This window comes from Petaurus breviceps, unplaced genomic scaffold (assembly GCF_028583685.1).
Source record: "Petaurus breviceps papuanus isolate PSGF00001 unplaced genomic scaffold, PetGlider_PUasm1.0 90845, whole genome shotgun sequence".
Taxonomy (NCBI): Eukaryota; Metazoa; Chordata; class Mammalia; order Diprotodontia; family Petauridae; genus Petaurus; species Petaurus breviceps.
Genome location: NW_027187359.1, coordinates 16,257,962 through 16,330,050, shown reverse-complemented (window position 1 = coordinate 16,330,050; position 72,089 = coordinate 16,257,962). Strand labels below are relative to the sequence as shown.

The following is a 72,089-nucleotide window of genomic DNA, read 5'->3' as shown; positions in this document are numbered from 1 at the left end:
CACCCCAAGAGCATCCTCAAGGTTTGCTGCCCATACAGGTTCTTGGATCTGCTTTGTTAAAGGAAAGCAACTCAAAATGGGTTAACAAGCTTACTTTAATCAGTCAGACATATATCCTTTACCTTGTTCAGGGGAAAAAGGTCAGCACCCCAAACTTCAAAATATACAGACAGAATTATCAAGACATTAACAGATCAAGTAGACAGCTTTCCAAACTGTCCAACCATTACATCCATACCCAGTCAACATCTGGGTTTCCACATCTGGTTTTTTTCAAAGCCGGGGGACTCTCAACAACAGCTTCCCAGAATTCAGATCAAATCACAGAACACTTCTCAAAGTGAGTCCCAAAACAAAGCTACACATCAGGGCTTATATAGCCTTCTCCTGGCTCAGAGAATGTAACAACCTTATTGACCCACTGGCCAATCAAGAGGTATCTACTGAAAAACAAGCCTCCCTCCCCAGGCTTCAGGTGCATTTTAGCCCAGGGGCAGGGAAGATCTTCCAAATTTGCATTCCCATTACAGGTATATCAAAGTTTCTTATAAGGCAGTAAAAGCAAGAGAATCTCTGAACCTCTGAAGGCTCAGACAACAAGTGAGGGGTCTAGGACAAGTCAGAGAGACAAAGAGAAACAGAAAGAGAATAAAGACAGAGAGTAACAGATACAGAGGAAGAGACAGCAGAGAAAATTGAAGAGAAAGAACACTGTGATTCTCTCTAAGATAAAGAGACAGAGACAGAGATTGTACCCTCTGAGTTCATCTCCAAGTCAGAGAGGGAGACAATCCCTCCTCCCCAAATAACCATAAAATTGCCCTTCAAACTACAGAATATATGATTATCATTGGCACCCTCTGCTTTCCCATAATAGGTCTACGGAGCATTGTTCTCCTGATAGATCTTTTTCTATTCTACTTTGGCTTCTCAAATGTTTTTCTTTTCTATATAGACAAGTTATAGAGCCATCCCTATCAGACACTTAAATACCTTCTTTAAAGACAAAATTATTTTTTTGCAGAAGGACAGGGAAAGGAACACTTGGGCAGAATGATTGAAAATTGTATTCTGTTGCATTTGGGTCTGAGAATTACAAAATTATCTTTCAAAGTCTGTCCTCTTCCCATTCTCCCCCATCTCCCACCCTCGCCCCCCCCCCCCCCACAAATTGCTTAGAATACTATTTTGGTCTAGGTCACAAGGGTAGGGAACCTGTGACCTCAAGGCCACATGTGACCTTCTAGGTCTTGGGTGTAGCCTTTTGATTGAGTTCAAGTTTTACAGAACAAAACCTTTTATTAAGGGGATTTGTTTTGTGAAGTTTGGATTCTGTCAGAGGGCCACACTTGAGGACCTAGAGGGCCACATGGGGCCTTGAGGCCACAGGTTCCCCACCCCTGGCCTAGGATAAAGTTTGGTTCAAGAATGACCAATTCTTGAATACAAGTCATTCCCCAATTGATAAATGGTCAAAGGATATGAACAGGCAGTTTTCAGAGGAAGAAATTAAAGATATCTATAAGCATATGAAAAAATGCTCTAAATCTCTATTTATTAGAGAAATGAAAATCAAAACAACTCTGAGGTACCACATTTCACCAGTCAGATTAGCTAAGAAGACAAAACAGGAAAATGATAAATGCTAGAGAGGATGTGGAAAAATTGGAACATTAACACATTGTTGGTGGAGTTGTGAACTAATCCAATCACTCTGGAGAACAATCTCAAACTATGCCCAAAGGGCTATAAAAAAAGTTCATACCCTTTGACCCAGCAATAACACTTCTAGGGCTGTATCCCAAAGAGATAATAGAAGTGGGAAAAGGACATGTCTGTACAGGTGGCAAAGAATTGGAAATCCCCATCAACTGGGGAATGACTAAACAAGTTGTGGTATATAAATGTAACGGAATACTATTGTGCTATAAGAAATGAGGAGGAAATGGACTTCATAATAACCCAGAGAGACTTACATAAACTAATGCTGAGTGAGGAGAGCAGAACCAGAAGAACTTTGTACACAATTACTGATACATTGTATCTGTGATGACTAATTTTGATAGACTGGACCCCTCTCAGCAATTTAAGGTTATAAAACGGCTCCAAAAGAGATGGAAAGGGATATCCACATCCAGAGAAGGAACTAGAGTGTGAATGCAGATTGAAGCAAACTACCTGCTCTCTCTTTTTTTGTTTTGTTGTGTTCCATCTTTCTCATTGTTCACTCCATTGGTTATAATTCTTCTTTACAACTTGACTAATGTTTAATGTGAAAGTATTTGTAGAACCTATATCAGATTACATGCCTCCATGGGGAGGGGGGTGGGGGGAGAAGAGGGAGGAGGAGAAAAGTTGGAACTCATGGGATTGTGGAACTGAATGATGTAAACTAAAAGTAAATAAATAAATTTTTAAAATAATAATAAATTTTTTCTATTTCATGGGGAGAAAAGAACTATCAATTCTTGAAACCTGTCTTCATACTCTCTGAGGGATATATTCAGATCTATGGTGAGGGAAACACAGAATCTTAGAGTTGGAAGGGACCTTAGAAGCTATCCAGTCTAACCAGCACTTGAATTCCTCTTTAGGAGTACTGACAGGAAGTATTTGCTTGAAACCCCCAACCATGGGGAACCCATTAACTCCAATTCCTCTTTTGCAGCAATCCCCTCTTGGTTTTTTTTTGTTTGTTTGTTTTTTTGTTTGCTTTTTGGAGGGCAGTTGGGGTTAAGTGACTTTTCGAAAGTCACATGGCTAGTTTTTGTGTTAAGTGTCTGAGGCCACATTTGAACTCAGGTCCTCCTGACTCCAAGGCCAGTGCTCTATTCACTGCGCCACCTAGCCGCCCCACAATCCCCTCTTGTTATCACCTGAAACCTAAATTTGCCTTTTTGAAACATTCATTCAGTGTTCCTATTTACACTTTACATTGCCACAGTGCATATTTAGAGGTCAAGGCAGGGGTTTCCAAAGACAAACATCACCTATTTCCTCATTTTGTCTATGGAGAATTGAAATGAAGAGCCCCCAAAGTCATTCCATGACTCAAAAATATTTCTAAGATATGTGATGATCTAATGCTAGTTTATTTTCACATTTTATAATTATTTTTAAAAATTGGGTTATTGCTAAATTTCAGGCAACTGGAAAAGATTACAATTCCTCTAAAAATGTTTTTTTGGTGAGGTACCTATTTCTAAAGAAATGTGACAACTGGGGCAATGACAATATTAGGGAACAATACTACACTGGGAATTAGGAGGCAGTAGATGGCATAGAGCAGTGAAAAAAATTTCTCGATCTGGGACAAAGAACAAGGTTTTTAAGCACAGCTCTGTTCCTTACTATCTATATATAAACCTTTGGCAAGTCATTTTTATCTTTAGTTTAAAATTAATTAAAGACACATTTATGACTTTTGTAATAGTAGCTGTCATGATGGAACATTGGGTCACCTCTTCTGAGAAAGAGGAAGGCAAAAAGAAAAGAAACAGAAGGATATTTAGTAAAGAACAAGAAAAATAACAAAAAGCAACTTTCTTAATTTTACTAAATACTAAGAACTACTATTTCTCCAGTCTCATTTCCCTTTAGAGTAGTAGAAAGAACCAGAACTAGTCTTCATTTGTATGGAGTACAGTGATGACCAAACAACTCTTCTTGTCTAGATAATGTCATCACCTCCATGCCCACCTCATTTATTGGTGCTATGACTCACTGTAGCAGCAAGCACCCCAAGCATGCTTAGGGTAGCTGCCCATACAGGTTCTTGGATCTGATTTGTTAAAGGAAAGCAACTCAAAATGGGTTAACAAGCTTACTTTAATCAGTCAGACATATATCGTTTACCTTGTTCAGGGGAAAAAGGTCAGCACCCCAAACTTCAAAATATACAGGCAGAATTATCAAGACAGAAACAGATCAAGTAGACAGCTTTTCAAACTGTCCAACCATTACATCCATACCCAGTCAACATCTGGGTCTCCACATCTGGGTTTTTCAAAGCCGGGGGACTCTCAACAACGGCTTCCCAGAATTCAGATCAAATCACAGAACGCTTCTCAAAGTGAGTCCCAAAACAAAGCTACACATCAGGGCTTATATAGCCTTCTCCTGGCTCAGAGAATGTAACAACCTTATTGACCCACTGGCCAATCAAGAAGTATCTACTGAAAAACAAGCCTCCCACCCCAGGCTCCAGGTGCACTTTAGCCTAGGGGCAGGGAAGATCTTTAAAATTTTCATTCCCATTACACTCACCTAAGGGCAGGGTATTTTTTTAAATTTAAGATTAATATATTGATCACTGGAAAAAGTGGAATGGTGACTACTCTGGAATGCTGTTATATTTTGATGTATTATGACCTTTCCTTTGTCTAAAATTCCTCTTACTGTTATTTCAAATACTCTTGGGGCAGAGTTGGACCTCTTTTTCTCCAAGCTAGAAATAGCTTGTGGATGACATAGACTAATAAAATTGTTTCTAGCAGAGTTGGGCTTAAATCACAGAGTATATCATTAGTATTATGTTAACATTTTTTTCTGCAAGAATGAGAGAAATAGGGGGCAGCTAGGTGGCACAGTGAATAGAGCACCAGCCCTGGAGTCAGGAGGACCTGAGTTCAAATTTGGCCTCAGACATTTAACACAGAAACTAGCCGTGTGACGTTGGGCAAGTCACTTAACTCCAATTGCCCTCCCAAAAAAAGCAAAAAAAAAAAATGAGAGAGAGAAGGCTCTAACTCTGTCTCTGACCTTGGCTCTTAGGGTTGGCTGACAACTGGGACTTTCTTTCCCTAGTTCTCCCTTCTATTCTCTTCTTTCCTCCCACCCCTTCTCCAGCACCAGGAATATTGGAGAGGGTTTAGCCCAACATGCCTGCTGCTCCTAAATAATACAAGAAAATGACTTGTAAATTATGCACCCAGCTAGAGAGAGACTCTTTATCAAAAAAACTGGGGGTTGGAATCCCAGCCTAGGGAAGAGAAGTCTTAAGTTTTCTAGTCAACTTCTTAACCCTCCCTAACTGTCTCATTGCTGCAAACTCATACCACTAACCATTTGACACAAACATATTTAAGTCTGGGTTGAACAAATGTTTTGTTGTTTGTTTGTTTGGTGTGTGTGTGTGTGTGTGTGTGTGTATTTATAAAGGGAGAAAGCAAACTCAAAATAAAGAAATACCTTAGCAAAAAATTAAAAAACAACCTTTAAATTAATGCTTAATGAGAGATAAGTGTAATGGGTGTCTGGAGTATGGGTAGACCCCATCAGTTTGCTAAGAAGGTGTCATCCATGAGAAAAATAGTAGAGAGCTACCTTCTTTTTTCCTAAGCTCAAAAAAATTGCAACTCCCAAGGTCTTTGTGGCCTACCAGAGCTATGCAGAGGTTCTGACATTAACTACCTGTTTTGGAAATGTTGCAGTCTCTTGAAAAATCAGTTGCAACCTGCCTGTATTTAGAACCAAATAACAGAGTACAGGTTACTAATTAACATCCCAGGAAGTCACCTTGGAACATCGTGAGCAGCAAAAATTCAGTAAAAATACATGCAACAGACATAAAATAATCAAGAGCATCTCTTGACTGGCTATTCGGTGACTACAGATTTCAGTTATATTCAGGATATATCACATATACATTTCACAGCAATCACATACATGACAAAACAAAAACAAACAAGCATAAAAATAATAACAGTTGTCAATCTACTAAATAACTCAATAGGCCAAACAATAAAATTAAGCAAGAAATCTCAACTCTTGTCCTTAGGGGTGTTAATGCTGAACTGTTTGCAACATCTGACCTGAATTCCTGGCCTCCAGGATCCCTATGACTTGTGCTCCCTACCCAGAGAGGTGATCTCTATCCTGCACCTAGAACGAAAAGTACAAATGAAAAGGTCAATCATACAATCCCATTTCTTGAAGACTCCACAGCCCTTCCCTTTGCAGCATGCTTCTCTCACCAGAAGCTAAAGCTGGTAGTGAAAGAGTTATCTCACTCTCTTAGATGTAATTCCAGTAAAACCACAGTCTGTGCTGACTTGGGTGCTCTTAAGAAGCAGACAATACTGGTTACATGGCCCATAGAAAAAGGTTCTTCCCAAGTATGTAGTCTGCATGCTCCCATCCTCACAATTCTCCTGAAAGAATCTTAATATCCTCCACCATATAGATGATGCCACCTTAGAAAAAACTTATGGGATCTGCAGAGATGCCAGACTCGATTACACTATCAAAGTAGAAAGGAGACTTAGAGCATAGCATGGGCCTGGAGTTTACCCACACAATAAGTCTATGCCTCTCTGGGAGCCCCCTTTGTCTGCCTTGCCTTTCCTCATGACCTGGGAAGAGAAAGTACATCTCAGCTTCTGTCATCCTTGGTATTACTGTTAAAACTGTTCCCAGACTGCCTACAACTCTTGAAGACCACTCCCCAGCCAAAAATTAGAAACTAGCTCACATCATCTGGGTGTGTCCCACTTCTTTGTAGCATCTTATCTCCACCCTCTCAGAAAGCTTTTTTCTGTGAGATCATTCTGTCAAGATCCAAAACTACATCTCCCAGGGATTTGATACCTGCCCATGTAAAGTCTATCAGGTGCTACCTTATTTAGAAAAACAAACTTCCTATAATATGAGAGGTGAGATAAATTTCTGTTTAGATACAAAAAGCTGCTGGATCCAAAATCTGTTTAGAGGGACTGTGGTCTTTTCTGTGACATGTAGACATTTTCCTTACCAGTACATAAATAGCACACAGTCACTGCCAAGTTGTCTTTACATATTCATAGACAAGAAATAGTTTGGACTTCGCAAGCTGTCAGTGAACCTGTTTCTGCAGACAGAAACAAACCTATGTAAGAAGAGAGTCATACTTTGGTACTATTATCTCATGGTGAATTAATTTTCTTGTGAGTTCCTGATGAGAAACCGCAAAAGCAGCAATTGGGTAGTGCCAGAATCATGTAATACAGAATCAGGAATGAAAAAGACAATACCTACTTAACATGCAGTCAGATAAGAAGTAAATGTCAGTGTTTCCAGAGCTCTTTAAGACCCTACAAACTGTAGGAACAGATGCCGTTCTTGGCTCCTGAGAGTCACCAAAGTACAATGAATATAAAATAGCAGTTATACAAGGTTTAGGGACCTCCTATTAGCAGAGGAAAAATGGGTCTTCAAAGCATTTCTACCAACAGAAGGCATAATCATTGGTTGTGGAAGAAGCTGAAGACCTTGACATCATTAGCCATAGCTCTGTATAGATATTTCCCACATGGAGAGTATTTGCTGGTAACTTTTAGTCATTATTCCCAATCCTTCCAATTAAGAGAGCCAGGAAAATCAGATCTGCCTTAAAAAACATTGTATAGAGGACACTGGCTTCCTGAAATCATCATCATGGGGGGAGATAAGAAGGGGGAGATTGGTCCTTGTCTATTAAGTTACAAATCAATTTAAAATAAAATACCATCTGCCACAGGCAAGATGACCTTTTAGGGACATAGGACAACCTCACTATCCCAAGGTCATTGCAGAGTGAAGGCTGTAGGGAGAGAGATTAGCACAGTCTGTTCCTAGAGACAATAGTGTTTATGAATACCAATATACTTATAAATATTTTCTACTCTACCAAGATTTTGTTAACTCAGCTTTCACTTCATCAGAATTTCTGTTTCATGTTAAAAATGAATGCATGTTATATTTGTAGCAATATAACACAGGACACCACCATACATGAAAAATATTAAGCATAACCTTAAAAGCCTCATGAAAGCTATGTAAATGCAATGACCAATCTTGAGCCCAAGAAGAGATTTAAAAAAAAAAATTTCTCCTTTCAGAGTGAGCTTACAAGGGCAGAATATTATATAACTTGTTAGAGATGGTCTCTATGTCAGTTGATTTTATTTCACTGCTTTTCTTTGTTAAAGGGAAGGCTCATTGGGTATGTTGGAAGTAGAACTGATAACATCTACAAATAAATATAGAATAAAAACAAAAGCATAATAACATCTAATTCAAAATAAACAGCTCAATTAATCAATAAACACTTATTAAGCAGTCATTACTTCCAGGCCCCATGCAAGATGCCAGGAATGCAAAGAAAAAACAATTTCTTAGAATGTGAGGGAACTCATATTCTAATGAAGTGATTTAAGCTCTTGAGATGATCTGATTTAGTAGGTTCTCACATTAAATTTTCCATAACCTCATTGCCTCACTGCCAATCTCCCACACACATACACACACCACCCATGCTGCTTTTTGTTGATTTGTGAGACAATATTGCATGTAATCTTCCATTATTGACATCCTACTGAATAATATTTTGTAGCCTTTGTCTGCTATATCTCTCTATTTGGCAAGTGTTAATTATTTGAAGCAATTTCTGGGTTTTTATGGCCTCCTTGTTGTAGAAATGGTTTTATATTAGCTAAGAAATAGTGATAATAAATGTTACTTCATACTTCCTAGTAATTTATAATCTACTTCGGTGATGTCAAACTCAAATAGAAATGGGGGCCAGTAAATCATACATAAGAATTCCTATAGGTACATACTGACTTAGTAAATCACATATTGACATTATCTATGTTTTATTATATTTTTATTTATTTTCTTAAATATTTCCCAATTACATCTTAATCTGGTTCAGTCATTCTTCTAAATGTTATGGGTGGCTGGAGTGTTTGGACAATTCTGGTCTACATCCTCAATCCAAAGCTTTAAATTTTTGAGTAAATACTAATGATAATACTGTATTTAGTAAGAATGAACAATCTTTTAATAAAAATAAAACTACAAGGTTTTTTTTTTTTGTTCCAGAATGAAGGTCATTGAAAAATTGCAAAGCCATTGAAATAACTACAAGCTCTTCACTGAAACAAAGGGCCATCTTTTAAATATCAGCATTCCTCCATAAAGTTGGATGACTGCAAGACATGGAAAATTATAATCTGTAAAGACTAGAAGTTGAAGGTTGCCCAAACGGCAATAAAAAGTGCCTGGTGGGCAAGAGCAGGCTATAACACATGACAAACAGGAACTCATGCAGGAAAAGTAGTGTGAAGGATATCACTAAAGAAATCCATGACCAAAAAGAAGATAAGCTAACTACAGTAGAGTGAGAGAAAGCCAGTGCAAAAGCTGAGAGCTTCACTGGTATTCTTATAATATCAAGAGAATATCAGGAAAACCCCCACACTTTGGAAGGATGGCAAATGAAATTACTGAAGGATTTGATCAAGAATGACACAGAATGAGCCGTCACGGCTAGAAGGCGATCTGTATCATTGGGGGGATTGCCCACATCAGGGAAATTGCAGCTCTAATGGGGTATTAAAGAATGATGGTTTATGAAAATGAAAGAATGCTTATCAATTCTTGACAGCAGTGCAGAATGAGACGTACATTTTTAGACATGATCAATGACTGCATTTATTTGCTTGATCAGAGAGAGTTTCTTTGGGGGAGGGGGAAAGTTGGAGAGAGAAAGGGAAACTAATGATAGGGAAGGAAAGAAGGAAGGGAGGGAGGGAGGGAGGAAGGAAGGAAGGGAGGGAAGAAGAGAGGGAGGGAGGGAGGAAGGAAGGAAGGAAGGAAGGAAGGAAGGAAGGAAGGAAGGAAGGAAGGAAGGAAAGAAGGAAGGAAGGAAGGAAGGAAGGAAGGAAGGAAGGAAGGAAGGAAGGAAGGAAGGAAGGAAGGAAGGAAGGAAGGAAGGAAATAGCATCAACGAATTCCTTTTTAGAATGCACAGAGAATAATATAAGGAAGTTCAGAGAAATATATAGATAAATATGACAGCTTTGGAACTAGTGTTCTGAATTTTTTATACTAAAACAAGCTTTATATAATGGAGATTCATGGTTTTATACACAGTTTTATTTTTCTGTTCTTTTATATAGAAACTTGTTTGTTTATACAGAAAGGTTGTTTGTTGGTGGCTGTCAACTTCAGGACCATTTTTTTTTTAATGACAGTCTGTAAAATGTGAAAACTAGAAGATTTAGAATCATTACAACAGTGGAAAACTCATGCCAAGTTTAAAGACAAACAATTTAACTCTTTCTGGAATTTCACTTACTATGTAAACTTTAATTGACCTGAAAATATTTCACCAAGATGAATAAAAATGTGGAAGAAAATTCATTTTCTCAGCAATTCATGGTACTTTTACAAAAACTGATCTTATTTGAGGTTATAATGGATTCATAAACAGATGCAAAAAAATGCAGAAATTCTGAACACTTGCTTTATAGATCATAATGCAAAGAAAATACTAATCAATAAAGGAAATATAAAAAGAAGATACAGACATAATGAATACTAAGTAATCACATTGTGAATAATAGATGGGCCAATGAGTATAACATAGACACAAATATGTGTGTAAATATATATATACATATGTGTGTTGTTAATCAATACTTTTTAATAATGAGACAACCTACAAAAATTTATGGAATACAGTTAAAATAGACCACAGAGGAAAATGCATGTCCCTGAAAAGTTACATTAACAAAACAGCGAAAATGAATCTCAATGAACTGAGTGTGTAATTTTTTAAAGGATTAGAAAATAACTAAAATAAGTATAAAAAATCTTGATAATTAGAGGAGAAATTAAGTAATGTCAAAATAGAACTATAGAACCCCCCCCAAAAAAACCCAAAAGCTATTTTTCAGACTGAAAAAACTGGCAAGGTTTTAAGATGGAGGGGAAGAAAGACAGGAAGAGAGAGAGTGCAAGGGAGGGAGGGAGAGAAAGAGAGAGAGAGAATAAAATAACCAAAATAAAAATCCATCAGGATGAATTCACAACCAAACAGATTAATTTTTAAAAACTACAATAGGGGCGGCCAGGTAGCACAGCAAGTAAGAGCACTGGCCCCAGTGTTGGGATGACCTGGGATCGAATCCGAGCTCAGACACTTAGCACCCACCCAGTAACACCTGGTCGTGTAACCTTGAGCAAGTTACTTAACCCCAATTGCTTAGGGGCAGCCAGGTGGCTCAGTGAGTAAGAGCACCAGCCCCAGTGTTGGAATGACCTGAGGATCGAATCTGGGCTCTGATACTTAGCACTACACCCAGACATAACTGGCCGTGTAACCTTGAGCAAGTTACTTAACCCCAATACTATATACAATTTATGCTAGCAAAATTAAGAATTCAAAGAAAGTAGATAAATATATACAGAAATATAAAATATCCCAATTGGCAAAAATAAAAACAAAATAGAGAGCTAAAACAACCCAACCTCCAAAAACCAAAAAGGTAATAGAGCAAGCCATAATTGAACTGACAAAGAAAAATATCAAGATGACAAATGAATTTACAAGTAATAACATATGAAATGTAATTAATATCTAGGCTATAAAATATCATCAAAAAAGAAAAAAGGAACAGAAGCCACTTCACCAAATTATTTTGATAACACAATTATTTTCTTGACACTTGAACCAATAACAGAAAAGGCAGAAAAAGAAAATTATATAGCAATTTCACTAATGAATACTGACCAACATTTTAAAAAATAGAATTCTTTAATGGAGACTAGAGAAATATATCCAGAAAATAATTCACTATGATTAAGCTGGATTCATACCAGGGACAAAAGGATCATTCAACCTCAGGAAAACAATTAGCCAAAACAATCATATAAAGACAGTATAGGCAATATGCCTGTAATTATATTCATACAAGGAATGTATAGGCAATTTATTCCATCCTCTATTATTTTTTTTTCAGTTAAACTCTTTTGATTATTTTTATAAGAATCAGTATAGGGATTGGACCTATAATTTCATTGCAATAAGAAACTCCTGAGTGTAGAAATGCACATTATCAATATAGGCCAACACTTTCTCTGTAACTTAGAGTCTAAGATTACAAGTCTGTAACTTGCCTAGAGATCTGCAAGTAATTATGTAAATAATAAAAATAATGAAGTCATATCATTATCTCAATAGCTGCAGAAAAAGCCTCTGGCAAAATACTTTACTGATTTATTTGGAAAAACATAAAACCTAAAAAGCATGCATGTGGAAGGACTCTTCTTTATTTATATCAAAAGTATATATCTAAAAAGGAAGCTAGGTGACTCAGTGGATAGAACACTGCCTTGAAGTCAGGAAGAACTGAGTTCAAATCCAGCCTCAGACACTTACCAGCTATGTGACCCTGGGCAAGCCATTTAACCTCTGTTTGCCTTAATCCTCTAGAGAAGGAAATGGCAAATCACTCTAGTATTTTTGCCAAGAAAACCTGTGGACAACCTTGGCATGCTATAGTCTACAAGATCACAAAGACTCAAATACAACTGAACAACAACAAATATATCTAAAATCAAGGTTGGCATTATTTACAATGGGAAAACTCTAGAAGCTTCCCCATTATAAACAGGAGGAAAGCAAAGATATCCCTTTCTCACAAAATCAAAAGTTTAAATATTACCAATGAAGATGCAAAATTATCTCTATGTTCAGATGACATGATGGCATACTTTAAAATACCATAGCAGTCAATAAACTAATTTAGATGATTAATAGTTAAAATAAATCATTCTTGTTATTCAGTCATGTCCAACTCTTCATGGACCATATATGGTCCATGGAGTTTTCTTGGCAAAGATAGTGGGATGGTTTACCATTTCCTTCTCCAGTTCATTTTACAGATGAGGAATATGAGGCAAGTGGCTTAAGTCACTTACCCAGGATCATACAACTAATAAGTATCTGAGGCTGGATTTGAACTCATCAAGTCTTCCAAGTTCAGGCCAACTAGCACAACTAGCACCTCTGGTGTACAGGCTTGCTGAAACCCTGAAAAGGGCTGCTCGCTGACTTTTGGTGTGCACCTGGCACTCAACTCTCACCTATGTCTCCAAGGAGCTGTGGCATGTGCGACAGTCATACCCAAGTAAATGATCTCAGCAGACAGACTAAACCAGGTTGAGGATAACCAATGGGTCACAAACCTATCAGCAAAAGGGAGGCATCTACCCCGAATCATGTGAAGGCTTCCCCCAGTGGAATGGGCAAATGAGAACAATTTGTTCCAATGGCCATGAAGGCAACTGAAGGAGCATTGTGGAGCACTGAGAGCTTGATCTGACATCAGAGTCCCCAAGGTCATCAACTGCATTCCAGGTCATCACCAGCTATCCTGACTTTTATCTTGCCACTGTACTTCAGTGACTCTGGAAGAGAGAGTAAGATTTTGTGCATCTTTGCCTCACTTAATTCCAATTCACCCATCAGTCAAGATATGACCCTGTGATGGCATTGATTCTCTTTGAAAATGAAGGACAAACAACAACAAGTAAATTCACAAGATATAACATAAATTTAGTCACCATTTCTATATAATACTAACAAAAACCAAGAAGAAACAATAAAAGAAATTATATTAAGAAATAACTATATGATGCATAGAATATAGAGTTAACACATTAGATTTATACAGTTGTAAAATACCATTTATAGGAATAAAAAAATACCTAAATAAGTGAGAAGATATTTACTGATCATGGTTGAGCCATGCCAATTTATTTTAAATGACCATAATGCCAAAATTAATTTCCATATTTAGTGTTATATCAATAAAATAACCAAGGAGATATTAATAAATCTACAGATTCTTTTGTAGGAACAATTTGCTTAGAATCTCAAGAGAAAGAATGAGGGAAAAGTATATATGGAAGGGGGCACAATAATATTAGCTATCAAACTATATTATAAATATTCACCAAGACTAATTGTTACTGGTTAAAAGATAGAAAAGTAAATCAGAAGAAAGGACTAGATAAAACATAATCAGAAGCAATTAAAAATAGTAGGTCAGTTATTTATAAGACTACTAATATTAATTGCTGGGGGAAAGAATTACCTTTTTTACAAGATGGGAAAATTAGAAATCAGTTTGACCAAAGTAAAGTTTATTACATATATATTTGTAATATATGTAGTGTGAATATATAACATATATACTAAGCATGTTACATATATTATATATTACATACATACATGTATCCTAAGAGGCTCAAAATAATCAACTTTAATACAAAAGGCTATATCATAATTATGTATTGCTTCAAGTATGGTCCCAGCAGTAAACTAATCCTTTCAAAGGCAGAGTCCAGCTAGACACAAAGAAGTTTGTCACAAAAGGACAGATACTAAATAATGAAATTTTTCATGATAGCAAGCCTAAATTTGCCTTTTTGTAACTTCCAACTCTGTATCTCCTGGCTCTGCTGTTCGGGAACAAATAAAACAAATCTAATCCCTCCTTCACATGATAGCCCATCAAATACTCCAAGATAACTATTCTATCCCCCTTTTCTCCTCCCCAAGCTAAACATTCCCAGGTCTTTTAACTAATATTAATATAACATGAACTCAAAATCTTTAATTATCTTGGTTTTTCTCTTCTGGACTTCCTACTGATTGAGTCTTTCACAAACTGTGGTGCCCACAACTGAGCATAAAATTGCAATTGTGGCCCGGCCATCTCACAGGAAAGAGGATTATTTCCTTCAGGAAGCTGGTTCTAACTTAAGACTGTCCACGATCTGCATTTTTAGATGGCCCATCACATTACTGACAAATTGATTTTTTTTTTTGCTTTTTGGAGGGCAATTGGGGTTAAGTGACTTGCCCAAGGTCACACAGCTAGTCTTTTTTGTGTTAAGTGTCTGAGGTTGGATTTGAATTCAGGTTGTCCAGACTCCAGGGCCGGTGCTCTATTCACTGTGCCACCTAGCCACCCCAGACAAATTGATTTTCAATCCACTAAAACATCCAGATGTTGTTTCTTCTTAATTGCTCTCTAAACTATACCATCACAACCCTTTACTTGTGAAGTTGAATTTTTGAACCCAAGTATAAGACTTTACATGTATCCCTACTGAATTTCATCTCATTCGATGAAACCCAATGCTCTGTCTATATCATTTTGGGTCCTGACTCTGTTATCCAATATGTTAGCTATCCCTCACAACCAGGACAAGGACTGGACCTATGATTTCACTGGAATAGGAAATTCTCTCATCAATGCAAGTCACCAACTTCTCTCTGCATGTCACATAGCAAATATGTGTCAAAGGCAAGAACTGAACTCAGGTCTTTTGAGATTTGAGGCCAGTTTGGTGGAATGGTGAATAGAGTATTGGATTTGGAGCCAGGAAAACCTGAATTCAAATCCTGCTTCAGACATTTATTAGATTATGACCCTGGGCAAATCACTTAACCACTCTCTGCCTCATTTTCCCCACAGGAAATTTCTCACAGGGTTGTTGAGAGAACCAGATGAAATTATATATACAAAGTCCTTTATAAACCTTAGAGCACTATACAAATTATTAGCAGTTACTATTCCATGCTGCCTTTATAGTAGGCACTTATATGTTTGTAGGTTGATTAGATTTCATAAGGATTCTTCTTACCCAATGTCCTTGTTATTTTCACCTGGGAATTATTGGATACTATCTCCATCCACTATGCTGCTTCTTTATGATACTTAGCTTGTCTATGTTACATAGCATTGCAGCTTTGTCAAGGCATTTCCTTTGTCCATATAAAAATCCAGTTTAAAGTATTTTCTAGAGAGTTAGAGATTTTTGGAACCATATTAACTTAACCTAAATCTCTCCTCCTGTAACTTAAACTGCTATCCCCTTGTTCTGTTTTCAGGGGTGATAGAGAACAGCTGTTCACTGTACTTTGCAACAAAATGAAATGTTATATAATCACCAGCCTACTGAATTACTTAACCTCTTTGGAATAGATCTCATCAGAGTATTCCCCAGTATCATGAAAGCCTTCTTTAACATCTTCACAGCAATATACTTTTTCAAAGCATCAAATTCACTGCTTACTGGAGCAGCAAACGAATCTGTTCAGCGAAACCTTAAGTTACTTGATGGGCTAAAGTGTTTAAAATAAATCTAAACCAACGAATGGTGCAAATGTATTAATGAGATAGATCATTGTAAGTATTGTAAGTAGCCTTCCCAATCCACTAAATAAAGAAGCACCAGGGAAAGTTAAAAAAAAAATTCTGTCAGTCAATCAATAAGTATGTATTAAGTGCCTGCTATGTGCTAGGAACTGTACTAAGAGCTAGGGAGACAAACAATGGCAAAAGGTAGTCCCTATTCTCAATGAGCTCACAGTATAATGAAGGAGACAATATGCAAACAACTATGTACAAACAAGATACACAGCATAAAACAGAGATAATCAAAAGAAGGAAGGCACATCAGAACCAGAAAAACATTGTACACAGTACAGCAATATTGTATGATGAAAAACTTTAAATAACTTAGCTGATTCTCAGCAATACAATGATCCAAGACAATCCCAAAGGACTCATAATGAAGCATGCTATCTGCCTCTAGAGAAAGAACTGATACTGTTTGAATGCAGACTGAAGTGTGCTGTTGTTCTCTTTCTTTCTTTCTTTCTTTTTCTATTCAAGTCTTCTTGTACAAAATGACTAATATGGAAATGTTTTACATGACTGCACATGTATAAACTACCTTAGATTGCTTAACATCCTAGGGAGGAGGGAGAGGAGGAAAGAAAGGATGAATAGACTTTGGAGCTCAAAGCTTTTTTTAAAAAAAGTTTTAAAATTTATTTTAATACATAAAGGGGGAATAAAATATTATATTAAAGCAAGAGGAATTAGGAAAGGCTTCTTGAAGAAGGTGGGATTTTATCTGGGGTCTTAAGGAAGCCAGGGAAGCCAAAAGGCAGAAATGAAGAAAGAGAGAATTCCAAGCATGGGGGAATAGCCAGGGAAAATGCCTAAAGTTCAGAGAGGAAGTCTTGCATAAAAAATAACAGCAAGGTAATTGTAAGTAGGGAGAAGCAAAGTATAAGAAAACTGGAAAGGTGGGAGTTGGGAGTCGGGTCATGAAGGGTTCTAAACAGAGTATTTTATATTTCATCTTAGAAGATATAGGAAGACACCAACATTTATTGGGGGGGGTGGGGTGGACAAGATCAGACCTTTTAGGAAGATCCTTTTGATAACTAAATAGAGGATGAACTGGAATGAGGACATACTTGAGGTAGGGAGAACAGCCAGTAGGCTAACAGTTCAAGCATGAGATGAGGAGGACCTGTACCAGCCTGGTGTCAGTGTCAGAGAGGAAAAGAGCATACATGAGGAATTGTTACAAAGGTAAGATCATTAGACATGATAGTTTGCATATGTAGAAACAGAGAAAATGAGGAGTTGAAGATGACACCTAGGTTACAAGCCTGGATGATAGGAAGATGGTGATATACTCAACAGTAATAGAACATTTAGGAAGCAGGAGGGAGAGTTTGGTTTTGGACATGTTGGGTTTAAGAGATATAGAGATATAGATGTGAAACAAGTATTTGGAAAGGCAAGGCCAGAAGTCAATGGAGAGGTTAGGGTTGGATCAATAAATTTGAAAATCATCATCATCACAGAATGATAACTGAAGCTGTGGGAGCAGACAAGATCACCAACTGAAATAATATATGTGGAAAAGAGAATAAGGCCCAGGACAGAGCTCTGTAGGACACCCAAGGTTAGTGAGAATGACCTGGATGAGAATCTAGCAAAAGAGACTGAGGACTGGTCTGATAGGAAGGCAAAAAACCAAGAGACAATGGTGTCCAGAAAACCTAGAAAGAAAACAATATCAAGGAAAAGAGGGTGTTTGATAGTGTCAAAGGCTGAAGAGAGATCAATAAATGGGTGGCGAAAATGTCTTTAGATTTGCAATTAAGATATCATTAGTAAGGGGCGGCCAGGTGGCACAGCGGCCCTGGCATCGGGAGACCCGGGATCGGTTCCGGCCTCAGATACTTGGCACCCACACAAAATAACTGGTCATTTAATGTTAAGCAAGTTACTTAACCCCAAATTGCTTTAAAAAAAAGATATCATTAGTAAGTTTGGAGAGAGTGGTTTTGACTGAATGTTGGGGACAAAAGCCAGACTGAGAGAAAAGGAAGCATCAGTTGCAGCCTTCTCAGTGATTTTAGCCAAAAAAGGTAGAAGAAATCTGAGATGGTAGCTAGCTGGGATACTGGATCAAGTATAGTATTTTGAAGATTGTGGGGAAGGGAAATGGTCATGTTTATAAACAGTAGAGAAGCAGCCAGGAGTTGAAAATGAATGAGAGTAGGGTATAAGCAGCTGGAGAACACAGGATATAATGAGATCATCTGTGCATGTATAGGGGGTTGGCTTGGTGTGGAGAAGGGACACTTCTTCAAGTGAGATGGGTAAAATGGTAAACATAATGGCAGAAGGTTTCGAGTGATATGAGATGAGGAGGAGGGCAAAAGAGGGAACTCTTCTAGGAGACTGGCATTTGCTAGAATGGTATCTCTGATCCTCTGCAGGCCTAGAGCTGCAAGCAACAGTCCCTACTCTCTATCCCCCCTCCTTCTCTCCCTTTCCCTTTTTCTCTCTCTGTCTCCCCCAGCCCCTTCACCTTCCTTTGTCATCTCCATCTCCCTCTTGTTCCTCTTTCTCATCTTCTGTAGGCAGGAAGAGGACAGCTTAGAGAATGGAACACTATAAAAATAGTATGTCTGATGGTATCTCTTTGATCCCCTGCAAGCAGAAAGAGGCTAGACTAGAAATAAAACCAGCACCAATGTCCCAAAGCCACTTTCCCACCGTGTTCCCTCTTAGCACGAATCAGTTACTTTTCCTGAACGTTGAACCATACCTCAGAGGTCCTCTGACTTCTAAAACCAATGCCAGGTCTTTATTTACTGCCTTCCCTTATGCCTGGAGTTCTCTTACTAATTAATCCCTTGACATTCCTTCTTCCAACATTAGAGGTTTTTTTTTGTTTTGGGGTTTTGGTTTTTGGTTTTTGTTTTTTTTTTTTGCTTTTTGGAGGGCAATTGGGGTTAAGTGACTTGCCCAAGGTCACATGGCTAGTTTTTGTGGTAAGTTTCTGAGGTCAGATTTTAACTCAGGTTCTCCTGACTCCAGGGCCGGTGGTCTATTCACTGTGCCACCTAGCCACCCCTAGAGTTTATTTTTAATATGACTTTTCCCTGACCCATTTTGCCCTACTCCTTTAAGCCTTCCCTTACCCTCTCTTGTTCCTGTGCCCTCCTATTTCCCTTCTGAGTTTAACATATTTCTACATCAAGATCCCTATGTTTAGGGTAGGGAAAAGTAGGTAGAGGGAGTCTTATTGTATTCAATCTTCCTTTATCTGATTCAGACAAAAATTAGGTTCCCTAGGATATGCATTCCCCCAGCCCCTTCCTCTATATTTAAATACTCTTCACCTTTCCACTTCTTTTATTTGGTAGCGATTTCCCTTCCTTTATTCCTTATTTGTTCCACAGTATGTCCTCTGTCCCTCCCATTTCTGACATTTTCTGAGACCATCAAAACAGAGGAAAACAGCCACAGTCCTCTGTCATATTTTTCTTTCTCTACCATCTATAAAGATATTGGGGTTCTGAGAATATATTTGTTTCTTATCCCCCGCTATCATGTAAATAAATCATCCCTACATATTCTCCTCCAATAGAACAAATGTGTTGACCTATCTTTATTTCTTTTGGCTCCTTACATTTCCACTATAAAATATCTACTCAGTTCCGGCCTTTTCATCAGGAATAGGAAGGGAATAAGAATTTTCTGTAGCTCTTATTATAAGCCAGTAATCTCAATAAATACTCATAACAAGTTTGTGAAGTAGGTGCTGTTATAATCCCATTTTACAGCTGAAGAAATTAAGACAGCGCTAAGATTCACATTGTTAGTTAATGTCTGAGGTCATTTTTGAATTTGGGTCTTCCTGGAAATTCATTTCATTAAGAATCCATTCCCTACCCCCACATTCATCCCCCTTAAAGGATTATACTTAGTTTTGCTGGACAAATTTATTCTATGGCATCTGTTCAGATTGGCTGAGAGACTTGGTCAGATACTGTGGAGGAACTTGAATAAAACTAGGAAGCTAGTTTGGAATCAGAGATTAGAGTACCTAGCAGCTTAGTGGTTGGTAGAAGCCTTTGGTCAAGGCCCTGAGAAAGAATTATTGAGAAAGAGAGAAAAGAGCCACAGCCTCTTCCCACAATCCACCACTCCTTAAACAGAGGAGTACTCCCCCCAAAAAAACCCATGAAATTGGTCACATGCATACAGCTGCCTAAATTTGCATTCTGTATGATGATCTACCCAGACAGCGTGATTGACCTTGCTTCACTACCTGTGGACAGACAAAAAACTTTGTTACTGGGTATTCAGGGAGAATGGAGAGAATAGTAACTCAATAATCTGGTTCACTAAGAGTTCAAATTGCCTATAATACACCCCTTCGGGCTCCTTCATATAGCGTATAAATGAACTAAACATGAAAATGAGCTTTGTTTACAAAAGCCTTCAGAGGCAGTGATTGAACCTCTGCCTATCCTCTCCCCAAATATCCCATAGGAGTAGGAAACTAGCCCTGTAGCATGTTGTCTCTGGAGGAATCTCTCACAGCATTAACATCAGGGAGTGAATGTTGAAACTTCACTTTCAGTCTTGGGCAGTCAAAACTGAATACATTGGATTAAAACACCACAGCACCAATATAAATATATAATATTGTGAAAGGAATACTGAAATTGTAACTAGACTTATTACATGATAATTATATCAATTAGATATTGAGACATTACAATAATTATAAAGAGAAAGGATGAATTTACCAAAACTATTCAGAATAGGATAAAATAAACATTTTAAAAACAGAATGTTTAAAGTATTTGCTAATAACAAGAGATATTCCTCCAAAAGAAATGGGTTTAAAGTAATTAAGCACAGTTGCCTATTGGGAAGGGAATTAGGGCATTAGATTAATTAGAGAGTATGCATTGGTGGGAAGTAATCTATCAGGTTAACTCTCTAGACCAATCTCCATCCTTGCAAAGTCTTAGTATTTTATTTAAATTTACTTCAACTCCACAAAAATTAATTAAGGCACTATATTGTACACAGCTTGCCTACAGGATACAGCTGGACTCAGAGTCTGCATAAGTTGGGTTCAAGTCCTGAAGCATATTAGCTGTGTGACGCTGATAAATCACTTGACTTCTAGTTCCACCGAGCCACTTGGACTATAATTTGAAGAGCAGGTACAGATTGTATCAATAATTTTCTCATCTGTTGTCTTATATGAATGAAATCACAGTTTCGAAGCAAATACACACACAAGTCCTATGACACTGGGCACTGGTGATATAAAGACAAAACAAGATATAGTCCCCTATGCCCAAGGAATTTACAATGTTTGGAGGAGGGGAGAAGAGAATGACAAACACAATTAAATATAATGCATATAGGTTAAGTATAAGTATATATATATATATATATATGTGTGTGTGTGTGTGTGTATATACATATATATACTTTATATATACTTAATATATATTAAGCATAATGTAATACAATAAGCAGGACATCTTCACAATTTCAAATCTGGCCTCAGATACTTAATAGCTGTGTAATCCTGGACAAATCACTTAATCCTATTTGCCTCAGTTTCCTCATCTGTAAAATGAGCTGGAGAAGAAAATGGCAAAATACTCTAGTATCTTTGACAAGAAAACCCCAAGCAGGGTCAGACATGATTGGACAATAAAAACAAATATGATAAGCATATAGGAGAGACCCAAATAGAGTAATAAAAGTTATTCAAGAGACCATATCTTGCTGAGAGGATCTGGGAAGGATTCCTGGAGGGGGTGGCACTGAGTTCAGTTTCCAATTGAGGGAAAGATTTCAACATGTGTAGAAGTAGGGGAAAACTATCCCAAGTCTTTTGCAAGTGTAAAAGAACTGAGGTGGGAGAGGACAGTATAAGATGAGGAGCAATGCATAACATTTTGATTGAAACATAGAATATATGCAAGATATAGTATATGTTAAGGCTAAAAACAAAAATAGTAACTAGGCGGATTTTGAAGGGACTTGAATGCCAGGCTAAAGAGTATTTTCAGTAAACAATGGGAAGCAACAAGAATTTTGAAGAGGGGAATATATAAGGAATACAGTAGCCCTCCAACCTACTAACAGAAGTCTCAGTTAAGCTCTAAAATCCTTGACAGGGAAGTCAAATCACCCTCTAAGAGTAAGAAGTAATAACCCCAATGCTCCTTTCCAGCCAGTGAGGAGGTCTGAATATCAACTAGCCTCCAATTCCCCAGTAGTTTTCCCTCCCCCACATTCCAAAGTCTGAATCATAACATGTCCTAGATCCAGGGTCCTCAATCTTTTCCCTCAATACCTAATCCTTCTACATTCAAATAAGAACCCTATGAAAAATCTATAAGACTTTACTAGTGGTTACTACATTTCCTCTGGATGCCCAATTCCACTGAGGTAAAGGGGATGGTCAGTAGATTTCATCAGTATTCACCGTTCTTCCTAATTGTTCCTTCATTTTTGTGGCCATCTCCCCCATTAAGTAAACCTGTATTGCTTAACTGTCATGTAAGTTCAATCTTTCCTTGTATGAGATTTTATTTTTTGGAATCTTCCTAAATCTGTTAAGACAGTCAGCTTTGTAATCTTGAGAGATTACTCTGGAAGCAGTATGAAGCAGTATGATCTGAGGGGGAAAAGGCTGGAGATAGGAAGACCAATTAGGAGGAGGCTATTACAATAGAACAGGTAGGACATTAGGAGTGTCTGACCTAGGGGTGGTAGAGGGGGGAGTTGAAAAGACATGGGTGGATTTGAGAGATGTAATGTAAAATGAAAAGACATAGTAAATATTGAACCTGGATGAATGAGGTGAGAGGAAAAAGTCAAAAAGAACTTTGGTAAAAACTGGTACTATCAACAAAAAAGGCATTTAAGAGGAAGAATATAGATATAGTGGAAAGATGATGAATTCAGCTTTGAGTGATGCAGCATATTTCAGTGGAAATATAAAACATTGTGAAGTGATGTAATGGAAGTGAAGTAATGGAAGTGGTTAAGATCACCAAGGAATAACAGGAGGAGAGGAAAAGTAATGAAAAGAAGAGGAGAGGATCAGAAGACTGGGGACTCGAGCTTTTATGTGTCAGTAGGAGGAAAAGGACCAAGGGGAAAGAAAAGAAGCAGACAGACAAGAGAACCAGAAGAGTTAAGTCTAACAGAAACCAGAGGATAAGAGTTCAAGAAGGAGGTGATGACCCATGAAATGTAGATCGCCATCTCTAAATTATATTGTTTCACTCCACTCCCATCCCAAGATTCAGAGAAACACAGAATTTCAGATTTGGAAGGGACCTCCAGTCCAATCTATACCTGTAAGAGGATTTCCTCTACAACACCAGACAATAGATTTAGAATTTAGAGATCATATAGTCCAATCCTCTCATTTTACAAATGAGGAAACTAAAGTTCAGAGAAGTTAAATGATTTGCTCAAGATCACAAATAGTGAGGTCATGACTTGGCCTAATTACTCTGACTCCTTTTGAGCCCAGCAATAAATTCCTCTTCCCACTGTACCACACTGCCTTAAAGGTGGTCATCTATCATTCTGCCTTTGCCAAAACCCACTTAGGAATTCCATTCCACTTTGGGGTAGTCTACTTGGTAGGCAAGTTTGCCCTTACAGGAACCCTAAATTTGTTTATTTTAGGTAGTCATCCATTGCTCCTAGTTCTGAAACCTAGGGCAAAGCAGAACAGATCTAGCACTATAATGTGAACTACAATTGGTGGTGCGGAAATGCTTAGCAAAATGTATGTGTATGTATATGTGTGTATACATACATATGTACATATACATATACAGATCACTCTTTTAAGTTAAATTGCATTATTAACATTTTTATCATTATTTTCTTAAGTTTAGACAATCAACAAAACAATAAATCAAGCCCAGACTAGTGACATTCATTGATTTCCAAGGTATAAACGTTCACACTGAAAATTTAACAACCAGCGCTTGTGCCAGGTTCCAGACGACTCTAGAACATATTCCTGCCCCCTCCACAAATGAAGGTAACTCTTGTGGTCCTTTTCACAAAACCAGTTCACAAATAACTGATGACAAGTTCTGTAGGTTCCTGAAACCCTACTGAGAGGAAATGGGGACCAACCGATTTCCCTTTTTCCTTTCTAGACTTTCCCCAGAAAGTTTTTATTTCCATTCAGTGCTTCAGAAATTCCAAGACATTGTATCCAATTGTGGATGGAGGTAGAGAATGGTTCTATAAATTGCTTTGCTCTTATTATACACATTACTTTTGCATCTTCATTAATTGGTTTTGCTATTAAATTTATAACTATTACATGGTCTAGTAATATTGTATTATTGGAAAGTACCTTGGACTATGATTTGTAAAACTGATTAGCCAAGCAAACTACGGCCAATCTGGCAAAAGCAGCCAGGGGACACATAGCTATAGAATTCTCAGTAATTTCACCAATTTTTACAGTGAATGTTTTGAGTTTGTTTGGGGCATAGGAGAAACCCTGAGAATGTTTCTATGCAAAGAAGCAGCTGGGGAGAAGAGAGACAGACACAGAATCAGAGTAAGGCAAAAATTACAAGTTTTATTATCCCCATTTCACAGGTAAGTAACCGGTTTAAGGTCACGCAGCTGACAGATGTGCACCATAGTCTCTGATCTAGGTATCTGCTCCTGACTTCCTGTCAGCACCTTCTTCCCTTTTATACTCAGTGGAGTCAGTGGGAGGGGGGAGAGGAGCCTTCCATATAAGGGCACAACCAGCGTCAGGTCTCTTCATTAGCTGGCTGCCTTTCTAGCCTGGATCATTCCAGAACCAGCAGCCATGTTAGGGCACGTGTGCCGGACACAGCTCCCTGGCTGGCTGCAGGGCAAGGCTGGCCAGGGGTCACCTCAGAATGGGCAGATGTAGGAGCCTTGACCCTAGGCAGTCCACCCTGAGGAGGCAGGCAGGCCGCAAAGGGGGGGTAAGGACTGAGAATCTGGGGAGGGCCCCAGCCTTTGTGCCTCAGGACCCGCAGGGTGCGAGGCTGACAGGAGAACTCCCTGAGAGAACTTCTAGAACATTCCCTTTGGGAAAGCACTCTCCTTCAGAGCACCCTCTGTTATTCTATTTGTGACTTTTCCTCATAGTTAAATCCATTAATATGTAATAGAGATCACAGATCTGGGGCTGGAGGGCAAATTAGAAGTATCTAGTCCAGCCCCCTAGTGGGGCGGCAGGCAGTGGGTGACTGATTTGTAAGGTTATTCTGTGGTAATAGGAAATTAATGATGATGCATTTTATAATAACAACAAAATAAGAAGTGCTTTAAGATTTGCGAAGCACTCTCACACACCTTCTATCGCTGGATCCACACAACAGCCTGCGCAGGGTGTACTTTTGTTACTTCCATTTTAGCAATGAGGAAACAAAAAGCACAGAAAAATGAAGTGACTGATGCGTAGGGCATTGTTTTATGGTGACAGGAGAGTACCATAAAATAATAAACAGTAATCAACAAACAATGATAATAAATGTAAGGCTTGCAAAGTAATTTTACATACTTCATCTCATTATGTCCTCATCTAGCCTCTATGAGGTTAAGTGTTATCTCCTTTTTAGAGTTAAGGAATCTGATCTTTAGAGAGGTAAAGTGACAGATTTGTAAGCCATATAATAATGATAGGAAATACTATATGATAATAATCATAATGACAATTATAACATAACATTTGAAGGTTTACAAAGCATTTTTGTATGCCATATCTCACCTGATCCTCACAAGTGGCCTGTTATCCCCATCTTATGAATAGGGAAACAGGCTGAAAGGTTAAATCACTTGATCAGTAATATTGCAAACTTAATAGGTGTCAAAGGCAGTACTTGAAATACTTTCAGAATCAATCCTACATTCCAATACTTGTTATAAATAGCTGATATTTCAATATGCAAACTGAAATCCTTTTGGCAGTATAAAACTTTTATTTCAGAGAGTATTGAACATTGGCTTGCTATAGTCTTGCTTTAATTCCATGGTATATCATGATGTTCTCTTTTAAAAAGTAAGTTTTGTTGATATTTTTTGTTTTGATATTTCTTGCTTCTGGATTATCACCCCACCCCCTAACTAAACCTAACCCCTTATAAACAAAGAGTCAAGGAAAAAAATGCATTGACTTCATCTGATAGTATATATAAAATTCTGCCAAAAAGTCTCCCAATTCTGTCCCTGAGGAGGGAAGATACCTATCATTATCCCAGAGTCAAAACCAGAACCAGAATTTACAATTTTTTTGTAATTACAAATTTTTTAATTTATTTGTGTATTTATGTAATTACAAAATTTACCCAAAAAAAAGTTCTGTTTCATTTTTATGTTCTTTTCATTTACCTCACTGAAATAATTTCATATGTTTTTCATCTGGTTTTGCTTACTTTATTCTTCATCACTTCACAAAATTCTTCTCATGTTTCTTTGAAATTCCTCGTAGTCCTCTTCTTTTACTGAACAATATTACTTTACATTTTATGCTATGGTTTGTATAGCCATTCCATAACCAATGAACACCCATTTCATTTCCATTTCTTAAATATAAGCTCTTGGAGGCAGGAATTGTTTCATTTTTGTCTTTGTATTCTCAGTGCCTTTCACAGGGCCTAGAACAGAATAAAACAAAAGTCCCTTAATTCCTTTTGTTTGAATCTTTACTAGGTATATGTCCAGTATGGAGATTACTGGATCAAAAAATAAACAAGCATTTCATGAAGCCAGACACGGTGCTGGACTCTAATCATAGACAAATGAGATAGTCCCTGCCTTCAAGGTACTTACATTCTATTGGGGAAAACCACATGTACCTAGATGTAATTGGGTATATACAGATTATATAGAAAATAATTGCAAGGTAGTTTTGGAAGGAAGGCACTAACATCTGGCAGAATCGGTAAAGGCTTTGCATATAGGTGTGCCTTGATCTTAGTCTTGAAGGAAGCAGAGAGTCTACCAGGTAGAGAGGAAAAGGAAATACATTACAGGAATGAAGAATGGCCAGTGAAAACATACTAGATATGGGAGATGAAATATTGTCTGTGAAAAACAGGAAGAAGGCCATTTTGACTGGATTATAGAGTACAGGAAGGGAAATAATTCATGAGTCTGAAAAAGTAAGTTAGGGCCAGGTTGTGAAAGGCTTTAAATAGAAAACAGACATTTGTATTCATATTTCTAGCACTGAGCATAGTATCTGACACCTAGTAAGCACTAAGTACTTGCTGACTTGACTTGTTATCTTAGAGGGGATAAGGAGCCTAAGGTTTGAGCAAGGGAGTAATATAGTCAGACCTGTGCTAAAGCACTTTAGCATCTGTGTGGAGAATGAATTAGACTTGGGAGAGGAGGCAGGACCACCAAATGGGAGGCTGTTATAATAGTCTGGAAAGAGGTTATAAACACCCAACTGTATACAGAGTGAAGAGGGACCCTAAGTGAGAAATGTTGTAGAGGGAAAAATTATATCTGGTAATTGATTTGTGAGGGAGAGTGAGGATAACTAAGTTTGTAAATCTGGGAGCCTAGAAGGACAGTGGTACCTTCAGCAGAAATAGTGATATTTGGAAGAGGCATTAAGTTGAGGGCAGAGGAAATAACAATCAGTTCTGTTTTTGACATGTTGAATTTATGATGTCTGTGGAACATCCAGTTTAGCATAGTCAAAGGGTATGAACAGTTTAGTTACTTTTCCAAATTAGTCCAGGGGTGGAGAACCTGTACATGAGATCTTGTAGGTCCTTAAGTGTGGCCCTTTGGATTCATTTGAGGCCTTGTGGTCTCAAGGCCACAGGTTCCCCACCCCTGAGGCCATTTCATAGCTCCATCAACAGGACATTAGTGTACATTTCTTCCTATAAATCCCTCCGACATTTACTGTTTCTGAGGGTTTCGTTGTTGTTTATGATCTTTATCAATTTGCTGGATGACAGGTGAAATCTCAGAGTTGTTTTTATTTGTATCTCTCTCATGATTAATGATTTGAAGCCTTTATTCATGTTACGGAGAGTGCATTTCTTTTGAAAACTGTTCATATTAGTTGTTCTACTGAGGAAAGGATCTTGGTCATAAAAAATGTTTGTATCCATTTTCTAGATATCTTGAATTTCATTTTATCAAGTGGTATAAATTGATTTCATGAAATGCATTCAAGCTTTCATTTCACTGATATTAAACAATAATAATCCTTAGTTTTGTATATTTTCTCCTTATCAATGCTTCTTCTAGTATTATGCAAATTTTCTAAAAAAGAAAAAAATCTTGCTATTCTTTTCTTATAGGGGAAAAAAGTTTTAGGTGTTCTAGATAGCCATTAAGTCTGTGTTTAGGTGTTCTAGATAGCCATTAAGTTGCAGGTTCTTATTTACATCATGACCTATTATGATATCTTATCTCTAAAAGTTCTTAACTTTTTTTGTCATAGACACCCTTTAGACCGTCTAATGAAACCTATAGAAGATTTCTTAGAATATTGTTTTTAAAAGTATAAAGTACATCAAAGGAAATCAATCATATTGAAATACAGTTATAGAAATTTTTTTTTTAAGTTTACAAACACAGGTTAAGAACTTCTGCTGTAAATTTTTTTTTTTTTTGCCTTTTGGAGGGTAATTGGGATTAAATAACTTGCCCAAGATTACATGGCTAGTTTTTTGTGTATGGGTATTAAGTGTCTGAGGCCAGAACTGATCTCGGGTCCTCCTGACTCTGGGGCTTGTGCTTTTCTCACTGCACCACCTAGCCACACCAGCTGCCATAAATTTTTGAAGTAACTTCCCTTGACTAGTTGAGATCTATGTCATTTAGTAGTATTATAAGCAATGTAGAATATAGAAATACTTTTCCTCACAAACTTGTGAGGGTTTTCACACCTAAAGTTCCTAAAACAAGCATAGTTTTCAATTCAACTGCTCTTCTAACTTATACAATAATAAGGTGATTTTTTGCTTACTTTACCCAGGAGAACCTAAAAAAGCCTGCCTTCAAGACATTTTTCTTGGCTCCCTAGGGAAAGACACTCAAAGCAGCTATCTCATAGAGATAGACTAGATGATGCTGTCTCTTGTATTTGTGTGAGGCAAAGTTGTCCAGTCCAAGAATGGAATGGAAAGTTAGGATGAAGTAGCTGCACATTCTTCCAGTCCTTGAGTCAGATCATCATATGATAGGGCTATTCCCTACAATCAGATTTTTTAATGACTGAAAAATAACCTGAAAATATGACCTAGTTGAACCATTTCATTTTACAGATAAGGATGCTGAAGTCTAAATAAACTCTGTCCAATGGCAGTTTAGATAGTTAAATGAACATTTATTAATAAGCACTATGTGCTAGTCAGTGTGCTAGGTGCCAGAGATACAAAGAAAACAGTCCCTGTCCTCAAAAGGCTTATATAGTCTCATCATGCCTGAAACTTCTCATACCATTTTTCATCCTGTCAGAGAATTTTTTTGAGAAAATAAAGGGCTGTTCATCTTTGCCCTAATTTACATATCAAAATGATTTAATCAATGCATAGTTATTAAGCACCTAAAATATCAGGCATTATTCTAGGCCCATTCTAGGATGAAATATGAAAAAAGAAAAAAGTACGGTCAAGGAGTTTACATTCAAATAAATGGAGGACACATTTTATATATATTATATATATGTATATATATGTATGTATATATAATTTATATACACATATACACACACATATATATGTATATATACAGAATAAGTATAAAATTAATAAACATAAAGTAGTTAAATACAAGGTAGAGATATGACTTGACTTCATTCTCTATTCTTACCTCTTTTAACTCTGGTTACTCAAAGAAGAACTGGTCTTGTTTTCTAGTCAAGATGAAGGCCTTGACTTGTTATCATTATCATTTTTATTATTATTATTATTATGGTTTACATCACCATCATTTCTAATATATTTTTCCCCTACCCAATGAGTCATCTTTGTAAAAAAAAAGGGGGGGAGGAGCAGTTTAGCAAAACTAACACACACATAACTGAATCAGTGTGTCCAATGTTCGCTCCCACCTCAGCAAAGAAGCGAGTGAGATACATTTTCTTATTTCTTCTTTGGAGCCAAGTTTGGTAATTATAATTATACAATGTTCAATTTTTTGTTGTTGTTCTGTCTATTTATATTATTGTTGTATTTGTACTCACTGTTTTCTAGATTCTGCTTGTTTCACTCTGTATCAGTTCATATAAGTATTCCCCAAATTCTTCTTATTCACTGTTTCTTACAGTACACTAATATTCAAGTATGTTAACATACTTCAATTTGTTTAGACACACCTCAGGGGGTATCCATTCTTCTATACTACTAAAATGTTGCTGTGAATATTTTCTAACACCTCTGTTTGTGTCCTTGACCTCACCTCATCTAGCAGATTGCCTTATAATCAACCCTCTCTCCTTATTTTTGTTGTGATTGTTATTCAGTCATTTTCAGTCTTGTCCAACTCTTCATGACCCCACTTGGGGTTGGGGTTTTCTTGGCAAAGAGACTGATACCATTTCCTTCACCAGCTCATTCTATAGATGAGGAAACTAAGGCAAACTAGATTAAGTGACTTGCCCAGAGTCATGCAACTAGTAAGTATCTGAGGCCTCATTTGGACTCATGAAAATGAATCTTTCTGATTCTAAACCCAGTGCTCTATCCTCTGACCCACCTAACTACACCTATCCTTGTTTACTAGCTTATTTTCTACTGCCTAAAATATAACAGGTGTCTTCCATCTTTGAAAACAAATTTTAAAAATCCTCACTTCACTCTACCATTTTCTCATTTCTTCTCTCTTTCACAGACAAATTTCTGGGATGGTGGGGAGCGGGGAGTTATCTATCATTTTTGCTTTCTCTTCCTCCCTTCTTTTCTTCACAACCCCTTGCAATCTGGCTTCCACCCTCATCACTGTACTGAAACTTCTCACTGAAAAGTAACCATGATTTCCTAAATGACAACTCTAATAGCCTTTTTCAATCAATTAGCCAAATATGGGTTATGTGCCCAGAGCTGAATAGACAAAAACAAAGATGAAAGTCTTCTCTTCTCAAGAATCTTGCATTCCATTGGGGAAGACAACATATACATAGATGTGTATATATAAAATATGATGGGGTTTTTTGTTTTGTTTTGTTTTCATGAGGAGGCATTAGCAGCTAGGTGCATCTGTAGAAGGTGGTGGACTTAACTTTGAAAGAAATTAGGGATTCTAAATGGCAGACATGAGGGCGTGCTTTCTAGACTTGGGAGATAAGTGTTGATTAACTGGATCATATTGTTAAATCGGAAAAGGGAGGTTGGAGCCAGATTGTGAAGGACTTTAAATGTCAAACACAGAATTTATATTTGATCTAGGATGTGATGAGGTCCAGCTGGAGTTTATTGAGCAAGAGAGTGACATTGTGGGATCCCTACTTTACAAAAATCATTATGGCACTGTGTATAGTATAGACTGAAGAGGAGGGACTTGAGGGAACCAATAAAGAAATTATTGTAATAGTATAGATACAAAGTGGTGATGAAGGCCTGAACAGATAGTGATTGTGAGAGAGCAAGGGATGAATATGAAAGATATTAAACAATTAAAGATGTCCAAAGGGCAGCTGTGATACAGGACTAGAGCTAAGAGAGACTAGAAATTGTTATATAGATCTAGGAGTCATCTGCATAGAAACAATAAACTCATGAGAGCCAATGAGGTAACCAAATGAATACATATACAGAGAGAGAGAAAAAGGGTGGGGAGGGGAGGGAGAGAGGGAGAGAGAGAGAGAGAGAGAGAGAGAGAGAGAGAGAGAGAGAGAGAGAGAGAGAGAGAGAGGGAGGGGGAGAGAGAGAGAGAGAGAGAGAGAGAGAGAGAGAGAGAGAGAGAACAGGGCCAGGACAGAACTTTGGGGGTACACCTAACCTAACCTAATGGGGCATTATTTATTCTCAGCAGCAAAGGCAGCTGAGAAGGAGCAGTCAGTCAGGTCAGAGGAGAGAACCAAGAGAGGGATTATCCAGTAGAAGAGTGCTATAGTCACTTTTGTTACATGCTACAAGGAGGGTAAGAAGGAAGAGGAGCAAGAAAAAGCTATCTAATTTGTCAATTAAGAAATCATTGCGGGGGAGGCTAGGTGGCCCAGTGAGTAGCGTGCCTGCCCTGGAGTCAGGAGGACCTGAGTTTGGTTCTGGCCTCAGACACTTAACACAAAAAAGCTAGCCATGTGACTTTGGGTAAGTTACTTAACCCCAATTGCCCTCCAAAAAGAAAAAAAAAATCATTGGTAACTCGGGAGAGAGTAGTTTCAATTGAAATCTGATTGGAAGCCAGACTACAGGGTGACAGAATCCTTTCCTGATCTCCCCTTAATTCTAGTGCCTTCTTTCTGTTAATTATTTTCCATTTATCCTATATATTGAATATATAGATATAGGTATCTATTACAGAGATAGATAGATATAGGATTATTAATCAATAATTATTTACATGTTGTCTAGTCCCCCTCCCCATTAGACGTTGAGAGCAGGTATGGTCTTTTGTCATTCTTTGTATCCCTGGGCTTAGTACAGTGACTGGCACATAATAGACGATAAGCTGATTGAGGGGAGGAAATGAACTCAAGGAGAATAGACAGCTGAGAAAGGGAGGAAACAATTTGACAATAGCTTGAGTCTCTATAGTTGAAAAAGCACAGAACTTGGGAGTTATCTCTGTGGTAAGTCATTTAACTCAGTCACCTAGTTTGTAATGTGAAGGGGTCTACTAGGTGATCTTTAAGGTCCCTTACAGCTAGAAATATATAGGTCATGAGCTTCTGAGATGGGGTGGTAGGGTTTAGTTTTTTAAGCAGAAAGACTTGTGACATTTGTAGGCAACTGGAAAGAAGCTAACGGAAAGGTAATTATAGATTAGAGAAGTGATGATAATGGAGGCAATCTGCTGAAAGAGAAGGGGTGTGGTGGTGAAGTTACCCACAAAGAGGGTTAGGGTTGCTCTGGAGACCCCAAAATACCAACATGCTGGGTCCTGCCAAATGAATTCAACTCAAATCTTCTCAGCCAAAGAAAAGTAAAGTTTATTAAAAGTTCTCTTGTATTGGACACAGAATAAGCCTGTGTTAGGCCTTTCTATGGTGCTCTCATACATGGAGACAAGATGGGGTCTTATATACAGAAGGTTGTGGGAGGAATCTAGGGGTGTGGTCTAGTGGAGGAATTTGGGGAGGGCCTTCAGGAGGAGTTAATGAGGTCAATGAGTGATTAAGGGTGGGAAATTGCTGGAGGCTACCTGGAGCCTACAGACCTTGGTGGGCTATGCCAGTTCAAGGGTGGATTGATATTTTGATGGGCTCAAGGGTGGGAAGTCAAGTAACAGAGACAGGCTCGGCCACAATGTAAGGCTTATGGCCTCATGCAAATACCTCATCAAATGAGAGGATTTAATCAGAGTTCAAGGGAGGTTCCCAGAGCCTGTACCTCAAGGACTCAAAGAGTCTTTTCTTTGATACAAAATAACAGAAAAGGAACTATATAGTAGGGTGGCCGGTAAAGTGAATCATTACTAACTCTCAGACTGCTTCCCTGTGCATGGACATGACAGTTTTTCTTTCTGTTTAGGACTCTGCAATCATGGGACATTTTCCTGCTTCTAGTTTAACATTTTGGCTACCTGAGACCTGACTGCATCTAATGCTGCACGGGCTATGCTCAAGTACTAGAGGTATGGCAATTCTGCTAGTACTTGGAGGATCTTGTGCGGTTCATCCTATTAGTATCTGCGGCTATTAGCCCCCTTCATGAGTTTCATTTTGGCAATCCCCAAGCCCCAGATGTTTAAGCACCAGAAATCTGCAGGCAGAGAGTCCCTTCCATCCTTCCCAGACACAGGCAGCAACTCCTTACCGCGCCCCCACAACCTGCGCATGCACAACTGGAGAGAGCGGGTGGGGGTGGGGAATATGTGCGCTAGGGGCCACCCGGCGTGCCGGGTCTAGTCTCCCAGCCCAGCCGCCACGCAACCATGCTTCACTTGCCCGTCTCCTGGCAGCAGGCTTCGCTCTCCATTAGTACGCATGTGCATATCTGCAGGGCGAGGATGTTCCACGCAGGGTGGGGGAGTGGTCAAGGAAAGGAATGGGACTAGCGCGCACGCTCGGATATGCGCAGTGCCAAACCCGAGGCAAAAATCTGTCGATTTGGAAGTTCGGGGAGGTGACGCATGCGCAAATCTGCACTGTGCCAGGGAAGAGGGGAGCCTGACGACTAGGAAATTTGAATACCACAGTAGCATGGAGTGTGACCTCATGGAGAGTGACATCTTGGAGTCGTTGGAGGATCTGGGGTAAGAGTCCCGGTCGCTTAACCCCTGAACCTCGCAGTCTCCGTTATCCCGGCCCTTCAACCTGGCTGGGCCACCTCTTCCCTCCCGGTGCCGCGCCCCGTGGCTTCTCGATGCTGCCTCCTCCCTCCCCCCACCCTCTACCCGCCAGCTCCCCCTATCCCACCCCCTATCTCTGAACTGCTCTCCTGCCCCGCTACCCAGAGGGAGACTTCTCCATCTCAATTCTCCCCATTCGTATCAACCTTCTTATACCTTCTGGGGTCCCATCACGTCACTAGGGCTTCAGACTTGGACCCTTGGAATTTGTCAGTCATCCTTGTCGTTGTCTCCGCGTGGGCCTGCTGTTCCTCCCAACCACCACCCCAGATCGCACCCTGTCCTCCCATCCATTCAAATGTTGGTTGAATCTTAGAGCCCCAGTCCGCCTTTTCCTGTCTCCTGGATGTGTTCACTGGGATCTTCTTCCTCCTTCACTCAGTTCGTGTTTTGCCTAGTCACTAACCTCTTAATCTTATTCATCTATTTCTATTCTTTAACCTTCCTGCCCCTTAATTTCCTAAAACCCAAACCATCTTCTATCTCTCTCCAGCTTCGGCAAGTGCATTCCTCAATCACCTCCCACCCCCCATTCTCAACTAATCAATATCACTGGTGAAACCATTGATAGTTTCCTCCTGACTTCTCTGCCACAAATTGGGACTACTTGTTGGTCCTCATTCAGCCACTAGGGTTTTCTTCATATTTATTTTACATCTACCGGTGCCACCTCCTGCCAATAGCTGTTAGCTTTTCAGAACCCTTATTCAACAATAAATAAGATTAAAACCGTTCATGTTATCTTATTAGACCAATCTGTTGTATGACCTGCATTAAAACTTGAGAATAAAGAAACGCTCTAAACTAAACATGGTTTAAGAAACTATGTTTAAATGTGTACTTAGAGATAGTGACAAAAATCCCTTTACTGCATTTACAAAGTAACAGATTATTTATACAGATTTTTTTTTACCACCACATGGTTTAGTGAGCTTATTTCTGTTAGAAAACAATTTTATCAGTTTAGAGTGGCCTTGCTATCCTATTGGGCATTTTTGGCAAAGATAGTGTATTATTTGTTACTTTGTTCTGCTTAAAGTATTATTTTTATCAACTTTTTTTCCTTAAGTGTTCTTTTTGAATTTTCTTGGTTTCCCTTGGTGTAAAGATAAAAGTATTCCTGAAAAATATCTATTTCTTAATGAAATCACAGACAAACCAATTAGCTAGTAAGATGTCTTATTTTTTAACCTTCTCTAAATATATCCCTTCTACATAGATTTTCTTACTTATTTGCAGTAGAAAGTTTTTTCCCAACTTTTTTATCCTCTTGCTCAATAATCATTTTCTTCTATGCATATCTTTACAAAGTTGGGCCATTTGTATAAATAAGACTATTATAATATTGATGGTCATTGCAATTCACCAATATGTGCATTATAATGCACTTTCGAGATAACATTTTTTCTGAACTTAACCTGGGTGCTTGCTTACTACATTCAGTATTAACTTTGGAGGGAAAGGTGTTCAGACATTAGTATGCAGCATTGCTTGGTGATTTCAGTATGCTATTGAAAGATTAACTGGAGGAAAAAAAAAAAACAGGATTTAATTGCTTTTCTAAGTATAATGAACCCAGACCATATCTATACTTTGTTTCATGTATGGTCTTAATTCTAGATCCAGAAAACATAAATGTCATGCCACACAGGAGGCCAAACAAAATATAAGACAACTATTAGAAACTTTCCATTGTTCATTAAATTTGGAAATCTCATCTCTAACCCTGTGATATTGTTTCAATAGCATTACTTTTAAAGGAAACAAATAGTGACATTCTCAAGCCCCTGGAAAACTTATACAGTCTTCTAAGTATTATGCCAGTGTAATTATTTAAGCCTAGTGGTCTTTAAAAAATGCTTACTCTAGTTATTTTTTCTAGGTTCTTATTTTCCATTAAATCCTATAAAATAATCATTTATGAAGGCCATGGGTTCTAAACTTGTGATTGAATCCTTATCCAAAAATATATATCATATACATATGGTATATATATATAAATACATATCATATATCAAATACAGTAGTCTGTCAGGATAAATCTTGACAACAGCTCTACCATGCTGCTGTATTATTTGTGCTCTCATTTCATGGGAAGTATAAAAATAAATGGAAAGTTATTGATATTTTTTTAAAGGAACTTAACTTAATGCTTGTTGATGCCAGACATCTTGTTATAGTGCATGAAGAGCTAGCCTCATTCAGGAATGTCTTGGTTCAAGTAGGCCTCCATCATATTCTGGCAATATGACCCTGGACAAGTAATCATTTAACTTCACTGCCTTTAGGCAACTCTTAGACTATAACAAGGTGCCAAGCTACCTGCTGAATTTTGTTGCTTGAAGGAGTTAGTTAATACAATAGATTTTCTTAGAGCAATGAAATCCCACTTTAAAAAAAAGAAGAATCCTTATTACTAGTTCATAGAATCAGAGATCTACAGCTGAAAGGCCTTCAGAAGTCATCCTCAAATCCTTCATTTTTTGTAGATGAGGAAAATGAGACACAAGGAGATTAAATGTCTTGTCCAAGGTTTCACAAGTAGTGTCAGAAATAGGATATGAACCCAGGTCCTCCGGTTTCAGAACCAGCATGCTCCTTCAGTTTTTCTAAGCAGTTACTGTCTTTCTATGAAGAAAGGACTATACTCAGTATTCTACAGAAATAAAAGCAATGATTAAAAAAAATGAGACCAAAATAAAAGCATTAATATGTGGTATTTACTTTATTGAATGGGATCTTATATAGAAAATTATGAGCCCTCCAGAAATTAAAAACCTGATGTTAAGGAGAGTTTTCTTTGAGAGAGAGAATTGGAAATGACTTACTGAAGTAGCAAAGACTGATTTTCTACATCATGAGGCTACCAGTTGAAATGATTAAAAACCAGTTTTTGTCCTACAACCATGAATTTGCATGTCATTGTATTTTGTATGGTTTTCATCTACCATTAAAAAAAAACATTGTATCTTAAACAACATCTGCTGAGACAATTCAAATAAATATGTTTCTAGTTAATAGCAGACCACCAAAAAATTTAGTAATCAAGGTGAGTTATGTAATTAGGAATGCATCCTTACTATAATTCATAGTTTCTTCATTACATTCATAATTTCTTCTATTACACATACCTTTTTTTAAAGCCATTAAAATATCTTCAGCAGTTCATACCACACCCTTTGACTAACCCAAGTTGCCTGTTCACACCAAAGGGCCCCATTAGATCTCTGTCTTGTTAGTCAACCGAAGAGACAAAGAAAAAACCGTGAAAAACTTGACTTTAGAAATGAAAAGTTCTTGCTCTTAGCTAGGCAAAGGACTGACCCCATAAATGCTGAACCAAGACTAAGAATATTATAAACATTTTTCTAATGAAACTGGCACAAGAGTTGGGTAGAAGTCTTATTTTTCTGTGAGGGAAATTATGCCTCGTTACTTTAATAATAATGAAAGATTGAAGCCTAGCTACTTTATTATCAAAATAGTTATCAGTAACTGCTTTGAATCAAGAGTCAGGGAGAAAATTAAGCTGCTCTATTTATAAGTGGAAGACTTTGAAGTAAGGTTCCTTAGTCTTGGAGGTATGAATTTTTGACATAAATTCAAAAGGGCAATGACCTGTCCAATGGCTTTATTTTCCTGATGCATTCTGTCAACTGTATGTTTGTAATCCAAAACAACTCCCTTTAATTAAAAACTATATTTACAGCCTTCTCAGTTTCCATAGTTAATAGAAAGATAATCTTGGTTTTATTTCTGAAATAGCTATAATTTTATTAACTTGCCCATTCAAGTTTCAATAAATGTTTTAAGAACACTGTATAATAGTATCCTAGTAGATTATAAAAATAGGTTGGTCTTGTAGAAAAATCACATACTTCAGTATTTTTATATGTGGTTTGTTTAAACTTTTAAGCAAAGTCACCAAAATTATGCCATAGAATCATAGATGTTTAGTTGCAAGGGACTTCAAAGGCCATCTAGTCCTAACTCTTTAGTTAAAGAAACTAAAGCTTGAAAAAAATGAAGTGACTTTCCCAAGGTTATATAGGTAATAATCAGCAGAGCAGGTATTTGAAGCCAGATCCTCTGTTCAACCCCTGTCCTTCCTTCAGTACCAAGCTTCTGAGGTAACCTCCATGAAATCTTCCTTATTTCTGCTTTTCCCTCTCAACTTTAGTATCACAATCTAACCTTTCATTAATCAGTTTCTTAACAGTTATTTGTATGCACACCTCTCCCTTCTTTTCTCCCTTTGCCTCCTCCTTTCCCCCAACCCCAGTAGATCTTGAGCTCCTATAGGAGCTAGTCTCTATTGCTTTTCATCTATTTACCCCTTGAATCAGACATAAAGCTCTTTATAGGACCATGTAGAAAGTGTTTAATAGATTGATTGTTAGATTGAAATGACTAGCTCTCAACCACCTTTCATGGGCCCTCAAAAACCTGGCATATGAAGAATCAGTAAAGTGTAGCCTCTTTTTGATTAACCAGGGACTGGCTTTCTTCCTCCATTCCTCTCCACTGCCTGGTACTACCCCACTAGTAATGGATGCTCACAGCCATGAGGAACAATTACAGAGAAGAAGGCACAGAGTGAAGTTAGGTGGAGGACTAGATTGCCACAGTGATCAACATCTTCCTTACCCTCTCCCAAAACACACCCAGCTCCATGACTCCATTGTTACTGCTTACTCCCTTGAAGTAGTATAATTTCCCAAAGCTTCAATATAGTCACATTTTGTATCTTATATTAAAGTAGTTGTTTACAGTTTTTCTATTTAAATTTGTTATACTTGTAAGTAAATGTATTATCTATGATTTATTAAAAGTTATTTTGTTTATCTTAAGAAGTTTAATTTCTTTTACCAGTTACAAAGGTCCTTTGTTAGAAGATGGAGCTTTGTCTCAGGCAGTCACTGGTGGAGCCAGTTCCCCTGAATTCACCAAACTCTGTGCTTGGCTGGTATCTGAATTAAGATTGTTCTGTAAACTGGAAGAAAACGTGCAAGCAACTAACAGTAAGTAACGGGCCTATTTTTAAGAAGTTAACATTTGTTTTTAGATGCCTAATATGAAATGAAATTTAGGTATTTTGATTTGCTAACCCACTTTTTTCTTTGCAAATGTTAGTACCTCAAGGCAGAGCCAATCAGTAAAAACAGACATTTTGTAATAGAGTTGGTATGTCACTTCCCTAGTTTTTCATATACAAGAAACTGTCAGTTTCCATGCTTTCTATTTGGAAGCCATAAATTGTAAAAAAAATAAATAAATAAAATACCTATTTACAGAAAAGACAACTCAGAAGTTAAAGTCTAAAAGATATACTTAGAAAGTTAGACAAAAGTTTCTGTAGATTTATGTAACTTTAAAAATTACAAGAGTTCATTATTGTCCAATAGTCACTCTTTACTTTTAAAACTTCCTTTGTAAGCTGAGCAAACAGAATATAGACACCTGTGTAGAACTCAGTACAATTTCATTTAATGCTTTTGTTGGAGTCTTTGAGGGAACATCCTCTTTAAAAGCTTTCATTACAATAATGTGTATTACTATATACAAAGTGAATGTGATTTGAATTACATTATAATCTAGTCCATAGAATTGGGAGGTGCTATAATGGAGTCTTAGTACACTAAGTTTTAGTACCTACATTTTCTTAGCAGATGAGACAAGAGTCTGAAACCTAACACTTTACTAGTCAGTGTTTTTTTCCAGACATCAAAGCCTGCAGTGTCTAAGGCAAAATGCCTAACTTTTACCCTATGTGAATTGTACAGAGTAGCATACTTTGAGGATTTTCAGTGTCTTACATAATGATTTCTAGTTAACAATTAGATAACTACATCCTTTATTAGTTCTAATTGGCATAAGGAAAACAAAATATATCATTCTCAGGTGGATGGTACCTTAGAAATAATTTGGTTCTTAGACTTATTTACTTTGAATTTAGAAGTTAGCCCAAATACTTATGAACCATTAATTTATTAAAATTATTATTTTTAGGTGTTTTCAGATGGTTAAAAGTATCTTGATTCATGTATATAGTCCAGGGACAGTGGAGAGGCATCTGGACTGAAATGCAACCTAACCTAGAGCCAAACTATAAAATACTGGAATTTCCCCCTTTCTGCAATCCCATTTTCTTAACCAAACCTGAAAGAAGTAGCCTAAGAGGGCTGTGATATAGGAAGGGATAGAGACCCTAAGGGTTTCCCAAACCTTTCATATTCAGGCAGACAGTTCTCTTCCAGTAGGCTCTCTTCATCTAATCATAAAGCATTGTTGGAAGGTCAGAGTAACTGGAAGAGGTGAAAAGTGAGAGAGGTTAGAGTATAGGCAAATAGTAGCTGATGCTATAGATCTCTGTGGTATATTGGGGATTTTTTTCAGGGCAAGAAGATTATGTGCAGGTGGAGGTATGTTTTGTAATAAGCATCAATATAGTTAAGAGAAATTAAATTTCTGTCCCTTTACCCTCTGTTCCATTTTGCTTCTTACTATATATCTTATACCACATTGTGATTATGTGGGAAAACTGTGAAAGCCTTCTTGTATAATAATAGTTGTTTCATATTGCTGCCAAAAAAAATTCTTTTTCCCCACAAAGAAAAATTCCATTATTTTGTGCTTAGTTTGGGTCAAATTGCAGTTTACCCTAAAGACTCCCATTGCTCCCAGCCCAACTATATGCATGGATTAAAGCACATTTAACCATTTGAAAGCATCATTCTGGTTCCTAAATATTTGGGCTGGCTTTTGGATTTAAAGCAAATGTATTGAGCCAAAGTTTAGATTATCTCTGAAGTTCTTTCCTACCCAAAATGCTATGATTTATCTTCATTTACTCTAGCTCCTACTTTTTCAGATCTGTCTGGTTTAGCTGCTGTCATTGGCTAGCATAGAAATATAAGTGAGAACTAAGCAGCACTGTCCATCCCCTCTGACTTGGTGTAGCAGCAAGCACCCCAAGCGTCCTCAGGGTTTGCTGCCCATACAGGTTCTTGGATCTGCTTTTTTAAAGGAAAGCAACTCAAAATGGGTTAACAAGCTTACTTTAATCAGACATATATCGTTTACCTTGTTCAGGAGAAAAGGTCAGCACCCCGAACTTCAAAGTATACAGGCAGAATTAACAAGACAGAAACAGATCAAGTAGACAGATTTCCAAACTGTCCAACCATTACATCCATACCCAGTCAACATCTGGGTTTTTCAAAGCCAGGGGGGGCCCTGGACAACGGCTTCCCAGAATACAGATCAAATCACAGAACACTTTTCAAAGTAAGCCCCCAAAACAAAGCTTCACATCAGGGTTTATATAGCCTTCTCCTGGCTCAGAGAATGTAACAACCTTATTGACCCACTGGCCAATCAAAAAGTATTTACTGAAAAACAAGCCTCCCACCCCTTGTTTCAGGTGCACTTTAGCCTAGGGGCAGGGAAGATCTTCCAAATCTGCATTCCCATTACACTTGAGTCATTATACTGCCTCAGATGTGTAATAAACATTCTAATGCATAGAATTCAATATGAAAATTTACACATGAAAGTTCATATTACAGTATGTTGAATATTATTTAAAACCATTCAGTCCCGAGATGAAATTTCAGTTCTCCAGGGTGTTAGCACTCAGGGTTTATTGAGCCCTGACCTAATTGAGTGCCTCCTTATTTTACACATAAGGAAACTGGTGCCCACCTGGAGAAGATATGCTGTGTCTAACAGAAGTTCCTCTCCACTGTACCACACTTGGTAGGGAATCATTGAAGTCGAAGGAAAAGAAGAACATAAATTTTAATTTAGTTCAGTTGGCAAGTATTTGTTATGTTCCTCACATTATTCAGCTATTAGATTCTGAATATATAGAAGAAACTTAAAACATAACCCCTAACTTCAAAGTTTATAGTATATTTGGACAGAGCAGATCACATGAAACAATGAAAGGTGGTATTTCAACTCAAGATATTTATTATACATGGTGCTTATTCAAGTCACAGTGAGGAAAGTGGTTCTTCTCTGCTAAACTCAAATAGGAGTGTAATTGGGTGCTAAGTTGTGTGGTGTGCACTATACACTGCTGTCAACGTTTAGAAGATGGGAGAACAATGAGGGTTGGAGTGGGCAAGGAATGCTTCACTGAGCTAGATCTTAAAGGATTTGGATAGTTTGCAGAAATGAGAAGAAAGGTGATTTCTGTGAAAGAGAGACAACATGAGAGAAGGTATGATGACTGGTGTGATTACAGTAAAGGATATGTCGGAGTGAGAAAAAAAAAGATTGGCTAGGCATATGGAAAAATGGATTACAAAAATACCAAGAAGATCTAACATGATAGAAAACAGGGAGCCATTAAACATTTTTGAGCTGGAGAGTAACATGATAAAAGTGATGTTTAAGAATGTATGAATCTGGGGCAACTAGGTGGCGCAGTGAATAGAGCATAGGCCCTGGAGTCAGGAGGACCTGAGTTAAAATCCGGCCTCAGATACTTAACACTCACAAAAACTAGCTGTGTGACCTTGGGCAAGTCACTTAACTCCAATTGCCCTCCTCCAAAAAGCAAAGAAAAAAAAATGCATGGATCTGGGGTGGCTAGGTGGCACAGTGAATAGAGCACTGGCCCTGAAATCCAGCCTCAGATACTTAGCACTTACTAGCCCTGTGACCTTGGGCGAGTTGCTTAACCCCAGCTGCCCTCCAAAAAGCAAAAAAAAAAAAAAGAATGCGTGGATTTGTAGTATAGGAGTGGGAAACTGGAGGGAGGGAGCCCAGTTAAAATTAATTTATATGATCTTTATTTTAGAAATAAAATTATTATTAAAAGTATTGCTTTGTTGTTTTTTAAAGGCCCAAATGAAGCTGATGAGTTCCAGCTTGAGGTGAGTGGGCTACTTGGGGAAATGAACTGTCCATATATTTCACTGACATCTGGGGATGTGACAAAGCGCCTTCTCAACCAGAAGAATTGTCTCCTGTTGCTCAGTAAGTTCAGGGCTACCTTTATGTGGCATTTTACATGTTCTTTGACTGATACTTGCTATAAATGGAAAAAAAAACTTTTCTTTTTAAGGAAAAATATTCTTAAACTTCAAAATATAAGAAAGGATTTTAATGCCAGTGCATAGGTAACATTGCTTCTTGTATAACTGATAGTTTTTCTCAGTTTAACACATAGTGATAATTTTTTTAAACTACTAAACTCCATTCAGTGTAATTATTGTTAATGAAAGTGGAAGTCATTCATTCATTCAGCATTTACTCAGCACCTGTTCTTTGCTTTATACTGCTAGCAACTGAGAGCATTTGAAAGAAATGCAAAGAAAAAAATAACACTGCTTCAGCCCATTGGGGATGATAATGCATATACAGAAATAAATGCATTATATTTCATAGAAGCTGCATGGAAAGAGAACAGTTATGTGATCATGCTATGCACACAGTTGATAAGAAATGTTGGCTGCCAAAAAGCCTAAGGTGTTAAAAGTTAATATGTTAAAAAAGATATACTTCCAGGAATAAGAAGGTGATATATTCTGTATGCTGCCCTGATCAAACTGCACAACTGAAATACTGTGTAAAGTTCTGTGCTCTACAGTTTAAAAAGGGTATTGATAAGCTGGAAAAATTTCCAGAAGAAGGCAACCAGAGGGGTAGAGAATATCAAATCCTTGCCCTACAAACTAGTGATGTTTACCTTAGGGAAGGCTTAGGGATTAGGGGTGTGAGTTGGGGGAGGAGAGGAGAGAGATAATATCATTCTTTTAAGTGTTTGAAAGGGTATCATGTAAAAGAGGAATTAGACTTGTTCTGTTGGCCTTAAAGGGCAGAAATTGGAGTAAAGAGTAGGAATTATAAGGAGAATCAGCAAGCCTTTGTTAAACCTGCCATGTCATACAAAGAATTGTAATGAAGACAAGAATCTCTTCATTGAGTTTAACTTCAAAAACTTTTAAGAAGTGAATACTGCTTAACAACTAGGACTTTCCAAAATTAGAGTGAGATGTTTTGGAAAACAGTGGGTTCCTCTCATTGGAGATCTTCAAGCAAAAACTAGATGACCATTCCTCAGAAGTGAATTATTTTCTGTGTATGGGTTGGAGTAAATGACCACTGAGATCCCTTGCAGCTCTGACATAAATTCTGTGTTTAGAACACATGAAGAATATTACTACTCTCTTATTGCTATGTAAGACAGATTAGATTTAGAGACAACAGGTAAAGCCACTTGTGAGAAGTGAATAATGTGCCGAGCTAGGATAGAAGCCAAGAGACAAAAGAATATAAGTAATGTTTCAATGTTGCCAGGAAGTTAAAAAGAGAATGAAGACTGAGAAAAGGCTATTGGATTCTAAATTTAGGAAATTATTGGTGACCTTTATGAAACCCACTTTTAGTGGTTTCATGGGGATAAAAGCCATATCAAAAAGTCCTAAGATCCCTTATTCAAAGATCTTCATTGCAGAGATGTAGTGAAAATGGTAATAAAGATTTGCACAGTGGCTCTAGAGGATACTTTTTTTCTTAAAAGGTTACAGAGACCTATGTATATGGAGCCTTTGGAGAGGGAGATATTGAAAATATAAAAGAAAAATGGAATACTTGATGTGATAAAGAATCACAGTATAGAAAAATAAGTGTTAGCCGAAAAAACCACCTCTACCTGAAACAACAGGAGCAAAGAAAGATAATGAGTGAACTCATGCAGCTGCTACATTTACTTTTGTGCATAGATTTCATTATATCCCAGTAGTTCCTACACTTCTAGCCTCTCACTGTTTCCCTTTACGTAGTTTATACTTCCATTAGTTTGGAAAACTTGCCAACCCTGGTACATTTTTTATACTTTTTTTTTCTCTCTGTCTTTGTTCAATGTGTTTTCTGTGTATGATGTACCCTCTTAAAATGCCTGTTGAATTCCTACCCTTTAAATTCCTACCATACCCAACTCAAATTTTACCTCCAGGAAGCTTTCAATGATTATACTATCCCTCCACTTCAGTAACTATATTTATTTCCTTGAATCTCTTGTAGGACTTTGCTTACTGTACTTGTCTGTAATGTATTTGTGAATTTTATACTTTAATTGCTTGCCATATGTGTTTTATCCGCTCTAAACTATAAACTCCCTGGGGGCAAGGGACTGTATTATCTAAACTTTGTATCTCCTCCAGCACCTAGTATAGTGCTCTGCACAAAATAGAAACTTGTTTGAATTAACTTGAATTAAAGACACAAGTTTTGAATGGGGAGAAGGGAAATGAGGGAACTTACATTGGATGGCCTTGATCTTCTCAGTAAAGTAGGAGGTGAGGTTATTTCCTGAGAGTATGAGAGATAAAGGTCAGTTGATACTTGACAATTTCAAAGTGGCTGCAACAGCAAGGACCCAGAGATTATATAGGAGAAAATTATAATTGTCAGTTTATCACACCCTTATATTTTGAACGTAGGAAAATTAACCAATAGAATGTGATCATTTTTAGTTCAATTGAGTTTTAAATAATATGTGCTAAATTAGTGTATTCCTTCAAACTTATTTTATTTTATTTGCCTTTTTTGGAGGGCAGTTGGGGTTGTTACTTACCCAAGGTTACACAGCTAGTGTTTTTTTGTGTAGGTGTTAAGTGTCTGAGGCCAGAACCGAACTCGGGTCCTCCTAACTTCAGGGCCGGCGCTCTACTCACTGCACCACCTAGCCACCTTAAACTTAAAAGATGATTTTCCATGTTTTCTGAAAGAATATTTTTTTCATAATTTTTGAGTGTATATACTACCATTCTTGGTTTTTTTAACTAAAGGAAATAGTGAATAAATCCACAACTTTATATAAATACCAGAATTTTTATAGTACATGGCTAGTTTAGAAAATAAGGTTTTGATGAACTCTGTTCATTCAATAAACACTTATTAAGCAGTGCTATATGCAAGATACCATATTAGTACTGTGAGGTAATACAAAGATGGCATAATACATAATTTCTACTCTCAGGAAGCCTATGGGCAGCTAACACAGGGGTGAGGAACATGCAGTCTCAAGGCTGCAGATTCCCCACCCATGGACTAGCAGAACTACTAATATACCTCTTGCCATGATGGAAGGGACATAACATTTATTTAGTCCTGCCTATACATAAATATAGGATTATAGATTTTAAACTAGAAGGGACCCATAGAAACTGGTTCAAATTCCTCACTTTACAAATGAGGAAACTGATATACAGCAAGGTTATGTGCCTTGACCAAGGTCATACAACTAGTAAGTCACAAAACTGAGATTTGAAACTAAATCCTCTGATTCCAAATTCAGCACACAATCTACTCTTCCCCACTACCATAAGAGTCCCTTCCACAACATATGTATTAATAATTATCTAGCATTGCTTTAGGGCCTGAACCAGCGTAGATGACCTCTTGAGGTAGCCTATTCCTTTTTTCTCTTTGGATGACTAATTGTTGGGAATATTTTCCTTGAATCAAGCCCTATATCTGCCTCTTTATAGCTTCCACCTGTTACATCTACATCTACATTCTAGAGCTAAAAAAAAACCATATATAATCCTATAATCCTCAGCTTTTAGAAGACAGTTTTACATAATTCCTAAAGTCTCCTTTAGGCTTAAAATCTCTAGTTTCTCTGGATGATCTCAAACTTAGTAACCAGAACCAAACAAAAATACTCCAGATGTGTTCTGACCAGGGCAGAGTATATTTGGGGACAATCATCTGGATGCTGTGCTTCTTAATGCAACCCAAGATTGTGTTAGCTTTTTTTGGCTACCAGATCACACTGGTGGAAGTGTGAGTAGTTGAGTAAGACATCACCAAAGAGGAACAGGAATAAAGAACATTATCAAGTCATTGTAAGATAGGAAGAAAAGATAAACTGGTTACATGACAAGAATGGGTGAATGGATGGATAGACAGGTAGCTATAAAACTAAAGCATAAACATTTCCTATATGCCATTCATTTTGTTCAATCTTAGGTATACCCATACAAGCCAGCAAAAGTCCCTGACCTCAAAGACCTTATAATATAACGGAAGAAGATAACAGTGGAGGGGTACTAGGAAGGGAGGGTGAGGAAGTATGTGATGTTTTTCTCATGGTAAGGAAATAACTGAGAAAGTGTTGTTAATACATGAGCCCCCAGCAAGATAGGATAACTGTCAGAGCTGAGAGAACTGGGGTGGAATCCAAGGTTCTGGTGGGAAGAAGATGAGGATGATGGCTTAAGAGTAGATAAGAGGTAAACATCCAGGTTATTCCTTTTGGTACCCTTATCATATTGGGAGAAAATAAGAAAGGCACAGTAGGTGTTCCATTGTAAAGCCAATCATGAGAAGCTCTTCTGAGGACGGCTACTGCTGTGAATAACTTTAAGGATCTAATTGTAAGAAACTAAAGCACAATATTCACAACAATATAACCTAACAACTTATTATTAAGGTGAGCACATAGTCTTAAACAAAACATATTATTTAGTAAATCACAGTCTCCTCAATCAGTATAGAGTACCTGAGTAAAGTCTTCTTTCATCCTGACTCTAAGGCTGGCTTCCAATAATCCTTAATCCAATCATCCTTAAGGGGTAGCAGAAAGTACAAATATCTTCCACCCCTAGGTCACAATAATTCACAATCTCCTCAGTCAATTCAAAGTACCCAAGTAAAGTATTTCATCCTAACTGGAGGCTGACTTCCAAACCCCAGGGCTTCTCTTCCACAGGCTGCTACCAGCTTTTCCCTGGATTCACACATAGGCAACTCTCTGCTCCACTTTTATTCCTCAGCTTACTGCTCCACTCCAAGCTCTTTTAAGTTTCTAGGAAAACAAAGCTTAACAGAGCTACAATATTTATACACATTGCCAGCACTATCATCTCAATTCACTTTCTGTCTGACAAAGTAACACAACTCAACAGACAAGACTTCTGTCTGAGAAATCAAACACAAATCAACAGTAAAGTCCCAGGACTTCTGTAAACAGCATTAAAGGCCTCTTTCAGGACTTATGTCTGAAAACAACAGACAGGATGCTTTTGTCTGACACACCAACTGACAAGAGTGCCAAAATCACAAGCATTCCCCCTATCACTTCTCCTTGGTCCCAGCTCATACTCCAGCTTTTCTTTACTCTGGTCCTTCCTATTGCATCCTTCCTGTTCCACTCTTTCGGCAAGCTCCTCCCACCATGGTCTCCACATGATGATGTTAGGCCTATTAAGGACAGGGAAGATCTCCAAACTCCCTTAGACCTATTAGGAGCAACACAATGTATGCTGTTTCCAACAAAGACTTGATACAATCAAATGTGAGACTCAAAAGTGCTTGAATAGCTGAAACAAGCAGCACAGTACTGCTTTGCTTGCCATTCCATGCATGTACAGCAAACTTGAAGGAAAAAGTGGGTGCTCAAAGGAAGCACAGGACAGGCTGGCATTGATGGGTCTGTACTGTTGTAGAGAACTCCTGAATTAATGAGGTTGTACATCCATTGGAGTATAACACTGATGACTCACAGACCACTTCAACATCCAGATGGTTTTCAGACAAACTATTGCCTTTTTCTCTCCCCTGGCCTTCTCTTTATGAATCCCTGCAAAACAGACACACCCTTCTCTCTACACGATAGGTATGTCTTTCTGTTCATGCAGCACTTCATTATTCTCTTACATTGCTTTTGTGCCCACTGTGTATTTTTTATTCTCTTACATTGCTTTTGTGCCCACTGTGTATTTTTCCATTGTCCTTAAGTTGATTTACAATTGTAATTCTTCAGAGATTGTGGTATTTCATGATTTGCACCCATCTGGCACTACCACAATCAAAGTGATGTTAAAATGAGATATTTGTAAAGCACTTAAAACAGGGCCTGCCACATAGTAGGCGCTAAATAAATGCTTGTTTCCTTCCTTTAAAAAAAAAGTGTTTTTTCTGCCTTCTCAAGCAGGAGCTTGCATCATTTAAAGTACTGAACAGTTTTCCAAAGACAATGTAACCTGCTCAATTCTGGGCCCTGGTCATCATTCTTCTGTTATATATGAACAGTACAAGATAGGTTTATTGATGGACCATTTCTGTTATGGACTGTTCATCCAATTGCTTATTATATCCTGGGTAATAAGCATTCTTAGTCCACTTTATTTTTGTGGCATAGAAGGTGAAGTCAAGTTCTTCAAATGATGATGGTTCCTTTTTAGGGGACTTTGCAGTGTTCTAGATTATGATATGATCAGCACATAGTTATCCACTAAAAGGAATATCAGTAAGTCTTTATCATCTATGAAAAGGATTCTAACCTTTTTTGTGTCATGGACCCCCTTGTTAATCTGATAAAGCCTCTGGATTCCATCTGATAATTTTTTTTAAATTAATAGTTGAAGGAAAAACTAAATTTCAGTTAGAGATTAGTGAAAATAAAGATTTAATTCCATGGACCATAAGATAGATAACTTGATCTATAAGGAATCTCTTCGGTTTGAATTTTGCACTGGATATCCTCCACAACAGTAACTTTTTTTTTAAAGCAATTGGGGTTAAGTAACTTGCCCAAGGTTACACAGCCAGTTTTTTTTTTTGGGGGGGGGGGGCGGTGTTAAGTATCTGAGGCCAGAACCAATCCCAGGTCCTTCCGACTCCGAGGCCAGCGCTCTTACTGCGCCACCTAGCTGCCCCTATGACAATCACTTTTGACAATCATACCTCTCTCTGTTTTATATTTGATATTAATAGAGGGTTGTTGAACAGATATTTCTTCCCTTTTTTTTTTTTAAGTTAGTCAGGATAAAGTGACTTGCCCAGGGTCATACATAGTAAGTGTCTGAAGCCACATTTGAACTCAGATCTGGTATTCTATCTACTGTGCCACCTAGCTGCCCCACAGAATTCTATTTTTTAGCTGCTTTTAAAGCTGTAACAGATACTGTAGATATACTGTTGAGTTTGTAGACTGATAACATAGATTTGAATTCACCTTGCACTGTTTTATTACCTGTGTGGGATCTTGGGTGAGTCACTTTCTTTGAGTATTCATCTGTAAAATGAGGAGAATTGGACTAGATTACTCAAAGTCTCTTCCTGTTCTTCATCTGTGAGCTTATGATTTTGTAGCAACTAGGTGATTCAGACCCAACCTCAAAGAATTCTTGGGCAAGTCACTTAACCTCTGTATGTCTCAGTTTTCTTAACTAAAAGATGGAAGTAATGATAGCATTTACCTCCCATAGTTTTTATGAGGATCAAATGAAATAATTTTTGTAAAGTGCTTAGCGCAGTGCCTGGCACATACAGTGCTATATAAACACTATTATTATTACTGTTATTTTAAGTGTTCTTGATGAGAGTCTTTATGACAGCATATTTTCAACCTGATCAAAGGATTTTTTTTCAATATTTATCAAACTGTAAACAGAGTGGTATCTTTTATTCTCTGCATCTCTTAGTCAATTATGTGACTGCTAAAGATTTGATCTGTTATACTATATTTGTTATAAAACCTGCATCTTATTCCTATCTGATACCTTCAGCAAGGATGTCCTTGATATGAATGTCAGTTATTCTTATTAAGATTTTATACAGATGAGAAAGTAGGCATGTGGGTCACTAGTAAATGATAGTTTCTCATCAGAGTCTCTCTTGCTGGGGTTGGGGCAGGGGTAGTGGGTCAGTATTCATTCTTTGAGAGAGCTTGAGAATTTATTCCTCAATAACTCTCAAATTGTGTCACTTCCAGTGCAGACCTACTCTACACATCCTTGGGTCTGATCTAACCTCTCTTTTAAATTCACCTTTCACTAAGTTTTATAACACTTCTCTGTCTTCATTCTCTTACTACGTGACAGACCAATCCTTTTCAGTCTCTTGCAAAATTATAATCTATACTTGGGCCTCTATGCATGGATATACCCTAGAACTCTGCCCTAGGCCCTCCTCACTCTCTTTCCCCCAATTCTCCCACTCTTTCCCTCTCCCCTTTTGGTGAATTCAACAAGTCCTATGGATTCAACAATCATTTCCATATAGGCTATTCTCAAGTCAACATAACTCATCCCCCATCTCTCTCCTGAGCCTCTCTAGTCCCTTATCTGGCAAGTTCATGCAAGATGTCTCTCAGGAATCTCAAAATAGAACTCTAAAATAGAACTCAATAGCTTTATTCTTAAACACATATGCAGATAGTTTGCCAATGTTGCCAAGTCTGATTATTTCACCTCCTTTACATCTCTTACATCTGTCCCTTTTCTTTACTTGTACCATAACCACTCTAGTTTAGGCCTCATCAGTTCTTTCCTGGACTGTTGCATTAACTTAAAAATTAGTTTGCTTAAAGACAGCCTCTCTCCTATCTAATCCAGCTTCCTCACAGTTGCTATTTGACTGCACAGTTTTAACCATGTTACTCCCAATTCAAAAAACTTCAGTTGCTTTTCATTGTCTTTCAAATAAAATACAACTTCCTCTTTGGCATTTAAGGCCCTTCAATTCTGACACCATCCTATATGTCTAAACTGAGTTAACTTGCTGTTTCCTGTTCCATCTTTTATACCTATGCCTTTTGCATAGACTGTTTCAAGCCTGAGATGCTTCCCTCGCTATGTTTCCTTTTTTAATCCCCTTCAAGGAACACCTTAAGTAATGCCATTTTTAAAATTTCTTGCCTGATATTTCCTACTTTTTAGTCCTCACCTTCCAATCACCGTTTAGTTACTCTGTATTCTTGATATTTTCTTATCTGTGGACATATAGATTCTTTAGCATAATGCCTGGCACAGCATGTTACTTGAATCTTCTTTGTTTTCTCTAGCATCTTTTCTTCCTCATATAACATCAGAAACTGTTATGTTAGAATCTAAGATGACTTCACTGTTAGTGAAGAAAAGTTTGTTGTAAGAGAATCTTAGTATCTTTTCCATTTTCCATCTTTTCACTTCTAGTATCATGCTTAAATGTTCTTGGAATAATCTGGTTTAATTTGGTACCTGATCAGGCCTTTTGTAATTTGTTTTTCTTCCACTGTTTCTTTTTTTTTTTTTTGTAGTCCTCTACCATCCTTAGGATAATAGATATAGACCTGAAAAAGGACCTTAGGAGATAAAACAGCAGTGGGCCATAGATGTTTTATACCTCAAACATTCAGGAAATGGTGAGATGAGATTTGAACCTAGGTCTTCTGACTTAAAGTCTGGTGTTCTTTTTTTCTACATGAAGTTATACAAATAAATTTATATTCTAAATTGACCCTTTAGCTATATCAATTCTTTGTAGTAGGCAAAATGATTGAGTATTTATTGGACTGAGGCAGTTTTAGGGTCACTGTTGTGGCTACCGATTTACATTAGATAAATTTCCTTATGAAATGAAATTGTTCTATGTCTCTGTTTCCCATTTTTCAGCATCCATAGCTTGTTTTAATAGCTTAAGTTAGAACTCTTTTAACAGTATATTACAGAATTTTGCTAGGAATCACTTGAATTCATTAGTGTATAGCTTGTTTACTTCTTTCTTTGAAATTTAGGACTCTTGCTATTTTCTAGTCCTGAATTACCACTTATTAATCTTCTTTGAAAAGTCATCAATAACTACACATCATAATCACCAGTTCTTTTAGCACCCTAGGATGTTGGTTAGCTGAATCTGGTGCCCAGAATTCATCAAAGACAGCTAATTGTCTACTTGTTATCTTCCAACTTATCTTGGCTATAAAGTTAACTGTTTTGGTTCTATCATGTGCAGCCTAAGTTCTTAAAGTGTGCTTAAATCTTAATTTTACCTTAATTCCACAAAACCAAAAGCACAACCCATCTGATGTCATTAATTGAATCTGAAATCTCCAAAGTACCTAAAGCACAAGTCAACAACCAACATTGTGTACAGGAACCATTTGATGTTTGTTATCTCATATAGTGGGGACAGGTAAGGTGGCACAGTGGATAGAGTACTGGGCTTGGAATCAGGAAGACTCATTTTCATGAGCTCAAATCGAGCCTCAGACACTTAATATCTCTGCAACCCTGGCAAGTCACTTAATCCTATTTGCTTCAGTTTCCTCATCTGTAAAATGAGATGGAAAGTGAAATGGCAAAATCTCATATGGTAAAATCCTGGATAACGGGAATATCCAATCAGTGAAGTAGTTATTCTGGATAGCTCATTGTTCTAGACAATTGAAAACGTGTTCATTTCATACCAGACTTTTGTTTTAGGGGTGAGATTGGAAGGTTGAAGAGATATTTTAATTATTTTCCATAGAAATTTCTCTGCAAAGAGTACAATAAGATTTTCCTTGGCTTGAGGTTATCCCTATATTGTTATATAGTTATCATAGTGGTATATATATATATATAGTTTTATATAGTTATATATATAGTTATCATAATCATCAGTTATCATAGTGGGCTATAAAATTTTGTAAGCTCCACTAAGGTATAAATGAAATAAATTTTCATCTTTCTATTGCTAGTGCCAAGCACAGTACATTAAATATAGTAGGCTCTTAATAGGAGTGTGTTGAACTAGATACCCTCATACTATATTCAGGTACTTAGGAATTTTTGCCCTTACCTCTGCAAAGAAAGGAGACAAATACATTTTCTTATCTCTTCTTGGTCATGTTTAGTCATTGTAACTTTTTGTAAAAACTTTTTGTGATTTTCTGTTACTCTCTTGCTGCACCTCTCTTGGCTTGCATTTTTGATCTATTCTGTGACTTTGGAAATGAGTTAATTTCATATAAGATTTATTTATAAAAACCTTGTTATAATTTTGTCATTTAGAAGTAAATAGCCTGTGAGTAAGCTCAAGAGGCTATCCTTTGAGAAGAAAGTGAATAACTGAAGCATGAACTGAGAAATCTTTAAGCTGCTCAGAGGTCATCTTTATTTATTTATTCCCTGGTTCAAGTTGTGTCCTAAATAGTTAAGTTTAATTATCTCTTGATGATAATATCCATAAACTAGTAAGTATCGTGAGTATGTGTTCCGTTAACAAAATATCAGAGTCCATTTACTTGACTGTCATAGATAACTTAAGATCTTCTTTTATGTTCATAAATGCTCGTGGCATTCCTAAAGATTATCACTTGATTTGACCAATGAAAATTTTGCCATTAAATGCAGTTCTAAATAGTAAGCTTGGTATTTCTTAAATTAGATGTGTCAAAAACTTTTAAAACTGGTGGGATTTTAATTTTATAGATCCCCATTCAGAGATGATATGTGCTCTCATAGTAAATAAGTATAAAATATTGTACACAGATTTGTTAAAATTTCTTAAACATAGTCTTAAAGAAATTTCCTCTCAAAATTTGGCTAACTTTTTCTCTCCACATCAAGGGTTGGCAAACTCAAAGTTATTATGTCAAGAATCTTGTATCTTTTATTCTCTGCATCTCTTAAATATCTACCCTAAGCCGTCCTCACTCCTTCTTCCCCTCAGTTTGAGGATAAGGAGAGGGTTACTCAGAGTTAGTAATAATTTAATAGCAAACAGTTCATTATAAAGCACTTTAAGGTTTGTAGAGCACTTTACATATCTCCTTTGATCCTCACAGCAACCCTGTGAGGTAGATGCTATTATCCATTTTAGAGATGATGAAGGGGGGGAGCCTGTGTGAGGTTAAGCGATTTGCCTTCAGTTACCTATCTATTAAATTTTATTTTACCTATATATTAAATTCCAAGATAGAATTTAAACTCCATTCTTCTTGGTTGTAAGTCTGACACTGTATCCACTACACTACATGCTTAAGAATTGTCCTTACTCTTACATCTTCGTGGTAAGAAATAAGGGACCAAGAAAATCTTACCTAATTTTTAAAAACTTTTACTAAGCGTAAAATCCTACCAATTAAAAGTTCAGTTGGGTTGCCCTCTTTTTAAAAGACCTCCTTTGCAAGAACTAAAGGAGGACTATCAATCATGAGTATAAATTATTTTAAAGAGATTTCTGTCTTCTAACACATAGTTGAGTTTAGCATACCAAAGAAGGAAAGTTTGGATTTGTGGGGAGTCTAAGATAATTTTAGGTCACAAAGCCTTGCGGACATAGGAAATAGCACACAAAGGAGGTAGATAGGTACAAAAGCAAACTTTGCCACCTTTGACATTTTGTTCATTGTTAATATAGTATGCCTCTGTATTTGGTGGGGTTGACAGCAAGAAGTAGTGAGAGGTTATGATTCTTGTGCACAAGGATTAGTTGCTGACTTGCACTTTAGAAATTTAATTGTAGGAGTCAGACAGATTTTTAAGAATGGTCTACTTCTAAAGTCATAAGCATCGAAAAGATTGTTTTATTGAGAGTTACTGGAGTCTTCCGAAGCAGTTATCTATCTAAGTTCCTTAGAGTTCTGACCGAAGTGTAATCATGCTTGACATAACCATCTTGTTGTGAAGTTTGGTCTTGTTTCTTTCAGCATACCTCATATCAGAACTAGAAGCTGCCAGAATGCTGTGTGTGAATTCACCCCCCAAAAAAGCACAAGAAGGAGGTGGTAGTGAGGTTTTTCAAGAGTTGAAGGGCATATGTATTGCTTTAGGAATGTCCAAACCTCCAGCCAATATAACCATGTTCCAGTTCTTCAGCGGCATAGAAAAAAAAGTAAGATTTTTGTACCAAAATACAATGTTAAAGGAAACCTAGTTGTTTGTCTGAAATGAATCGATGAATTTTTTTTTTATATCTTTTAGTGAATTTTGGGTTCAGATGTTAAAAATAAGTTGTTATTTTTGTTGTGGTTCTTATAATGTGAATGTTGGAGTTACAGTATTATTTCTTTTTCAAAATCAGAATTCACTAATGTCCTATTTTACATTGTTTTGGTTTAGTGGTCATCTTCATTATTATAAAAGAGTAAGAATTGGGCTTTGAAAGATTTTTTTCCCCTGCATATTATAATTTTTAAATTTATAAGAAAAGAAAAAAACATACAAAAAATCTTTTCTGTTTTCTTCTTCCTCTCAGGTAGAAAAAATTAGGATGTTAATACTTAAATTTCTTAATTCAGTCACTGTTGTGTCTTATGTGCTTTATTTATAAACAAGGTTTTTCAAATAATAAGTCTGGTCTACAAGCAAATGTATACTTAATGCACAGAACATTTTATTTATGATTATTAATTAATATTAATAATAAATATTAATTTATGAAGCAGAATAAAGATTGATATCACATTATTTTCTTCTTATGCTTTTCTTAATGTGCTACTTGCAAATTAAGTATAAATAAGAGTACAATAAGGAGTACCATAATAAAATAATGCAGGAGTGGTTTCCAGTATAAAAATGAGCCCTAATTTATCCATGTTATAGATTATACATATTCTCTGATAATTGAGCAGGGAAATATAGTGGGACAAGAACCAGGGTAACCAGTTTTCTGATTCCCCTCATTCCCACCTACTTTAGGACCTTCGTTGATCTTTAGGTTTAATCATGATTACCTTTCTGTTATCAGGATCTTCTGATATAAGGGTATGTGAAGAAGCTTTTTGAAGGTGGGGAAAATCTTCTTTAACCCATTTTATTTATTTACTTATTTCAGTTAAAGGAAACATTAGCAAAAGTTCCTCCTAATCATGTGGGAAAGCCTTTGTTGAAGAAAACAATGGGACCAGCTCACTGGGTATGTAGGGGTTAATTTGGAGGTGAATTGGTACATGATACATTTCATGTTTTTGACATTAAAAATAATGCTTTTTGAACTTTTTTCTTAAAATATCTTTTAAGGAGTACTGAATCTAAACCTAGTCTAAAGGTACTTTTTCTTTTGTAAAAGTAAGGGTTTTCCCCAAGCTTTTCATTTATTTTAGCATTAAAAGTATATGCCTAAGAATAGGGACACCAGACAGTAAAATTTTGCATGAATTTAATTTGTCTAGACCTCCTAAGATTAGTTTAAATTTGAGGTAATAATTTTAAAATATTTGATCAGGTCAATTCAGTGTAAGAAATTTTAAATCAAAGTAGGTTATAAGTTACCTGTTGTTTTTTAAGCCAGAGTGCTTACAAATTAATAACAAACATAAAAATCTAATTTTATATCTATTGTTTGAAGTTCAGTGTTCTCATTCTTCAATATTTGTCATCGTACTGAGAGACAGAATGGTGTAATAGAAAGAGTAACATGTTTGAAGTTAGTATTGTAACTACCAGCTGTATGACTTTGGACGAGTTACTTAGCAGTGCATAGTACTAACCAGTTCACAAGGTGTGGGGAGGATACCTCTTCCCCATAAATTGCTATATAAATGTAAGCTATTATTATCTTGTACTTTGAATTTAACTAGAAGTGTAATCATAATGTAATTTGTTAGGATTTAAATTATCTCATTTGATGTATTAAAAGGAGAAAATCAAAACAGTTAACTTCTAGTATGATACAAGTTAACATTAGGTAAAGTTGAGCATTTCAACTAATATTGACTGTTTTGTTTTTTATCTAGGAGAAAATAGAAGCGGTTAACCAAGCCATAACCAATGAATATGAAGTTCGAAGAAAGCTTTTAGTGAAACGGCTGGATGTCACCGTACAGTCATTTGGCTGGTCAGACAGAGCTAAGGTATACATGGCACTATAAAAGAACAGAGAATTGAAAGACACAACTTTAAAGTAGGATAGCCAATTTCTTCACATTATTCTCTTCAAAATAGATATTTCAAGTTAGAATGAGTTATAAATAGATATTTCAAGTTAGAAAAATGAGTCAGTAGACGTTTCTTTGAAACTATTTAAATTTTTATTTGATTTAATAATTGCCTTTTAAAATGTTAGTAGTGTGCTTTTATTCGCAAAGAAGGTAATCTGGTGGAATTTAGGGGTTTTCTTCCTCCAAACTTTGAATTGGGAATGCGTTATTGACTCGTACGTGAATTTTTCCAAATGTACATTTTCTTAATTTTTGCCAATGCATTAATTAGTTTTCCCCTCTGAAAATGAACTAGCCTACTAAGAAGCAGGGATTATAATTATCTTACTCTTAGGTTATTTTTTAATTAAATATGTAAAGCCTTCTCATAACTACATTTATCTAATTGTTTGACAGTTAAGCCTGGATATTTATAGAATCATAGTAACTTGAAGAGAACTTGGAGATCATCTAGTACAGTTCCCTTGTTTTACAGATAAAGAAATCAAAGACTAGAAAAGTTAAATGAATTGTCCAAGGTCAGGGAGTTAGTTAAAGCCTAATGTTTGATCCCTTTAGTTTCTTTTCTTTGTTTATTTTTTATGGGGGAGAGGTGGCAGGGGCTGGAGGGATTCTTTTGATTACTAACAGTCTTTCCTAGGTTGGAAGTTTCTTCTGTTGCATTTAGCAGATATGTACTGAGTACTTAATCTGGAAGGGCAGCTGGGTGGTACAGTAGATAGAGCACTCAGCCTGGAGTCAGGAAGACCTGAGTTCTAATCTGGCTTTCGACAGTTTATAGCCGTGTGACCCTAGGCAAGTAACTTAACCCTGTTTGCCTCAGTTTCCTCATCTGAAAAACAAACTAGAGAAGGAAATAGCAAACCACTCCAGTATTGTTGCCAAGAAAACCCCAAATGGGCTCACAAAGAGTCTGACACAACTGAACAACACTTGATCTGGGCCTATCATTATGCTATGCTAAAGGGGCTTTGAAGGAAATATAAGATTTTTCAGAGATTCAGAGATTGTCTTAGAGTCCAATTCCATCTATTGAGAAATATAGTAGCAGGCATATTAAAATCTTATATGATTTCATAAAGATAGTATGATCTTCATTAAGTAGAGTAATATCACATTGATCAGACTTGTGACAACGCTCAGCTGTTGAGGATTCAGCTTTTAACTAGTAATGAAAACCTTTATTCCCATTATCCTTTTGTCTCTTACTCAAAGCATTTTGTTGACTCTCAGTCCTTATTGCAAACCTTAAAGCATTATGTAAACATGTTATTATTTTCATTATCTGACATGAATCTTTTAGCAAAATTAGTTATCTGGTATTCCAGTCCATAGATGGTTGGAAGAAGCAAACTAGAAGTGGGTTAGGTGCTTTTATCATAATAGCCTTAACAGAGAAGAAATTGAAAACGTAAAGATAGACAAAAAAAATTATATTGTCTTACAGTAAAATAATGAATGTTCATTGTGATAATCCTGAATCATCAAGAAAAGACTAAACTGTACTAAATCTGTTTTTTTTTTTAAACAGTGGAAATCACAGCTCCTTTGTTCCCTAAGAGGTGATCTTCATAAGTTGCTATGGGTGAAAAAAATTATTTTCTCCCAAGTTTTGGTACTGAGCTTGTCTAGACTTAACTAGACTGGTCCTTGCATCCAAAGAAATGTGTTAGGTAGATATACTGAGGCTTTTGAGGTTAATGTACATATATCATCCAGACCCTTCTTCCCACAACGAGACATCACATTAGGACTTTAGAATAGAAAAACCTAAAATGAAGGAAGGAGGAAAAATAATTTTGTAGTGTCAGATTATATGCCATACCAGAACAAGAATTCGTGACAAAATGAGAATAGTTTCAAGTGCAATTTTGCACTTTTACATATTTTGTGTGCAGAATATGCTTCAGTGCTTTGAAATATCTTCTGAGAAATCCGTCAGAGAAGGAATTTTAAAAAAACATAATGTACATAAAATCTTTAAGGGCTTACATGTGTATGCCATGTTGAACAGTAGACACAGATTGTAAAATAAGAAATGATAAAATTTAGCCTGGGGATAAGGAAAACTTTTGCCCTACTATTTGAACTCTTTCTTTGGGATAAATTCGACTAAAATCCCACTTTTTATAGGAAGTCTTTCCTAATCCCTTTTAATTCTAGTGCATTCCCTCTGTTAATTATTCCCTTTTTATCCTGTATAGAGCTCATTTTTCCATATTTGTTTTTTGTCTTCCCCATTAGACTGTGAGCTCCTTGAGGGCAAGGACTGGTCCTTTTTTTAATTCTTAGCATTGAGCACAGTGCCTGGCACTTAGTAAATGTTTATTGATGGTCATCAAGAGGTTGGTGGAGTAGTAGGAACCTTAATTCTTGGTGATAGAATCTCAGATTAGTACTTTAGTGATTTTTTCTGTGATCTGAAGAAATGGTAACAGTTTACCTGTTTGAGATGACTCCTCTCCCCTGTACTAAAAGAAAAGCTTAACTTTCCTAATTTATTGTTTCATGCAAATCAGTGGAGTTGCATGCTCGGATGGTAGTATGATTTGTTGTTAAATCAAAAGAGAAAATGGATAGGTCTAGGGCTACAGATGAGGCATCAGGCAGCACTTCAATGATTTGCTTACGTTTAATGTATTAATTTAGAAAAGAAAAGTTGCATACATTTTAAAATTAGACTATAAGAAGAGTCTTACTGGAAAAAATGGACCCTGCATTGTTATTAATTATTATTATTTTAAGGTAAGAAAATGTAAAAGAGGTTTTGTGAAACTGATGAGAACATACACACACACACACACACACACACACACACACACACACACACATATAAAAGATACTTTGTCCACAAAGTACTGTATAGATGTGTTACTGTTAACAACAGTGAGGTCTATGTGGTCCCTTCTGAAATTATCTACTACTTCACAGGAACCTAAAGATGAGAGAAAAAGAAAAAAAATTGTTTGGAATTGTGTCTGTATCTACATAGTATATGTATAGTTAAACCCTGCTAATGACCTTGCCGATGTATTAATGCCAGCAGGGGGCAGAAAATACAAGCAGTTATTATAAAATGACTAAATCTCTGGGAAAACAGGCCAAGTCATACAAAAAGTCAGTTCTCTTTTACTCTTTAAACTTTAACTTTTTAATATCATATGGACTCCCAGCCTAGTTACTGGTCTACCAGCTCATTTCAGTCTTTGTATCTCCACGTATACATGTTTACAATCTGGCCTTGCATTTTTGTTTTGCAATAGCTCTCCTTCCAAATTATACCTGCCTTCTCAACCCTAATGGAAGACTGCTTTTACCACCTGCCAAGGAGATATCTTATTGCTGGTTCATGTTAGCTCTCTCACACATTAGCTAACACTAAATGTTATCTGACTCTAGGAACACATTGCTTACCACTATAATGGCAAATCTGCTTTCCAAAATTCAAGGTCCAGTTCTGAAGCCATGTTATTTATTGTCTCATACCTCTAGCAAGGTGTTTGCGAGATTCTAACTTAGGCAAGTCTTAGTAGAAGCGGCCCTAGCCCTGGATAGCACCTAAAATTCCACATAGTCCTGTGTCAGGTAAACTAAGAACTTTGCAGGATTCTTTTCCATTAGAATTTCTTCACGGATCTCCCATCTCCAACAGAAATTTCCCACAGAGTTGAACAAGGCTTTACTCTATGGCTTCCTGTCTGATAGGTCAGGCTGGCCTCTGGACAACTTGGAAAAGGGAATTTCTTCAAGAGCTCAGAGAGAAATTTGATTCTTCCTTTTTGCAAATAACTGAGATTTTTTAACCAGTGGATTTGCTGTCTCCATCAGGGATTATGGGTCCTGATATCAGGAATCATGATAAAATATGTGATCCCCTTCTGTAGCTTGTGTGAGAACTTGTCCTCTACTAGAGGATCAGGTTTTGGTGGTCTTGGCTGTGACTTTCTGGAATTAATTAGCCCCAGTATATGTGGCCATCAAACTGCACAATTATTTATCAATATGTGTACACTTAATTATACCAGTGATGGTGGTGGGGTGGCATTCTCTCCATACTCTTCCAGCTCAACCCCAAAAAACTAATTGTTCATTTGAAACTTGCTTTCTAGATCCAGTGAGATCTATATGAATATTAGACATTGTGATTTGAGCATCCTGGCAGTTTTTCAAAGGTTAACAGATTCAATATTTCAAGAATTACTAGATGATTTGGTTGGTTATTTGTCCTCATATTACCCTCTCTACTTCTACAAGTCCTACATATCATGTCAGATTAATCCAAGTCATCCTTTACTACCTACACCAAGACCAACTCTTTGCCAAACTGGAGAAAAGCTAATTGAGGAGAGGGTATAATTTTGCATCATAAAATATGTCATAAGCACTACTCTTCCCCACCTCTGCCAATATACACACCTCCTCAAAAGAACTCCAGCATTTTCTTGGTTTCAAAAGGTTATCCCTTGGTAATGCCTTTTATTTATCGCCTGAAATGCCCCCAAAACCTTTCCAGTGAACACTAGATTTGACAGGCAAATTTAGTGTTCTAAGAAATTGATGCACCTTAGGTCTGATCTTTAAATATCCAGATACACAGTAACAATAGCCCGTTGTGGAGAGTTAGACCCATTGCCATATTGCTCTGCATGACCCATACCTGCATTCGTCTCTGGTACAGAAAAACAAATTAATAAATGAACATATTAAATACCGTAATTATTAAATTATGTTAGATCTTGAGTATACCTCAAAAAATGAGAAAATCATTGCTCCTAAGGTGTTTGTGGTTTGATAAGAAGATATAACTCATATAAAGACATGGTGGCCAGAGAAGGAAGTTTTGATCTAGGTAGTCATATACATCATGAATGGAGCCATAGGATAGAATATTGTTATACCCTTTCCAGTGGCAATGATAAATCATTTTAATTGCTGTTTCCAGAGCAAGAGCTGGAAAGTGGGGGAGATTGGGGTATGCGTGCCTGGTGGCAAGGCAGAGGTACAAAGATTCCACTGGGGTAGGCCTTATGTCCCTATGGATGTCCAATTGGGATGTGAAACATGATTTGGGGCTAGCCACATATAGTGGATTAGGTGAGTTTTCATTTGTCCACTGACCGATCCAGGTAACTCAGTCACAGAACACAGTCCCAAAGCTGAGTGGACTGAAGAATTATCTTTTTTTTTTAAAGCAATTGGGGTTAAGTAACTTGCTCAAGATTACACGGCCAGTTATTTCTGGGTGTGGTGCTAAGTATCTGAGCTCGGATTTGATCCCCAGGTCATCCCGACACTGGGGCTGGTGCTCTTACTCAATGTGCTACCTGGCCGCCCCAGGACTGAAGAATTATGTAGCTTGATAGAAGGAGCTGTATATAATCAGAACTGTTTTTTAGGTGTGGAGGGATATGACAAAGGGATGCAGTGCCCCTTTATTGTCCACAGTGACAATAAAGAGTGAATGGCATTATCTCTAATACCTAGTAGAATGACAAAGGTAAATTTCCCAAAGAAATCTTAGGAGCCAGCAGCCTACAATGACCTGGCATTACGGAGGCTTTCCACTATTACTACTCCACTCACTAATCCTTGACATCTAGGGAGCCATTATGGGAGCAGAAATGCTATCTAGGTAACCTGGAGAGGTGATTGAATAAGGATGAGGTGTGATAGACATTATTCATAAGTACACTGGTATCCAGTCAGAAATGCAAGGAGTGGAAATACACCGAAATTTAAGGGAATCAGGCATTAATGCCATGATACTCCAAAAGGCTTCCTAATATCATGTGAGAGGTAACATGGTGTAATATTGAACATGGAGCCAGACCTGGGTAGAAATCCTGCCTTAGACATTCATTTATTTATTGGCTGTGTGAGCAAGGAGGGGTCATTTAACCCTTCTTAACTTAGTTTCTTATCTTCAAAATGGGGGTAATAATAATCATTTTATTTTCCTCATAGGATTATTTTAAGACTTAAATAAAAAATGTATGTAAAGTTCTTTGCAAACATTAAAGCACTATATCAATTATTGTTAGGCTCCCCCAGACCTGTATCACTAATCCAGAACTAGTATTCCTACTCATTTTAGCTCATGGATTTTGGTATTCTGACACCCTGCCTAGATTTTTGGTTTATATTTGTCATCCTAATTCAGACTATACCTTGTCATTCCCAGGAAGGTATTATCCCTACCTCTTTTTTCCCAGTGTAACTTTGGGAAAGTCACTTAACCTTTATGGATCCTGCTTTCCTCTTCTATAAAGTGAGGAAGTCAGACTAGCTAGATGATCTCTGAGAATCATTCTAGCTCAGACCTTCTGTGATTCTGTGCTGTTCCTTCAGTTGCCTACTAGCCTAGTCCTTAAGAAATTGTTCATAGTTTAATATTCTTGTGCTTTTTGGACATGTGTAACTTTTTTTTTAATCATGCGGTTCTTTGGTACAGCTGTTATTTTGAAAACAAATTTGTCTTTTTCTTTTCTTTCAACAGAGTCAAACAGAAAAATTAGCAAAGGTCTACCAACCAAAACGCACACTCTTATCTGCTAAAAGTACTATTTCTGTTGCTCATCTCTTGGCTGCTCGGCAGGATCTTTCAAAGATTTTAAGGACAAGCAGTGGATCTATTAGAGAAAAAACTGCCTGTGCCATCAATAAGGTAAGGTGTTTGTGACAGATTTTTCTCAAAATAAGTTATTAACATAAAGTATCTTTTTTGTCATTAGACTCTTACCTAAAATATATTATAAAAATTATATACATTAGGTGATTCCTGTTTTTAATTGACAACTTATAAATGTGGAAATTAATAGTTTCTTGTATTTTGAAAATGCTTCATGATCTTATTGCTTTTTATGGCCTTGCTGTTATAAAAAATATACCTTGAAGGATTTGATGGATCAAATTCCACTCATAAATAAGATGCTACCATAAGTCATTTAGCATTCCCACTATAGTAACTTCCTTTCTAAAATTATCTTGTACTTCTGTAGATCTGTGAGTTCTTCTATGTATCAGTGATGCAGATCACATCTCTTCCTCATATTCTCATTCTGTGTGATTCTCATCAGTGTCCTCCTTAAATCCTTAATGAAGAATTTATGAATGTAATGGAGGCTTTTCTCTACTGTTTTAGCATCATGTGGAAACCAGTGCAGCACTTGAACTGTCCATCTGTTATCCTTTACTCTGACTATAGGATTGACCCACCTCCTTTTCCAGTTATACATTTTCTGAGAGAGAGCTTTATTTGCATGACTTATTTACATTGATCATTCATTGATGCTACTGCATGTAGCGTGGAATAGTAGTTAAAAAGGAACAGTGGATATGAAATAAGATAAACATGGTTGGTAATCACAGCTCTGATACTTAATAGCCTATATGGCCTTAGGCAAATCATTTTAACCTCTTAGGCTTCAATTTCCTTATGTATAAAATGGGGTAGGAAGTATACTAGATGTGCTTCTAAGGTATCTTCTAGCTCTAAATCTGTAACTCTGTTATCTAATTTTTCCTACCATACATCTTTCCATCTGAGTCACTTAGAATTTTGATTCTCTAGAGATTATGGTGGTACATGATTTTTAACCAAAAAACATCACTGGGAGAATACTGGTTTTTAAAAGATGACTTTTTGTTTCAGGGAAGATCTTGGATTCATTGAAAGTGATGCACTATTTCCTAGTTGCAATCTATTCTATTCTCTTCCTCCTATCTATTTCTGGACTTAGTTCACATTTGCCCAAGATACATGTACTGATAAACTAACTCAATAAGTGGTCTATCCAATTGCATATCTTAGTCTGGTCACTTTAAAAAGCTCACATTTTCATAGTAGTTTTGAGGTTTACAAAGAACTCTATTCAAAATGACTCTGAGGTAGTTAATAACCTCATATGTCCCCATTTTACAAAGGAAGATACTGAAGCACAGAGAGCTTAAAGTGACTTGTCCAAGGTCATACGTGTTAGATACAGTAATTGAACCCTGGTCCTCCTGGTTATAAGACCATTTCTCTTCAACTATACCACTCTGTCTCCAAAAAATATTTTTTATCCATTTAGTTTCTAGTGTATGGATTGTTGAACCAATTTTTTTTTCCTTTGCATGTAAGAAAGTTTATAAAGAATCTTATTTTTTTTTAAATTATTAGCATTTATATTGTCAGAAAAATGTTAAATTACAGTCTCACCCAAGAAAATTTAAGGGAATTTTTATTCATCAGATACTTAAAAAGAGGCTGTGGGGCACCCTTCTTCATCCCATAATAGTCAACAAACTAGTTTTCTATCATGATGATAAATTTAACTAAATGACTCCTTCCCCACCCCTTCTCTGCCTTACTCTCTGTGAGTTCTGATAGTATTGTTTTAGAACTCAATTATTCATTCTGCTTATGAAATATAAGGTCCTTCGTGGTGTAGTGAACAGAGGGAGAAACATTGGGCTTCATGTTAGGCAAACCTGAGTTCAAATCTCACATCAGATATCTGTTAATTATTTGACCTTGGGCAAGTCACCTATTCTTTCTCAGCTTATGTTTCCTTTTGTCTATAAAATTGTGATGATGATAATAACATCTACTTCACAGTGTTATTGCAAGGATCAAAGAAGATACCTATGAAAACTTTGCTTGCCTTAAAGTACTCTATGTGTAAGCTGGCATTGTGATGAATTTCAGTATCAAGAGTGTAGGAGATAGCATGGTGAAGATAACCACTAAATTATTCATTTTTCATAATAGCTATCTTCTGTTTGTGAAATAAAATAGTTTATAATAATGTTTTATTTTTAGGTGTTGATGGGCAGGGTACCTGACAGAGGTGGTAGACCCAATGAAATTGAACCTCCACCTCCAGAGATGCCACCATGGCAGAAAAGACAGGATGGACCTCAGCAGCAAACAGGAGGCAGAGGAGGAGGACGAGGCGGTTATGAACAATCATATGGAGGACGTGGAGGTCATGAACATTCATACAGAGGACGAGGAGGTCATGAACAATTATATGGAGGACAAGGAGGTCATGAACAGTCATATGGAGGACGAGGAGGTCATGAACAGTCATATGGAGGACGAGGAGGTCATGAACAAGGAGGAGGAAGAGGTGGACGTGGTAGTTATGACCATGGAGGTCGAGGGGGTGGAAGAGGAAATAAACATCAAGGAGGCTGGACAGATGGAGGGAGCGGAGGAGGAGGTGGCTATCAAGATGGTGGTTATCGAGATTCAGGTTTCCAAGCTGGTGGCTACCATGGTGGCAGTGGTGGCTACCAAGGAGGTGGTTATGGTGGCTTCCAATCATCTTCATATACAGGAAGTGGATATCAGGGTGGTGGATACCAACAGGACAATAGATATCAAGATGGTGGTGGGCATCATGGTGAACGAGGTGGTGGTGGTCGAGGAGGGAGAGGTGGTCGAGGAGGCAGAGGTCGTGGAGGTCAAGGTGGAGGCTGGGGAGGAAGAGGAGGCCAGAATTATAATCAGGGGGGTCAATTTGAGCAACATTTCCAGCATGGAGGTTATCAATATAATCATTCTGGATTTGGACAGGGAAGACAATATTCTAGTTGAGGCTACTAAAGATTACATTTCAGCAGAGCTCAAGTAATAGAAACTTCATTTTAGAGACCTGGTAAATATCTAGTTGAACTAATATGTGACCACATATGGCCAGAAATTCCTCCTTTAAGCACAAAATTATAGGTTGATATGCAATTCTGGGTTTTTTTCTTTAATGAATTTAGTTAATGCTCTTTATTTGAGAAATACATACTTTTCACCAAAATTTACCAAAAAAGAAACATATAAATAGCCATGTATGTTTAATGATTAGACAAATATCACCGTCAGAACCTGCATAATGTTTTAAAGAAATTACTTAGAAAGTACCAGCAATGGTTTCTATGTGCAGTTCTAAGAATAAGCATTCTCCTAGATTCTTTATAGATTTTCTGCTAGGAAATCCTCCCTCTTTCTTTATATTAGTAATTTCTTTTTATGTATTTTGCTTATATATTCTGGCACATATTTTCCAAGTATAGTTCTGCTCTTAATAATTGGGCTTTTATATTCAGAGCAAAATTATACACTTTTGCTTCACTATAAAAGTGATAGGTATGTTTCTATTATATGAGCTCTTCTGCTTATAGCACATTCAGTAGCCTTATCTTCTATTAATTAAAAACTACCATTTGCTCAACTCTAAAGACCTAGAACATGGCCAAAATCTGCAAAGATCATTAAATCAAGCTAAGTTGTGAACTTCTAGTATGTAGGCATATAGTTAAGTATAGCAATTCAAACTGACCTGCATCCATCCAAAACAATTTCCTCCTACAACCTTATTTTTACTTGAAATTGACTAGAAGGATCAGCAAACTGAGATTTGTCTTATGCACGAGTTTAATACCACTGGCTCAGCAAATACAAGATAGTTTGTTTTGGGCAGGTGCCTTTTTGTTTTGTTTTTGTTTTTGTTTTTTTGTAATTGAAGAAATGCACTACCAAGTAGGAAGATGGATGTTGCCTAGAGGAGGAGGCCCTTTATTATTGCTGCAGAAACAAAAGCCTGGCTGAGTTGATTTACATTATTCTTTACTGAAATCCACATGATGCTTCTTGCTGGGTTTTTGTGTACATAAACATTGTCAAGCTGTGAAAGAAAATGGCTGAAGGTGTGCTTTGTATGAAAGGTGAGCAATAAAGTATCCTGTGTTCTCTGTTTTGTTTGAGCTTTATTTGAATGATTAGTTGTAGTTAATGGATTCTTTTGAAATAGTTACAGAAAACATTAGAGATCCTAAGATCCTGCATAAGAGTACAGTACATTAAGTATGTTACATGTTTTCTTTAGTTATAATGGTTGAAATTTATATAGCTCTCCGAGGTCTGCAAAGCAGTTTGCATAGATTATTTGAGTCTGACAGCAGCCCTGGGAAATAGATACTATAGATGTTCTTTTCCCCATTTTGCAAATGAGAAAACCAAGGCTCTGAGGAGTTAAGTAGCTTTCCTACACTCACCCAGCTATTAAGTAACACGGTAGAGATTTGCGCTCAGATCTATCTCCCTCACTCTTATCAACTCTTCCAAGCTGCCTTTATAAATGATTAAAAGTGATGCATTTTTAATGTAATTCCATTTGATTGACTGAAACATGTTTGCCACCATTGTTTAATAACACCAGTATAAATTCTAACCCCTTTTTAACTTTTATTACACAGTCTTCCAAAGATATAGTCAAAACTATGCATCACTTTATAGCCAACCTTTTGGTGATGCCCTGTTCCGGTGTAGCTAGACTGGTCCATGTACAATAGATATACAGTTCATTTTTGAGTCTATATCCAATTCCTTTCCTAGGATTTTCTAAAGTAGAATAATCTAATAACTGCTTTGTGGCCACTGGGTGTAGCTATTGATACATGTCAAGCAAGTGTAATTATAATTATTTTAAGTATTTTTGGTTTTCTCCAAAGACTTGCTAAATACAGTGCATTACATTTTTCCAAGTGGTCATGACTTGAAAAATATGCAGATGTATGACTTGTGGAAAAACAGCTTGACCTTAAGCCCTATATTGAGCCTCCAAAATTTTTGTCTCGATATTTTTTTCATTAAATGCTTAAAATTATATTTACAGTTGAAGGTTTTACATTAGATATAAAACTTACTTTATTTCATATGCACTTATATTGACTGCAATACTTAACTGGGTTTGCAGTTTTCTCCTCTCAGATTCTACAACCTACCCACTAAACATAAAGCGTTTTTCTAACAAGTAACATCTTTAAAGGATGATGTATCTTCTTATCTAGTTTTATGGATAAATAAGAAACTAATATGGTTGTGTTACGAATGTGAACGACATTTAAGAAGAAAAATGATCAAGATTTTTATTTAATGGATTGAAAAATTTATGTCTACAGCTCCTGTTTTTCAACAGAAAATGAATTGTGTTCCTGTTATTTTTATGCCATTTTTATATAGTTCCAGTTCTGTAAAAATAGTAACTCTCTTCAAACTATTCCAGGTCTTTTCTTATCAAATTTGTTTAATGTGGTAGAGTACATACATTAGTACTAGGGAATAGTCTTGAGGAGACAAGAAGTACGTATTTCCTAGCAGGAAGTCTTTGAAATGTGAAGCCTTAAATTTTTTCCTCTTGAACAAACATGAAACCAGGACAAGCTGAACCTTTTTGTTGTTTCTTTTTTTCTACTAACACCAATGATTAAAACAGGATGCTAACATTTTATATGAAAATTATTTAAGAACTAAGTCTGCTTGCTTTCTCATTTCTTATAGCCAGCCTAAAGTATGGACAGCACTTTGGCACACAATGCTAAGCACATAGTAGTAATACTCAGTAAAAACTTATTGAATAACTGATGTGAGCTAATTCCAAGCATAGATAATAAAGTTTAGGCAATTTCCATGTTGTTTCAATTCCATGTGGTTTCGGTGATATCTTAAGTTTCATCTCATCTACATATTGGAAAAATTATTTAGACATTTTGATAATTAGTTTGTGGTATTTTTTAAAGCAGAGCAGGAGGAAAGTATGTGTTCATTTGTTTAAAGGTATCCTCTACTAAATATGGATCTAAATGTTTAGAGCAGGGGTGGGGAACCTGCAACCTCAAGGTCATATGTGACCCTCTAGGTTCTCAAGTGGGCCTTTGAATCCAGAATCACAGAACAAAGGGAATTTGTTCTTCTGTGAAGTTTGGATTCAATCAAAGGGCTGCACTTGAGGACCTAGCGGGCCACATGTGGCCTTGAAGCTGCAGGTTCCCCATGCCTTTAGAAGTTTTGAACATATCTCTGAGAAAGGTGAATGGCTAAAATGATTTATTATATCATCTGTTAAAATATTTTAATAGCAAAGCCCCTGTCTTAGAGAGGGAGAAAAATCCATGGTTTTGTTTTTCGCTCTAAGGAATTTCCTTGAAAATTTATGACACTTTATGAAATTAGACATTCTTCTACAGTATATGAAGTTGCATGTGTGAAAAATCCTTAAGTATGCAAAATCGTGAAACACGGATGCTACGTCCATCTATCTTCAGGAAAAAGTATGGAAAAAAGAATACAGAAAATAGTAAGGTTGTACAATCAACTCCATTATAATTTGATGGGAAGAAATTATTGTCCTTTGAGAACTTCCTGTCTACAGAATCTGAGGTGGAAGACTATCTTGTCTAATCTATACTCTCAAGAAAGTAATATTTGAAGATTCTAAAGTACCCTGAAGTGTTTGAGTATACTAGCTGAGAATGTGTTTTATTTTCAACTATACTTAGATTCTAAAGTCAGGTTTTTTGTCACTTTTGCTTTCATTTTATGCTTTTCATTGCTTCTTTTTTCTTTGTTTTTTGGTGTTTATTTTTGGAGGGGGGAAGGCAAGGCAATTGGGGTTAAGTGACTTGCCCAAGGTCACACAGCAGTAAATGTCAAGTGTCTGAGGCTGGATTAACATCATTGCTTCTTAATCAGATAATTCATTTTGGTTTTTGGCAGACATTACAAATAATTAAGCTGTATCTCAATACAAGAAAAATAGACAATAAAGTGAGACTTTTGAAGTATTTTGTCATGCATTGTAAATCTCTTGGATATGATATAGTATTCAAAAGGCAGAGCTTTCTTTTGCATTTGAAAGAATTATTTTCGAATGTCACAGAAAAGAAATGTCTTTAAATGTTTCACATAGGAATCTGGTTTTGTCCTGACTTCTTCTAGATGGTGGCAAGGATTTTGCATGACATGGCTTCTGTTCTGCTTTATATACAATTAGTATATATTTGGAAATTCATTGTCAAAAATAAGTCAGATTGGCTATTTCCCATTCTGATATGTATTAGCTCCTCAATTTTTTCTCTTCAGTTTGCTTTCCTTAAAGGAGGAGCTTTGTATGATGCTGGTACAGCTTATGTACCACCCACCATGGGGGAAACATTTC

The 72,089-nt window shown here is 36.9% G+C and overlaps 1 protein-coding gene across 2 annotated transcripts; it reads left to right on the top strand.

The window, feature by feature from the left end:
• Positions 1–34,092: 34,092 nt before the first annotated feature.
• Positions 34,093–68,847, top strand: FAM98A (family with sequence similarity 98 member A). 2 transcript variants are annotated; one of them, XM_069072184.1, is made up of 9 exons: positions 34,093–34,367; positions 39,336–39,484; positions 43,317–43,451; positions 55,882–56,066; positions 57,009–57,089; positions 57,910–58,026; positions 64,610–64,777; positions 66,917–67,172; positions 67,203–68,847. In XM_069072184.1, the coding sequence occupies exons 1-9, from the start codon at positions 34,099–34,101 to the stop codon at positions 67,694–67,696; spliced, it is 1,854 nt and encodes a 617-aa protein (XP_068928285.1). In that variant the 5' UTR covers positions 34,093–34,098; the 3' UTR covers positions 67,697–68,847. The 2 variants fall into 2 exon arrangements, with proteins under 2 accessions (XP_068928285.1, XP_068928284.1); XM_069072183.1 differs by having other exon boundaries at positions 66,917–68,847.
• The last annotated feature ends 3,242 nt before the right edge of the window (positions 68,848–72,089 follow it).

What these genes read in the sequence shown, in the direction of transcription:
- FAM98A (XM_069072183.1), top strand. Translation starts at nt 34,099, where the DNA reads ATGTGCATATCTGCAGGGCGAGGATGTTCCACGCAGGGTGGGGGAGTG. An exon ending in GAGTCGTTGGAGGATCTGGG is followed by an intron (nt 34,368 to 39,335) that starts GTAAGAGTCCCG and finishes TTCTTTTACCAG; the next exon opens with TTACAAAGGTCCTTTGTTAG. An exon ending in CAATGGGACCAGCTCACTGG is followed by an intron (nt 57,090 to 57,909) that starts GTATGTAGGGGT and finishes TTTTTTATCTAG; the next exon opens with GAGAAAATAGAAGCGGTTAA.